Source organism: Microtus pennsylvanicus, chromosome 6 (assembly GCF_037038515.1).
Source record: "Microtus pennsylvanicus isolate mMicPen1 chromosome 6, mMicPen1.hap1, whole genome shotgun sequence".
In the NCBI taxonomy this organism is placed as follows: Eukaryota; Metazoa; Chordata; class Mammalia; order Rodentia; family Cricetidae; genus Microtus; species Microtus pennsylvanicus.
Window position 1 is genome coordinate 45,324,263 of NC_134584.1, and position 72,089 is coordinate 45,396,351.

Sequence of the window (72,089 nt, forward strand, 5' to 3'; positions counted from 1 at the left end):
ATTGTACTTTGTATCAAATTATGTCTCCCCTTAACACATAACAGGTAGGTATCTCAAACTGCCAAAATAAGCCACTTTGTACTAAAATAATAATAATACAGAAAATATACCAGTGTAATTTTTACAGTTCTAAAAAAGATAAAGGAACAGCTTAAAAAGAGTCTTGAGTAAGAATGTTTCCATAGTACTGATGATCACAGACACATTTACATAACAGGATGATTAAGAGAGGACTCAACTCCATCAAAGAAATGAAACAGAATTCACTTTCAGCATCGGCAGCTCTGACCCAAAGCTTTCCCATAAGAACGGCTATCGTTGCCCTACAAATCTGAAGTTATAGCTGGAGTGCATATTTTCTTCTGGTTCTAATTTTGCATAATTAGCTTCTATTTAAAGTCCAAAGTGGGTGCCTACTAATGGGTAAACTGGGTTACATCCCCACTTCTTTTTATTATTGTTTTTATTGAACTATATATTTTCTCCACTCCCCTCCCTTCCTCTCCCCTTCCCTTCTACCCTCTCCCATGGTCCCCATGCTCCCAATTTACTCAACATTCCCACTTCTTAACAATAGGGAAGTTACAAAAGCACACTATATCTTGGGGCTTTCCATCTTAATGGTGAGTGATGAGTTGTGCCTCCCCATGAGAATGTAGACCAGCAAAGAAGGCTTGAGATAATGCATATGCTCACTGAACCTATTGTATAAACTGAAAACTTGGCTACTTAGTTGTGGTAATCAAGTTTCTCATGGGTAAATATGGCTGCTGTGGTCCTCATTGAACAGTGCAGAGACAACATTTCCATCACCACAGAACACTTTACTGGACAGCTCTGAGTTAGACAAAGCCTCTCAGATTTATTTATGTGCAGATCAAGCTCCCCAGAAGTTAAGTAATAGGCCAATATTGCAGAGCAAGCTTATGTCCATTTCAAAGATATCAAGTATCAAAATTCATGAATCTTTTGAATTGCTCTATTCATTGTCAATTAATATTTTTCAAGTCACAGTTGCAAAAGGTTCTATTTATGTGCTTCATTTCTCCAATTTGCCAAAATGTTTCTTTTCTGAAACCTTTGGTTTGTTGGAATAATATATAAAGGTCTAGGGGAACTTCAACAGAAGCTTTTCTAGATAGAAACAGCATTTAACAGAGCCTGGAGTACTGTTAAATGTTCTCTGGATTTTTGTCTTCAAATAATGTATTTCATAGAATACTGAAACAATAATTTTGAAGCCTTTTTACTTGACCAGTTATTGGAAGGGGGAAAAAAAACTAATGCGTGACACCAACAGCTAAAGGGAGGATTCTACTTCATATTCAGCACTGGCTCTGTGCTGTCTGGCGTCCTGCCACTGTCTACTGAGAGGCAGAAGCACTTTCAGCCGCAATGGGCGGGTTGATCTCTAACACAAAATGCTTCTGGTCACGCACTTCCCAAAGGAACAGATGACCAGACGAACAGATTCAAAAGAAATATTTACACCCATACTCACTGAAAGACAGTTTCTGGCTTCCTGGCCATTTGCAGGAACACTAGAACAGTGCTGGTGGTGGGGAGGCGAACACATAGTGTTTTCTCGAGTAGCACTGCAGGTATTCAAAGGATGGCATGGGCCGGGTGGATGTGCACTCTTCCACTGAGCATGCACCTGCTGCCATGGAGACCATTTGGTTGCCAAAGTGTTAAGGATAATTCGGAGGGAGCAGCCCTCACTGTTTTGGCTTTCAGGCTTGATGTTTTTCAGTAGCATTCAAACACTACTTCTCAGACTCGCAGGATAAATTATAATCATCTGAGAACATTCTCTTCTTTTTAAACAGCATTCAGCACAATGTCAAAGGAAGGTCAGTGAGCAGCAAAAACAGGTCCCAGCGGCTGGAGCTGGTGATGCTCAGCACACAATATGGGCTTGTCTGAATCAGGAAAAACATCCCTGCTCATCCTTTGATCATCAGCCTCTTCGGGCTCTTCACAGTATAAGTTTTGCAATTTTTTTATATTTTAAATAGTTTATGACTACCTCTGAAATTGTGCCTATTATACTATAAGAGTAACAGTTCATCCTGTTCATCGTTTCTGTTATTAATTCAATATCTTTTGTAAGTACTGTTCAAAGTTAGGTACTGTCTTAGGCTATGGGTGTATGACAGGAAACAAAATAAAATCTAAGACATCTGAATCCTGAATCTAATAATGAACAACAGCGCAGGTTAGCATACAAAATCAAAGACACAAATATAAGCCAAGGTTTGAAGAGTGGTAACAACATGCTATTCTAGATGGGATGGCCAGAAAACAAAAAGTCATTAAAGTAAAGGGCCAATCAAGTAGAAACAAAATAAAAGGGTGTGCAAATTGTACATCTGTTTGGAAGAAGGGCTTTCCTAGCAGAAGAAATGGCAAGCAGCTGTGTAGTGAGATTTTGTTTGAATCTAACAAATAAAAATTGCCTAAAGATCAGAGTGTAGAACTAAGCCACTACTTAACCATAGAAGTCAAGCCCTGGTGGCGCATACCTCTAATTCCAGCACTCGAGACACAGAGGCAGACGGATCTCTGTGAGTTCAAGTCCACCCTGGACTATATACAGTATTAAATCACTCTAAAAGAGCAACATAGTTCACACAAAGGTTATCCCAGCACTTGGGATCACATGCCTTTAATCTCAGCAATCGGCAGTCAGGAGTGATGTAGCTGAGCTGAGAGAGGAATATAAGGCAGGAGGAGTCAGAAGCTCAGAGTTAGTCTGAGGATTCAGTCTGAACATGCAGTCTGAGGATTTGGAGAGATGGGATTGCCCCTTTGGGCTGAGCATTAGGAGAGGTACGAATTCACCAATGGCTGGCTGCTCTGCTTCTCTGCTCTTTCAGGTTTCACCCACTAATATCTGACTCCGGGTTTTTCTTATTAAGAACAATTAGATTTCACAAAACATAGCTAGCTCAAAAGATAATTACTGTTAAATACAGTTTTTTTTCTCCATTTGTACCAAACAGACCTGGGGCAAGAAGACACAAATTCTAAAGGCAGGTAAATAAATCAAATATGCAAAGATGAAAGAAGGAGAAAATGACATGAACTGATTCTTCCCCAATCCTCTTATATAACACCACATGAACGCCTTATCATAAGGACTGTGATGCCTCTGGGCATTTTTAAATACCTTCAAATGTATATGTTCTGGGGCCTTTTAAATGTCATTTCTATGTCAATTACTGTTGTCAGCATCCTAAAAGCAAACAAAGAAGCTAAAGAGGCTATCTCTTTACTGTGGGGAGCTCCATCAACAACACGCTGATGTAAACAAAAATGCAATCACAACCGAGGCAGGACAACTTCTAAAGTCAGGGAGATCCTTCTCCCAAGACCTACTCATGTTCAAATTAAGGAGAAAAAAAAAATCAGAACAGAGGCCCTTGGTTGTATGTTGGTTCTTGGAAGAGAAACTGAAAGAATGGAAAAGCAAAGATCAGGGGCAAATGAAGGTGGGATAACGACAATGAGAGAAGGATATGAAAATTATTCAAAGCAGTTCACAGCAACACAACAGAAAGACTAAGCATGGCCACTGGAAATGCAAAGGGATAGACAACCGCTGGCTTTACACCTCTTTGTCAGGCTGGCTCATTAGAAAATCATGGCGCTCTTAAAGAAGAAGTTGTCTCCAATTGACAACTGCTAGTAAAGGAAACCGTCTTCTCCAATACAACCTCAATGAGTACAGAAAACACTCAAGAGCAGGCCCTATGCCTAGCAGCAGACAGCCAACACAAAATGATCTCGATATTTTGGGAGATGTTTTGCTTCATACTGCTTTGTTTGAGCGATTTTTGCTTATTTGTTTGTTTTTCCTATCCTGATCTTTTGCTTGTGTATTAAGGTTCTCAATTTTGTATTTTTATTAGGCTGTGTGAGATCTATGTGTGTGTGTGTGTGTGTGTGTGTGTGTGTGTGTGTATGTGATTGTGTAAATTTCTTGGGCTTTTGCTGTATTTTGTTTAATTCTGGCTTTTTGATTTATTTGCCTTCAGCAAAGAAAAAAAACATGAAGTTGGAAGGATAGGAAGGAGGAGAGGATCTGAGAAGAAAAATCATGATCAAAATGCAATGTATGAAAAATTATTTTTAACAGAAATCTTGGCGCTTGTATGTATGTCTAAAATCTCAAGAGTTCAACCACTCTTATCACGGGGGCAATCAGTTTCAGGACACCACCTTCTCTCACCTGGCTATTAGTTTCCACTGTTGGGTCTCTCTTTGCTGCCTTTGTTTGGGTATTCCAGTCATGTAGCCTCTCAAGCTGGCTGCTTAAAAATGCCAAATGTTTCTTCAATCGAGGTGTTACTTTCTTCTCTCTTATTCTGTTCATTACTGCTCAAATGTCATTTGTCAGAGATTTTTTTAAAGCATATGTTATTTTGCATAAATAATCTCATATAAATTCTAATCTTGTGAAAGAAAACACCGTGAAGAAAAGCAAGTTTGGTAGTAAAGTGTTTATTTTATCTTACAGCCTGTAGGCCATCATTTAGAGAAATCAGGGCAGGAACTGATGCAGAGGCCATGACGGAGCGCTGCTTACTGGCTTGCTCCCTATGGCTTATTCAGTTGCAGTTTTTACATATTGCAGGAACACCTGCTCTATGGATGTATCACCCATAATGATTTGGCCTCTTCCACATCAATCACTGGTTTTAAAAAAGCAATTAAGACTTGCCTACCGGCAAAATTCATGAAAGTATTTTCTTAATTGAGAGTCACTTCCCCAATGGCTCTACCTTATATCAAGTAGACATAAAACTAGCCAGGACAAATATCTACTTTCTACCTGTATAACCCCTATTCACGTCTCTATACACACCTTAGCTTTCTATCTCACCTGTCTCCATAACAATACAACAATAGTCCAATGTCTCTTTTCTCATTTAATTATCATCAATTTTATCCTCAAAGCATATAGGATCCTTGCATCCGGTTTTTGTTCTAGATGGATATTTACTGATGAATGAATGAACATAAGAAAAACAAGAAAGTGATAGAGTTGCTTGGCCCAATAATTGAGGAAAGAGTAATTATAGCACAAAGTTAGATACCTAAAGAGCAGAGGAGGAAAAGGGAGAAGGATGCGATGATGAGTAAGATGGAGGTGATGATGATAGTGAAGGCTACTACCTGCTGGTGTATCAAGAGCCCCATCATTGTTTATAATGCCTACTTCACTTTTCTTCAGCCATAATGTAGCTCCTGTTGTTATCTCAATTCACCAGATAGCAAAGATACACTGAGGCTTTGAGAAATTAGGTTTACTTACACAAGAAACCACACAATTTTTCTCTTGTCTCTGTCTCCAAAGTCTTTATTTCTTAAAGTTAGTCTTACAGCTCTAAGATAAGTATCACACTGTTCTACGGTCTGTCAAAACAAAACACTAAAAGAATGTCTAAAGTTCTAAGAAGGTGACTCTACAAAAGAGCTAGATTCCCAAGGTTTAGCAAACAGATGTTCTTATTATAATGACAAAGAATTATGGCTCAGTAAATAATGTGTATTAATAGATAAATGCAGGCAAACAAAAAGGCAAATACATACACATTAAAAAAAAATAACTCCCCAGCTCTGAGCTATTTAACCCCTAGTGGTCTTGCTGCATTCAAAGAACTCAGTCAAATGACCATCTTGCATTGCGCACACACGTGCGTTCGCGTGTGCGCACACATACACACACACCACATACCATGCAACCTACACGGTTCAATTTCTACTTGAAATCTATCAACTTGGCTTTAAGCACAAAGTGAACAAGCAATCGAATTTTTCTGCAGTTCCTCCATGATTTCTTCTTAAGTGAGGGCTGCTGTTTTCTACAAAATAAGTGGGTGAGAATTGCTTTGTTTTGTTGAGTATTGCACAGAGAAGGTTAGTGTAAAAAATCCAAAGTGGCAATTATTTTAATGGAACTTCTTCTGTTCAATATAAGAACAAGTTTTAAGGTGTTGATGAAATTGTAGAAAAATGAACACTTTCCTACATTATGGCTGGAAACTGACACAACCTAATGGAAAAACAGTGGGTTTTTAATATCTTAACTATTGATCTAATAATTTCATTGCTGCAACCACACTCTGAGAATGAAATGTTTAACTTAAGTTTTTCTAATTGATGTGTAAAAATCATAAAATTCTACATATTGATGAAGTGCCAGGTGATATTTTGATATCTTTATATATTTATTACATAATTTCTAAGTCAGATTAATCCGTCTTTTCATTTATTCGTATTCTGTAGGGTCAACAGATTTAAAATCTCTTCTAGCTTTAAAATGTACAGTACATTACTGCTACCTGGAGCCATTCTGCTGTGCAACATCACACCAGAAATTCTTAATCTCATCTGAAAACTATCTAGAACCCACCGTTTGATGTTTTCCTCAGCCCTCAATCTCGCAGACTCTCCCTGCCCTGTGACTTTTCATCTTATAAAAGATTAGCAACATTCTTAAAATTCATTAGTAGGAAGAAGAAAGAAAGAAAGAAAGAAAGAAAGAAAGAAAGAAAGAAAGAAAGAAAGAAAGAGAAATAAATTTAAAAAAGAAAGAAAGGAAGGAAGGAAAGAAAGAAGGAAGAAAAGAAGGAAGGAAAGAAAGAAGGAAGGAAAGAAAGAAGGAAGAAAAGATCCGGAAAAAAGGAAGAGAGAAAAATGAAGAGAGGACTCAAAGTTTCCTTCAATAAAATGGAGCAATCATTAGCTTTTCCACTGGCTGAGTAAATCTAGGAAAGAAATTCAGCACTGCACTTTGGTTTACCAACTCTAAAGAGATAAATAATGAAACATTTTATGCAATGGTTAAAAGCAGAGGCACTGTAGTCTTATTGCCTGGGTTCAAATTTGAGCTTCACCATATATAGGTTCAACCTTTGTGAAATAATTAATAAATTTCTATTAGAGCTCCTAAAACATCAGGTTAAAGACATTAGTTTCTTAAATGTTAACCTACTAAGTAGAGTGTGTTATTACATATTAAATAGGAGGCATTGTGGAAAACTTAACTGTTGCTATTAGCTTTGTTCTATAATTACAGTGAAATAAAATGCCAATATCCTCCCCCCCCCCCGATTATTTTTTCTTACAGTTATGTATAGTAGAATTTCAACATGGGTGATCTTATTTTAAATCTGGTGACAGCTAGACTCCATAAGTGTCTAGAGGCTTTGGGGATAGAATTTTTTTGTGCTTTGGTTTATTTGTTTATTTTTGTTTTTTCATTTCTCCTGTGCCTGGCAGTTGGCACCTTATTCTGTTCAAGTCCTCATCTCTCATCTTCAATTACTGCAGTCCAAATTCTTCTTCTGAATTTTGAATGGGCTTTTCTGCTTTTTAAGTTATTTTACACTATAGTAATATTGTAAAAATAATCATTGAGAGTCTGTGTTTATTGATGGCGTCAGCCTTAATAATATTTGCAAAGTTAATTTCTCTGCCACTCAGTATGTTTTTAAGTTCTGAAAATTAGTTGTAGGTGTCTTCTGCCTGCCATTTCTTCTCATGCCATATATATATACACACATGTACACATTATACATAGAATGCTTCTATCACACATTTCTTTTTGATTTCTAATTAACAAAGCAATTTTCAAACAACACAATGAAAGAGTAAGAAATATGTTCATCTATTGATATTTGTACTAGTTTGTATAAGAATGGTCTTCTAGGCTCCTATATTCGAATACTTGTTCCAAAGTTGTTGGAACCGTTTAGAAAGGATTAGGAGGTGTGGCCTTTTCAGAGGAAGGGTGTCACTGGGGGCACACTTTGAGGTTTGGGAAACCCTTACTATTGACCCATTTAGTGTTCTCTGTTTCATGCTTCTTTCTCAAGACGTAAGTTTCCAACTACTGTTTCAGTGCCATGCCTGACTGCCTATTGCCAAGCTGCATGCTCTTATAGTCATTCACTCCAGCCCTCTGAACTGTAAGCCCCAAATTCAACACTTTCTTTTAAAAGTTCCCTTGGTCATGCTGATTTATCACAAAAGTAGAAAAGTAAGTCAGACATTATCTGAAAAGGAAATCAAACCACTTTTCTTTTCTCCCAAAGAAAGGAAAATGAGGACAAATGCTGTATTGTATAATCTCAGTCCAAGACTGCTCAGATTCAAAGAAGAGGGGATTGCCAGGGACAGTTCCAAATGACAATGGTTTTCTTTTGCCTGTTGGAGCATGAGGGAGGAAATTTGTAAATGATGGTTACTAGAAGCTGTTCTCCCTTTGTGTGAGAGAGATTATCTTCCTTCCCTTAATACATGAAAGTCCTAACATAAATTAACCCTCATTTTTATTGACATATATTAATTGTACAAAATAATGGATTTTGTTGTAACATTTGAATACATATGTATGACATGCTCTGATCACTATTATCTCCCCTGTTATATTTTCCTACCCCACCCCATCTTTATTTTTATTTACAACAGAAGACTTTACCTGAGATGATGGAAAGAGTCACTAGGGAATGAAAATGGGGGTGAACTGATGGGGTGCCATCTGAAGAAGACAAGAAGCAGTGATGTGAAAGTAGATGAGGTTCAGGCTGTCCTAGCGCCCCACCAGAGGCCATCCAATAACCGAAGGAACTCAGCCAGGGTGGGGTGGGTGTGGCTTGGAAGATGGAACTGCCTTGCCAGGCTGAATGTGATGAGTGCTCCTAAGCATGAAGCCCTCCTCACTGTGAATTCTGCAGTGTCCTGAGCATAAATACAGACAACAGGCATCCCTTGAGCTCCTATTTCATGTAAAGTGCCAAGTTAGCTTTGGACAAATTGTTCTACCCTATCTGAAAGCCAATGTCTCTCTCTATAAAATAATCCTAATTTGTTTGCTTTATAAAGTTCCTTAAATTATTATATGTGATACTATATGAGAAAATGCCATGTGCAATTAAATGCAACAGGTATACATCATTATTATTCAACACCATGCAGCTTCCATAGTTGCACCATAAATATGATATTTTCTATAGTATAATAGCTTGTATGGTCTTTAAACATCATCAGTAAGATTATAGATAAAACTTTTTATAAAAAGGATGGAGAAAGGGAAGGAGTGAAGAATGTAAGAAATGTAAAGAAAATGAACTCTAAGTAAAAAGGTAAATAGGGACACTTACTTTTTCCTCAAATCTGCATTTGCACATAGAAAAGTCTTGGGGAAAACTTTCAGAAACTCTTCTGATTTCAGGTAAAATTTCATAAAAGTTTATAGTCTAAAATAATACTTATAACTTATCACTTTAATCTCATATACTTGGATAGAGGAGGCCTCCTCCTACACAAGTGCTGTGGGGCATATATATTACAAGTTTTGTGGCCCAACACACATATGCATGAAAACACAGTCAGTACATAAGCCAATATGAACAGCAGAATTATTACCACATGGGGAGTCATAGAACCAATTTGCTGCCTTCATTGTTAGTAGAGTTTTGTATGGTCCCTGGAGCACCCATTTAGACTTGCAAAACCTCAATTTCCTCACCAATAAAATTTGAATTTGGAATAAATCATTTTTAATTCTAAGATTTTATATATTTTGTGCCAACCCAATTGCAAATGGAATTAATTTCCTAAAGCAAATAGTGATGAACTCTCTAGGTAAACATCATAATCCTAATTAAAAATAGACAAGTAATGAACAAGTAGTAGATAACATAATAAACTCAAATTATGAATTAATATTTCAGCCTTGCTGTCTTCAGCCTATCCCCACAAAGTATAATGACTAACAACTTTTTAATTAGATAAAAATATCTATTATTTCCATCTATTGCTCACTTAAAAGACATTTCTCTTCACCTCTGTTACATGCTGACAGGTCACATGGGCCAAATATTTCTTTGAATATCTAGGAATTCATTCTAACTTTCCACGTGCAAAACCTACCCCAAACCACACATAGCTTAAGAGTATGATTTTTTCCACTTATAGCAGTAAAATTTACTTTTCTCACAACCCTTCTATCCCTCCATATTTCTTAAGAGACAATTTTCCTTAAGAAAAGTAGCCAAGGGTCTGAAAAGATGGATTAGATTCTAGCGGTTCTCACTGTGAGTCATAACCCCTTAGAGGGTCAGATGACCCTTTACCAGGGGTGGCATATCAGATATTCGCATATCAGCTATTTACATTAAGATCCACAACAGTAGCAGAATTATAGTTAAGAAAAACAAAAATAGAGCAAAAATAATTTTGTGTTTGGGGTCACCACAACTGTATAAAATGGTGACAGCATTAAGGAGAACGACTGTCTTAAGATATAGGCTCTAGTCATCAAAACTGAGGACTTGAATTTAATACTTGGAACCCAAATGATAGAAGGAGAGAACCAACTCCAAAAGGTTGTGCTTTGACCTACACATGTGTGCAGTGGTACCCACATGCACACACACACACACACACACGGAAACACACATTTGTGTGCAAATAATAAATAATGTAACCTTAGATACTATTAAAAAAGAAAAATGGCTAATATTTTCATTTTACAACACTCTGTAATCTTTTACATAAAGTAAAAAATAACAGTTATCACACACTAAAATAAATCCCCAACGCTGGTACTCATCTGTAATCTCAGCACTCAAGAGGCTAAGGCAGGGACATGACCTGTTGGAGGACATCGTGAACTGCATTTCACAAGCCCACCCTCACCCCCACCCCAATACCCACACAAAAAAAGAGAAAGAGAAAAGAAAAGAAGTAAAATTTCACTGATCAAACTTGCCTTTTCAGAGCCATTTTTCTGATCTTCCAGGGATTGCTTACTAACTCTCTGCAGCTGTGTTTGCTAAACTATCTTCAACATTTCCCAGAGGACACAACATCTTAACCAGTTCTACAGCGTTCTTCTCTCAGCTCCCACAGAGGCCTCTCACCTGGTACATTGTGAATCACCTTTACCAATGTCAGCACTGGGCCAATCCAAATCTAAAACACAGACCTTTCATACTTGAGTTTCTTCCTTTGAAGAGATAAACACTGATGTGAAATGCCAAGATAAACACCGCCCTCCTTTAAAATGGACCTGGTAACCGGAGTTTCTTATCTGATGCCTCAGGATTCAGAGAGCAGAAGAAACCCTTTCTCAGCATGAGGACCTGCAGACACTGTGGACCAGATTTGCCTTAAAAAAGCAGGATGTGAAATTCTAGGGGGGAAAATGGTTACAAGAGAAATGCTTCTGTTATGTTTTCCTCACTGGGAAATAGGAGCTGTGGTCAGTCATGAACAGTGATTCATAACACATTTATTTGACTATTAAAATGATCAGGGAAACCTGTTCAAGGAACTAGGACGGGGTATGTTATAACATACCTATAATCCTAGCAGTAGAAAGGTAGAGGCAGGCTGATCAGAAGTTCAAGGTCATTCTTGACTAAGTGATAATTTCAAGAGCAGCCCCAGCTACATGAAACACTGTCTACATGAAACAAACAAAAGATGTATTCAGGGGGAAGAAAGTTTCACAAATCAGAAATAAAAGCAATGCTATCTTTGGTAAGAACCCCAAGGAAATTCTTGGTAAAGTCAGGTGAACTAAGCTTCAGCTGATGCTTGCCAGTGGTCCTTCAGCATCCTGTGAGGTGATTCAAAACCTCTCTCTAATGAATTGTAAGGATATTCAGGTCATCATATAAACAGCGTAAGTTTTCCTGTGTATGTTAAATCTGTATATTATTTATAATAGCTAATACAAAATTAACACTATGCACTTGCTATATTTGCAAGGGAACTATAACAAGAATGATTATTTGTATATATTCATTACAGATGAAATTTATTTTGAAATATTTATTTTACTTATTTTTATCTTCATTTTATGTGTGTTAGTATTTGCCTGAACATATGTATGTACACTGTGCCCATGACTGGTGCCGTTAGAGGCCAAGAGAGGATGCTAGATCCTTAGCACTGGGGAGGCAGAGGCAGGCAGAACTCTGTGAGTTCAAGGCCAGTCTGGTCTACAAGAGCTAGTTCCAGGACAAATTCCAAAATTACAACAAAGCACATATCTTAATTAAGGGAGCCATCTTAGGGTTGGGAAGAGACTTGGACCTAGAGGGGCTTCCAGGTGCCCAAGGCGAGGTCCCCAGTTAGTTCCTGGGGCAACTGAGGATAGGGAACCTGAAATGATCCTATCCTATAGCCATACTGATGAATATTTTGCATATCACCATAGAACCTTCATCTGGCGATGGATGGAGATAGAGACAGAGACCCACAATGGAGCACTGGACTGAGCTCCCAAAGTCCCAATGAGGAACAGAAGGAGGGAGAAGATGAGCAAGGAAGTCAGGACCACGAGGGGTGCACCCACCCACGGAGACAGTCTGATCTATTGGGAGCTCACCAAGGCCAGCTGGACTGTGACTGAAAGAGCAGGGGATAAAACCGGACTCTCTGAATATGGCGGACAATGAGGGCTGCTGAGAAGCCAAGGACAATGGCACGGGGTTTTGATCCTACTTCATGTTCTGGCTTTGTGGGAGCCTAGCCAGTTTGGATGTTCACCTTCCTAGACCAGGATGGACGGGGGAGGACTTTGGACTTTCCACAGGGCAGGGAACCCTGACTGCTCTTCAGACTTGAGGGGGGGGGTAGAGGAGTGGGGGGAGGAGGATAGGAGTTGGGGGACGGGAGAGGAGTAGGGGGAGGGGGGGAGGAGTGAGAGGCTGGGAGGAGGTGGACTTTTTTTTTCTCAATTAAAAAAAAAAGCAAAAAAAAAAAACCTGTCTTGAAAACAATTTTTTTTAATTGATAAAAGGAGAATAAAAAAAAAACAAGTTTCCACCTCCTCCCAGCCTCCCATTTCCCTCCCCCTCCTCCCACTCTTCTCCCCCTCCTCCCCCCTTTCTCCCCCTCCCCCCCATTCCTCTCCTCCTCCCTCTCCAGTCCAAAGAGCAGTCAGGGATCCCTGCCCTGTGGTAAGTCCTAGGTCCTCCCCCGTCCATCCTGGTCTAGGAAGGTGAACATCCAAACTGGCTAGACTACCACCAAGCCAGCACATTAAGTAGGATCAAAACCCAGTGCCATTGTCCTTGGCGTCTCATCAGGCCTCATTGTTCGCCATGTTCAGAGAGTCCAGTTTTATCCCATGCTTTTTCGGTAACAGTCCAGCTGGCCTTGGTGAGCTCCCAGTAGATCAGCTCCACTGTCTCAGTGGGTGGGTGCACCCCTCGTGGTCCCGACTTCTTTGCTCATGTTCTCCCTCCTTCTGCTCCTCATTGGGACCTTGGGAGCTCAGTCCAGTGCTCCAGTGTGGGTCTCTGTCTCTATCTCCATCCATCACCAGATGAAGGTTCTATGATGATATGCAAGATATTCGTCAGTATTGCTCTAGGATAGGGTCATTTCAGGTTCCCTATCCTCAGCTGCCCAAGGAACTAACTGGGGACCTCAGCTTGGGCACCTGGGAACCCCTCTAGGGTCAAGTCTCTTGCCCACCCTAAAGTGGCTCCCTTAACTAAATTTAAAAAGAAAAGAAAACAGAACATTTTACGCAAACATTGGAACATAGGCACATAAAATAAGAATATACTGCAAACATTTACTGATAAGATATCATAACAAATTTTATTTTTAAATAATTCTCTAATTATACATGTACATTTACCATTTATTTCATGCTAAAATAAAGTATCATACTAATTAAGTGATCATACTTATTTTTATGTAAAATGATAAAGGCTGAATATTTAATACCACAGAGCACACATTGTCTTCAACATTCAACAATCAATATGTTGATTCTACACTCACAATTGCTAAGAAAGCGACTTTGCATGAATATGTAGTGAAAAATGACAGGATTGTGTGTTGGGCCATTTCAGAAAGTATTAGAAACAGTGTCTGAATCTCAAGGCCAAATTAATTTGGCAATTTCTATAAAACTCAAGTCAGTAGCTCAAACTGTATTTGTTTTTACATCAAAACATTCTAACAAAGCAATCACAAAGACATCTAATCTGATAGTTATACACGGAAGAATGACAGTAAGAAAACATTAAAATTCTTTGACTTCCATAATTATATCAGTATTTGTGTATCATAAAAAATAAAAAATACAAACCTTGTGAATCATGACATGTAGTAGTTTCAAGGATGACCCAGGATTTGTTGACTTTGCATGGCGTGAGAGCACATGCAGTACAGAGCATACGTGTTCAACGTTTCAGACCTGAGGTTGTGGTGAAGTTTCACAGCACAACACAGGTGAGAGCCATCAGGAACATCTCAGATCCTTTGCATGCTTTATTATAACTAATTCTTGGTCTTGATGAGTTCAGTAAGGTTTTGCTTTATGGGTACAGAAATCGTTCGCTTGCAGCCCCCACAATGATCCACATGGCAAGGAGGTGAAGCCGACAGATGTGAAGTTGAGATCTAGCACATGATTCCAATCCCAGTGCTTGGGTTTTCAGATGACATCTCATTTTTCAGCCGCTGAATATAATTTCTCGGAAAAGCTGTGCTACAAGATTCATGAGAATCTCAGTATCTGACAGACAGATGTACAAAATGAGATGAGGAGGTAGTTTTCCTCTTGGATGAATGAATGAGCTTACCCTTTTCTGAAGTTTTTTAAGGCTCGAGAATTTGGGGGCAGTTCTTGTCCTACATTGCCTGTGAGACACCTCTAAATGTCATCTGATTAGGCCATGCCCAGTGTAGAGTTAGGTCCCCCTCACAGGCCTCTTAATAGATATACGTAGGTGACACATGCATATGTGCATACATGAATAGAAGCAAGCATACACACACACATGCCTAAAAGTAAACTTTGTAATTTAAAAGTTCATACATTTAAACATTTAAAAACTTAAAATAAGATCTAAAATGTATCCCAAGTCAAATATAACTCAACCACTCCCCTTTTGCAAAGTTGATAAGTGATTAATCACATGGCTAGTCAGTAATTGTTATTACGACAACCCAGGATTTCCATCTCTTAAGCTTGTGACATTTTATATACAATAGCCACAGTCATATTCTGGTCAGTGATAAATATTGGAAGTTTCCTTATCTTGCAGGTAAACAACAGCTGTCTAGTTGAAGTTATGTCAACTCATTAGGGGGAATTTATAGTAGGGTTTGTAAACCTAGTCAACTACCCACGATTAGTGAAGTCATGGAACTTAGGAGAGAACCTACTGCTGCAATTTACAAAGCCAGTATAATTTCTAACTCCATTTTAGATATTTATCTACCCTTATACACACAGATGAGTGTAGCTTGCACCAAAGAATCTTCTTAGGGCATCAGATGGAGACCATTACAGAAATCCACAACTGGCCATAATGCAGAGAAGAGTTAACTGTGGCACCAACTACAACGCAATCCATATAACTAAGGCTCAGAGAACACAGAAGAAGAGGGAACAGAAAGAATATAAAGACTAGGACATCTTCTGTGAGGTGGTGTTGTCTATATATGATAGAAAAACATGATAGGGAAACTGCACCTATGAAGTATCAACTATGCACAGTGACGAGACCAGTTGATCAACACAGATAGTGGAGATCTCACAAAATTACCTCTTGATGAAGATCTACAAACAATTACTGGGTGCTGGGAGGGAAAGAATCAGTCTTCTTTCAGAATGAACAAAAACAGACTTAGCATGTTTTAAACATATATGCATATACAGTTTTATTATATACAATATGTACATATAAATATGTACTTATAGATGTATATACATACACCTATATGTCGTTATATAAACAATAATAATCAAAGAGAAAGACGCTATACTTGAGAATGGGGGACGTGGAAGGGATTTAAGAGAGTTAAACTGGGAATAGCTGGACAGGAGAAGAATAGTGATGTGATTCTATTTCAATTAACAATGTATTTGATAAACATATTTGGTAGTCAGATTTGTATCTAATATTTGGGGCAAATTTGTTTTCTTTTATTACCTAATGTACACAAAGCCCTCCAAAGTCTTACTTAATGTAACTATACATCTAAGCTCATACATTAAAAATATTCTATTATCATGAAATCAAATCTTTGCATATGTCAGCTCTTATCTTTAGAACTGAAGTCCTCACAGCAATCAGTCTATAGCTGAGTGTTAATAGTCTTTTACCTTTTTATAGTCATAATTTCTTGTTTGTGGAAGAGAAAGCCAATTAACCTTTCTAGAGAAATAGTATTACAATTAACTCCTCAATATGTTCAGTACTAGCTAATTCTCAACAATGAATTTTCCTATTGAATTGTTATAAAATCTTTGGCTAGAAATAGCTGTGGCAAACTCACAATAAGGCTGATCTTCAAAATAAGCTACTCCATTTTGAGAGAGAAAGAAAAATGGTTTTGAATCCATGTGCCATTGTAAGTAGGTTCACCCTCAAAGTTCAGATAAAAAGAGAATATAATCATGCTAACTTAATTAAAATCAAAGGAGATATAAGGTGATAATTTTGGCTGCTAATTCCCATGGGAACCATTGTTGCAATCTCTACAAACCATATAATGCACTGCCAATTGTCTCTCTTTTGCTGAATTATGGATTCAATCCTGGCTTCTACTTTTGTCTTAGTAGCCATTTTGTCTATGCAGTGATATCTCTCTCATAAATGCATCAGCATTTGAATATCAACAGCAGTACTAAGTAAGCAGGAAACAGTGAATTTCCTAGTACTTCCTAGAATAGGTATAAATCAGGTTCATGTTTTCCACTTACCTTTTTAGGGATAGGGTGTGAGGAGAGCACAGAAGCTTTATAAACCCCACTCCATACTTCAATCCGGATTCTGCCAGCTGATTTCTTAATCTAAAACCATAAATTGTGGGAATTAATTCAGGCAAGGTATACAAACTTACAAACTTCGGCATGTGTAGATACAAATGGAGCTGATTGTGTGTAGGTTTTATAACTACTGTGAGCAGTAAATGAAATGAGTTGTGAAAAATACGTAAGATATACTTGATGCTCGATAAATTGCTTCCTTTCATTTCTTAAACACCGTGAATATAAAATTACTTACTATCAAAAGAAATGCATTTATGACATCTTAGCACTCCTGTGAGGTTCCACCATAGAAATCTTTATTTAATAAACATTCAGAATTGTGAGTCATATGAACATGTAATTGTATACAGAAGAGATGCAACTAGAATGACCATGCCTATGACATTTAGTTGTGATTATTTTTACAAAACAGAAATAAAGAGGAACATTTCAATACACATTTAGAGACATTTAATGAATTTATCTGAAATTCCAAATTTTAAAACTGTACCTGGGCTTTCAGGCAACATCTGTGCTTTCACAAGCAAGTCCTTAGGGAAAATGATCATGCCCAACTAACCTCAAAAATTTTTTATCATGTAATCACCTTTTCCTTTTTTTCATTAAAACTTGAAGGAAAAAAAAAAACAAGTAACCTCATACAATTAAGTCATTGATGTGAAAGATCACTCACTCTTGTCTACTGCCATTGGCCACCACGGCTAAAGGTGAAAATGCTTTGCAGAGCCATTAACTGAGGTTTGCTAGCTCTTTGTTAATTATGAAGACTGTCTTTTTGCTGAATTGAAATCTGCCTTGCAGTTTTTGTCACCTGATTCTATTTTATCCTGTGGTAGCATGCAGTATGCAGTGACTCCATCTTTCACAGCATCAGAATGATTTTCTCTATTTCTATACCTCAAGGAACAATGTTTGGAGAACAACCACTCACCAAGTTTCAGGACATTCAGAGCTGATGTCATTGATGACGAGTATCTCCCAGAGTCTGCTTGGAATTCAAACATGGAATTGTAGCACTCACCGGATCATAGCTATTCATTCAGGAAAGAGCATGGGAGTTATCCCAAAGCAGAATACTCACTTTGAATTTCTGAGTAATTAAAGCGCTCATGTTTTCAGCAGTTTGGTAGTATAGATCATCTGGTCTCCAACTGACAGTGAAAATCAAGAACCTGTCTGGGCATGAGATCAAGAGTCATATGAAGAACAGAAAGAGTGATTCAGTCCATAAATATACAACCAGGTGCCTTACAGGGCATAAGGCTATTAAATTATTCATTAATAGTTTTTTCCATTAGATTGTATATTATCACAAGTGAAAGTGAAAGACTTAAATGATAAAAACCAAGACATTGAAAAAATTTAATAATATATCAGAAGATTAAAAGATCCCTCATGCTCATGGGCCTGTAAAATTAACATAGTAAAAATGGCCATCTACCAAAAGAAAAATAGGCTTGACCAAAACACACATACGAACAGCCTATTTATATATTTTATATGTTTGAAGACGTTTGCAATCTTCTCTCCATAATATATTAAGATCATTCTATTTCTGCTTGTATAAAGTAAGTTTACCAATTTCCATTCAGTTTTTATTAGGTAATCATTAATGTATTATAAATAACAGATAATAAGAACATTGACATAAATGATAAAACAAGTTGTCCACTCTCTCCAAGCCTTTTCAGTAGCACTTGAAGTCTTAGCTAGGGCAATAAGACAACAGAAAGAGAGAAAAGGAATACAAATGGAAAGGGAAGATGTTAAAGTATCTTTATTTGCAGGTGATATGGTAGTATACATCAGGAACCCTAGAAGTTCTACTGGGAAACTCCTATAGCTGATAAACAATTTCAGCAAAGTGACATTATACAAAATTAACTCACAAAATCAGTAGCCCTAATACTCACAAAAAGAATGTGAAAGAAATCAGGGACGCAACACCTTTCACAATTGCTTCAAATAAAACATCTTGGAATATTCTAATCAAGCTATTGAAAGTCTTATGGGACTAAAAAACAAGGACACTGAAGAAAGAAATTGAATAAGATGTCAGAAGATGAAAAGATCTCTCATGCTCACAGATCAGTAGAAAAAGTAGTAAAAAATGGCCATCCTACCCAAACAATCTACAGATTCAATGCAATCCCCATCAAAATTCCAATACAAAATTCCAATCACAGATATTGAATGAACATTCTTTGACTTCATATACAAGAGTAAGAAACTCAGAAGAGACTTTTCTTATTCAAGATTGTTTTTGTTTCAACAAAAAAATAAAAAAAATGTGACCTCATGAAACTGAGAAGCTCGTGCATGGCAAAGGACACCATTATTTGGGCAAAACAGCAGCCTACAGAATGGCAAAATATTTTTTATCAACTGTACATGTGATAAAGGGCTAATATCCAAAATATATGAAGAATTTATTAAATTAGATATGAAGTAAACAAATAACCGAATTTAAAACAGGGTACATATCATAAATAAAAAAATTCTCAATCTAGGAAACTCATATATCTGAGAAATATGTAAAGAAACATTTAACATCTTTAGACAATATGGAAATGCAAATCAAAACTTGTCACACCTACTTGTCAGAATACCTAAGATCAATGAAACAAGTGACAGCTCATGCCTGCAAAGATGTGGACTAAGAGCAACACTCATTCATTGCTGGGGGGAGTACAAATTTGTACAGTCACTATGGAAATCAGTGTGGTGGTTCCTCAGGGAGATAGGAATCAATCTACCTCCAGGTCCAGCTACACTACACTTGGGGATGTACCCAAAAGACGCTTCAGCCTACCCAAGAAACAATTGCTCAAACATGTTCATTGCTGCTCTATCCATAATAGCCAGAAATTAGATACAACCTCATTGTCCCTCAGCAGAAGAATAGGTAAAGAAAATTTGGTACATTTTTACAATGAAATATTACTCAGCAACTAAAACTGACATCACAAAATTTTCAGGTAAATGTATAGAACTTGAAAATAAGTCATCTTCACTGAAGTAACCCAGACCCAGAAAGACAAGTATAGCGTTGACCCATTTATATGTGGAAACTAGTTATTAAGTCAGTGATAAATAAGCTACTTATATGCACCCTAACCCAGAAGCAATTTCCAATTGATAATCACTTGCAAATGAATATTTAATTTCCTCCAAGGAAGACTTTTACTCTTATGGGTAGGCTCCATGCCCAGCAGTAGATGGCCAAGGGAAAACACACTCAACAGCATCTTCGGAGGTTCCTTTCTCAATGTTGTGTCAGGGTTCTTTCCTTCTTACAAATTTTTATTGCTTTTATTTTTATTTTATTTCTATATTTTTCTTCTCTCTTTTTACCTTATAGGTTTTTGCATATATATTGTGGCTTCCAAATTAGTGCTTCTGTGGGCTTCCTGAAAGTGCAAGCACGTGGTGCTCTCTTCTCCCTCTTGTGTTCTTTTGTTTCAGCTTGTTTGTTTTGTTCAATTAGGATGTGATACGTTTTACTTTGTATTATTTTATTGTTACCACTTAGAAGCCTGTTTGTTTCCTAATGACAGACAAAACAGCAGAGATCCTGAAGGGGTGTGGAAGAAGTAAGGGTAGTGAAAACCTTAGACTTTATTATATGAGGGAAAAATACTTTCAATAAAAGGGAGGAAAGGAAACGAAAAGCATATAAAAAGAAAATGTTCACAAAATATTTAATCTACTTCATAAGAAGGGTGACACATTTTCTAACAATTCTGGAGACTTGTTTAAGGACTTCTGTGAATTTAGAAGGCAACTACAGTCTTTGTTATTTCATTAATAAATCAGAAATTTAAATGAATTTCATTAGATAATATTTTATTAGCAATTTAAATTACTATGTATTTCAAAACACTCTAAATATATTCATCAACATCCTGTGGTGGTCCATTTTCACAAGCTTAACCTTAAAAGATTATTTATAGTTAATTCAAAATTCAAAGTTTAAAGCGAAAAATCAAGCGTGCATTTCTATGTTGTATACAATTCCATCCTATATTCTGTTTTTTGGTCTTTTCTTTTTTCTTTTTCTTTTTCTTTTGTTTTTGTTGTTGTTTTAAGACAGGGTTTCTCTATAGCTTTGAAGCCTGTCCTGGAACTAGCTCTTGTAGACCAGGCTGGCCTCATCCTATATTGTAACCACTCAAAAACTTGAGAATGTAGGGTGAGATTAAAGGTGCTTGTCACCAATCCAGACAGCCTGAACTAGATAATCAGGACTCGAATGTAAGAAGAGAATCAGCTCCTTTAAGTTGTTTGCTGACCTTCAAGCTTACATGCTATGTGAGTACACACACACACACACACACACACACACACACACACACACACACGCACAGGTACCCACGAATAAATAAATATATAAATATTTCTTAAAATTTTTAAATAGATGATGTGGTGCCTTTCCAGACTGTCTAAAGGAACTAAGCCTCCTGGAAACAATAATCAAGTCTAGGATCAGCACTCATTTGTGTTTGTGTTGCAAATATGACAGACTTGGTGTCCTAGGCTTCACAGATTTCATCTCATTTATTTCTCAATTTCGTGACAAGAAAATTGAGGTAGAATTAAGCCACATGGACTAAAATTGCATGACTTGTAGGTGGCAAAGCCAGTAATGAAAATCATTTCTTTTAGGGGGGAAGGGACACTCTACGAAGACAGTCATCAACAAGCCGTTCTTCTTGGCAGTCACACATTTAGCGAGGTGACATTTGATAATGAGTTCGTTTCTTTTCAAACTCAGAGGTAATTGAATAGACTTAAGGAAAATATACATCAAACACATAGTTCTCATTTATACTAAAAATACAACCCAAATAGCATGGCAATCAGCGCTGTGGAGGAGTCCTTTTGGTCCAGATGGACAAACTGAAGTGTAGGCCTGCCTCGCAACAGCCTGTGAAAACAGCTCTTTTTGTGCAGTCTCCCTGTCTGGACCCCTTCCTCTTCCAGATTTGGCAAGACACTGTTTGCTCATTTCTTAATGTAACTGCATTCCTTGGTTTCATTTATTTATCTTATTCTGGAGACATCCACTGCTCAATAGCTCCCCTAAGGAAGAGTACTGAGAATCATCTATAGTAGACTCTGCACTCAGGTCATTGCTTCTATTCCAAGGTAAGGCATGCATTTCAGCTTTAATTCTAGGAAAGAGATGAAAATCTTTAGTTTATTCCAAGTACTATCAACTAAGCGGAGAATTGGGGGTATAGAAAGATGATGAGGGGCACTACCAAAGGTACACTGCAAACTTCACAACCAGGCAGCAGCCAGCGGCCGAGATCCCACCCGCTTGTCTCTCTGTTTTTTCTTCTTCATCCCCAGTTCCTTTGTCCACAATGCTCTCCTTCCCTTTCCTGTGGATGGGACTTGGTCAGAGGCTCCTCAAGACTTTCCCAAACCCGTGACACATTGCCAATGAAACAGAAAAGCAAGAGGGACTTTTGTCTCGGGGTGTGGTGTTTTCCCACCTTCTCTCTGGCAGGGTGTGAATGGGCAGTCGAATTATCAAAAAGAACACAATGTGTATATATTTCATTAATGGAACAGACAGTGACTATACAGCATGTATAAACGTGTGCAATTATTTTGTAAAAGAAACAATCACGACCTAATGGCATTCAGTACCAGATATTCGCAAAGTAAAGAATACATTAAAATTTGGGCAAGAGAAAAATTTAAGTAGATGACTTCATTATCTCAGAACTAAAAATATTTGTGTTATTTCTCATTCTATAACATTAACAAAACAGATCATTTTAATTCGTATTTTTCCTTAGCACCACTCCTAGACAATTTAAATATATTCACAGGCAACATCAAATAGAATAAACCTGAAAAGACCATTTGGGGTAGTGGAGAGCTCATGATTAATGTAGATAGTCTACCTTACAGATGTGACACTGAAACATATTCCATTTGATATTCTACCAATATTATAAAAATAGTTTATCTTTGGAAGGTGTAAAGTTTAATAACACCTGAAGACTTACCACTTCTTTAAAGGTGTCATTTCAACCATTCTATTACACTGTGGCCTGAAAAAAACAACTCACAACATTCTCTGTACAGTCTCAGTATTTGAAGAACTGTTTAGGAACATCTGATATGATACTTTGAGAATCCAAGAACAAAAGGGTGTAGACAGCAAACCAGGGCTGGCAGTGTGTCTGTCATCCATGCACGGCTTCTGATAATCTTGATGTCAAGTGTGCATATGCTACTTTTCACTTGCAAGGTTTTATTATGTCTTAACAGAAGGCTAAGCAATAGCAAGTGTTCTTTTATTTGTCAGATTTTAGGCAATCTGGTGAATGTTTGTGAAATGAAGTTCAAGTTTATTTAGAAAAGGTTTTATGGTGAATTTAAACCTAGGCATTCCAAACCCAAACTCAGAATGACAGAAATTAGACATTCTCTCTCATATGTGGATCCTAACTTTTAAAATTTACACATGTGTGCATGCATTTTCTTTTTTCTGCTGTGATAAATACTGAACAAAAACAAATTGGAGGGGAGGAATGTGTTTATTTGGCTTTGGTGTCCCCATTACAATTGATCACTAAAGGAAATCAGGGCAGGAACTCAAGCACCAGCAGAAACAAGAACAAGGGAGAAAAGCTGCCTCCTGGCTTGTTCTCCTTAATGTCTCCAGCTTTCTTATATCATAAAAGAACACCTACCCACAGTGGGCATCACCCACTGTGGGCTGGGACCTCACAATCAGCCATTAATAAAGAAAATTCCCTACTAATACACTCACAGGACAATTTAATGAAGCCAGTTCTCCAATTTAGATTCCTTTTTCTCAGAAATGTCTAGGGTTTTGTCAAGTTGTCAAAAACTAACCAGCAGTATATAATATATATTATATGATGCTAGATATATACACACACATATATATATATATTTATATAGTGTGTATATGTATATAGTGAGTGTTGTATAGGCTGTCACATTAAGTATGAGACCCTTGGAGGTGAGGGCAAAGAACACAGGTAACATGAAAACACAAAAAAGACTACTGGTGTACAAGGGTACAGTGTGTCAGGGGGATGGGGAGAAGAGAAAGGGAAGAGAATCAGCAAAAACAAACTGCAAAAATTATGCAACAAAGCATAATTTATATAATAATTAAAATATTTTTATAAGAAAGGGGTGGTAGGACATGTAAAAGAACAGTAACATAATACACAGTAAATGCAGAAAAAGATCATACAATGTATTCTGATTATCATTTCCCTTCTGCCATTTCCTCCCAGATCCTTTCCACCTCCCCATCAAACCAATTCCATGCCTTTTCTTTCTCTCTTTAGAAAAAGAACAAAGAGGCAGTCAAATGAACTAAAAAAAAGATCAGAATTAAAACACACAATAAACTATCTCTTACACACACACACAGAACACAAGTACATACAAGGAAACTTTAACATACAAGCAAAATGCATTGAGACATAGTAAAATGCCCAAACAAAGTAATATAAGACAAATTTTTTTCAAAATTTCTTTGAGCTCATTTTGTGTTGGCTGTCCACTCCTGGGTGTGGGCTCTCCCCTGAAGTGTGACTAATATGCCCAGAGAGACTCCACTAAAGAAAACTAAGTTTTCATTCACAAGTGGGTGTCAATTATAGATATCTGTTGGGTTAGGGGTGGGAGCATGTGTCTCCACCCCCCCCACAGTGCTGAAACCTCATCTGACACGAACTTTGCAGGTTACCACAGTCTCTGTGAGTTCAGATGTGCATCAGTCTTCCTGTGTCTAGAAGGCATTGCTTCCATGGAGTCGCCCATCCCTTCAACAATCTGTCTGCTTCCTCTTGAGATTTGAAGATGACATCCCATTTAGGACTGAGTGTTCCAAAAGCTCCCAGTTTCTAAACACTGTCCAGTGGTGGGTCTCTAAATGCAGGTTTCTTTTTTATTGATTTTTATTGAGCTCTACAGTTTTCTCTCAAATGCAGGTTTCTTAAGAACAAGACTTTTTTTTTCCTGTTTTTAAACAGTAGAGGGAATGTCAGGGCAGTGCTGAGGATCAAACTCAGGGCCCTTCACATGCGAGGCAAGCATTCTACCTCTAGGATATATTCTCAGTCTTTCCGTAGGCACTTTAAAACTAACTGGGCCAAATTTGCCATATTTTAAATTGAAAATATTGTGTCTTTTAAAATATGTTCCCCTTCACTCATGCATTGGCTGTCTGGAGTTTAAGTCTTTCGTAAGAGATAGACTACTTTGTCAGAAGAGATAGCTCTGTTTGATAGTTAGCCAGAGCTAAATTCAAGGACTGTATCATGGTTCATAGAGGGCACTGCGTTCCACCTGAAAAGAAAAATAGGCCTAGTCTGGAATTATTTATTCTCTCAGAAGTAAAGTCTTCAAAGATTAGATAATTGCCTGATTGTCTGATACATAAGAGGTGGTAGAATATCCGCCCATTGCCTAAGCCAATAATGGGCACGAGATGGACATGAGCTGAGCAGAGAAATAAGGACGTAGGCTGCAACCAAAACATTAATAATATTCTCAAACCATACAATCTCAGGTTTCAAACATTCCTCCTGAAGAGAAATTAAAAATTCATTGGAGTATTCAATCTTCTAATGCCACCTATCAGTAATGTCATATACACTACTAATTTATTAGAACGTGATTTATCTTAATTCTTTTATTTATAAAAAATGCACATCTATGTATGGCTAGGCCAGGCAGCGCAGCTGAGATTTCTTGATTCACAGAGGATGGAAGGCTGCAGATGGTCCACACCCGGCAGCAGAGCAGAGTGAGTGAGACTGCAGCCTTCCACTTGAGCATTCGGGATTTTATAACTACCCTGGCAGATACACTGAGGAAAGCGACTACTTAAGAAGGGTTCTAGGTTATCACCATGAGATGCCAACAGCACATTTCCTTCTCTCGAAAAAAGAAAAAAAATTGCAAAATTAGACTTTGAATTCTTGAAAGAATGGTGTTTCTTCAAGTCCATCCATCCTAAGCAACAGACTATGACTGGCTATAATAAACAAGAAAAATGATAATTATTAGAAATATATTGAACTTCAAAGCAGAGAAAAACGTAGAGCTCAATCAAAATCAATAATTTTTTTAAAAAGAAAGAACTTTAGTGCCAATGCTCAAATATGCATTTGAACTCAAAGAAGATGAGACCGCCTAGGTCCCAACATAGGAACTCTTTGGTTAGGATTTACCCAAGGAATTGCCACTCTGCCTAAGAATTATTACTCTGAACTGCTTTTGACTAGGCCTGAATTCTAAGAAATCCTGTTACCTACATACTTTAGAAGTCCTGTATATCCAACAGGTCACATGTCTTTATGTATATACTTAATATAATCTCTCAACTATAAAGAATACCAATGCCTAAGGACAGAATCATAAGCATCAACACAGATCCTATACTCCATCCCTAGCTTTACCCATAAATTACATATTAGAGTAATTTTTCTTAATGGGGGATATATCTAAAGAAACAGAAATGGAAAGAATGAGTGATATCTAGCAGACAGGGAAGCCATGTAGCAAGGATTATTTTACTCAAGGAAGTAGAACAATGCTCTCAGAATACAGTGAACATCAATTCAGTTTCCTTGAGTGTCGCGTCCACCCTCAACCAGCAAGGAAAACGCAACACCCGGAGCTCTTCTTGCAGCAGTTTTCAGGACTTTATTTACAGCAATCTATCTCCTTCTCCTCTTTCTCTCTCTCCTCTCTGGGCAAACCTCTCCCAGCCCTTAAGTAGGCATGGGCTGTCAACCCCGAACTGCCAGGTGGGCACTGCCCATAGGTTCACGCATATGCAGGCAGCTGATAATCATTGTGTGATCATAGATAGGTCAGGCCTTAGCCATCTCAGGAGTTGATTATACATCTCCATCAGGTGTGACACCACGCAGCTCGCTACACTTGAGGAGTGGGAATTTTTGTATAGGACTAAATAATGAAAAACTAATGCTTTTTTCTTTAAAAGAACAGAAAGGGGGAGGGAAGAAATGGGGAAACAAGTAAGACATCAGCAAATACTTGTAACTCAAGTACCTACAGATATTTTAATGTATCTTCCAACTTTGCTTTCTGGAAACTCACTTTACAATAATTTTTATGTAGAAATCCCATGTCCCAAGAATTCTATAAAATAATTTCACCAACCTATGTTATAATGTATATCTAAAGACTTTAGATCAATAAACCATTGTATTATACTAATAGCTAAGTATATTTGAATGACAGTCATGTCAATTACTTATTTGTATTTAATTTTAAAGAGAATATAAATATAATTTATTTAAATTGTTGAGGGCTTAAATAACTATTAAATGACATTTTTCTCTTTTTCATATAGAGTGAATACATATAAACCTAAAATTTCTTACCATTTTAGTATCAAAAGAAGAAGGAATCATATTTTAATTAGCTCTTATAAGTTTCAGACTATTATTTATAATACCCACTTACAAAATAACACAAGGGTTGCTTGCCAAGAACTAAAAGAATATCATCAACATGATTTTCTTTCCAACATTGGTTTTTGTTTTACTGAGGATATCTTTAGGTAGTGCATAAGAATTAAATGAAGTAGGCCTGAAATAACCACCCTTATGAAAAGCATTATACTTTACTATTATTTGTTGGCATGTAATTTGCTTTTAGTCTTCTATGCTTTGCCTTTAACCAAGGTCCTAAATGAAATAAAATCTCAAGTAAGTCGATTGAAGTGAGACATGATTAAAACAACACATGTTCTTTTAGTATAAAAACCGAGTACATTATGTTACAGCAGGTATTCACTAAAAATTCTTTCCAGGCAGATGCTATCTCAGCTGCTCAACACAGAAACACACTATCTGAAATCAGAGAAAGAATTCTAGTCTTATTTCAAATTCTGTGGGGCAGTGTTTCCCACTACAGCTTCTGCCAACGGTAGTAAAAAGCCCAGAGTCAATGTCTGGCCTGCCTGAGCTTTTAGAAGCACAGGAAACTACCATTAGCCACTCCACCCTTAGGTGAAAAATTACTCCTTACCTCTCACAATGCTAAGATATCAAAAACGAAATTAACCACTTCTTTGGAATGAAACATCTTTTCTCACGTTTCATTGAGTTCTACCTGTTCAAGGGAAGGATCTTGGATACTATGCTTTAGATTTTGAACAGGTGAGCTATGTGTATAACATGCAAAAGTTGTGGAACAAATAGTTAGCAGTGGAGACAGTACAGATAAGACAGCAAAAGATCATCAACCCTGGAGATCCTAACATCTGGCAGAGACAACTGGAGGAGTTTTATTCTGAGAGTAAACAGAAGGTAACACCATTAAATCAGGAGGCTTTTGAACATCCCGCAGAAACTGACTATCCAGCAGACACCTAATGGAAGAAGACCTGTTGAAGTAGCCAGCTGGGGTTCCCAACTGAGAGATACTGAGGCACAACAGTGCATCCCTCAGGTGAGGCTTCTAAGTAAAAGAAATGATAAGCAGATAAATGACATCATCCAATCAGGGACTCACAACCCAATGGGAATAGTGAGGCTGTACGCTAGAGGTTTGAATGGAGAGAATCTTAGACAGAGGGTCCTCCCCATCCTTCTCCCATGAATGAGCTTCAACCTTCTTCTTCCCACGGTAGGCATTTCCACAATACAGGATAAACACTAGCAACTTAATTTGAAAATAGTTAGTTTCTATTTTTTAGGATGTGCCATTTTTATGCCCTTAGATATTTGATTTTTTATCTTTTCTCTGGCTACAGAATTAGGAAGTCAGTCTTTCCTCTGGATCACAGTTTTGAGGGAGCTGGAGATGGACCTCCTCATTCCCTTAGTCTTTCAACAAACTTAAACAGGACATGACAACTGACCTTCTACTGGCTACTACACGCTGACTTCTCTGCTCTCCGTACTCCCACTATCCATGACCATCCTGTCTTCTGCTCTCCCTCTTCAGCAAGCTCTACTGTCATTACTTTTGACGGTGAGTAGTTTCCCAGCTGAGTGCAGAGAAAACACGATTAAGGTGCTGCTTTCCCAGAGACAGCAATCACACATAAACACCCTTTCGCGGTTGCTAAGGAATACAATCAAGCCAATGACAGAACTTCAACCACAGAGCACAGCAACTGTCAGAAGATTTATACCTGCATCGTCTGTCTGTGCAGCACATAGCAGAAGTGAGTGCTCTGTATTCAGCAGCAGAGCCAGGGTTGTCTTTTGGAACACTGCCATATTACCATCAAGTTATGGTCCTGATGCCTTCAAGAAATTTCTTTCTTGTCCCCTGCATGATTTTCATGTAGAAACAAACATTAAACTAATTTATTTAAAAACCAAGAGGAAAATAATATAAGCAAATGGAACTTAAAAAATTAATGAGATCATGGGCATCGGAAGCCAGCATAAAATTTTGCTTATGTTCGGCTTTAGTACAGGCATTAATAGTACTCCTGCTGTGGTAAGTGCTTTCTCTCCTACGGCTTCTGATAAGGAATGTGGTTTAGAGCATTGTGCATGTGAGCAAGAATCTATACATTTTGAAATTCATGAAATCCCTATCCTCACTACTTCAGCAGATCTAGAATGAAAGCAACATTTTCTGTATCTCTGAAGCAAACCATGTTTACCAACACACCTGCTCGAGACTATTAGACAAAACAAAACCACAGCTCCGCTGGGTTGTACTTCGGAGTAACAGTCAGCCCCTTTGTCTTTCTGCACATTGGGTCTGTTGTGCAGTCCACACCCTTTACACAAAGCTGTTCACCTTTTGTCTTCTCTACAACAGACTAGAATTCAGCAGGAGCTGATGGTTTGCTTATTTTCCATTCTATCTTTCCAATGAATATTCTCAAAAGAGCATACCTAAAATATTTACAGTTTGAGTAAGGAATCAATTACTGAACAGTGTTGTCAACTCACGCTTTTATGGTGAAAAAATCCATATATGTAATGTCCATCTGAAACCTATTAAATGCATACGGTATTATTCTTGGACTGTGCCTAGAAACTGAATTTCAATTTCATTTTAATCTTGATTCAGTGTACCTGAGGGAATGAATTTTAAATTTTATTCCATTTTAATTAGTTTCTACAATGTAATCAGTCAGATGTAGCTGGCAACTACCATTTTATATCAGGGAGTTTTGGGATCTGGACTTGTAACATAACCAGGTTATGGTTTCTCCCTTCAAGGAGATCATTGTCTAGAGACACAATGTTGCAAGCTGAGGGTGGTGGCACACAGCTGCAACCTCCCCACCCAGAAGCAGAGGTGGGGGAATACATGCCATAGAGGCCAGCCAACATAGTAAGTAACAATGTTCTTATCAATTGTCTCATTTAACTCAGACCAAAGAATTATTTTGCTCACACACAACATTCAGAGACATAACCTGCTTTTGTGATAAGGAAAAGGATAAAAGAAGGGATTAAATCTGGGCATATGATCAGGAACAACATTTAGCAATTCCCAAAAGCTGTGACTTAGAATCCATAAACCAAACACCTTGACAAATTCCTTTGACTTTATTTCCTATGGTTTTGGTGTTTAAAAGAAAAGGTTAAATAGCTCCATCTAGAGATACTTGTGATAGATCTTAGAGATACACAGAGAAGAAATCCTCACAGGTCCTAAGACCTGGATAAAATTTCCTGTTGAATGTTACAAACAAGCCCATAAATATATCATGCTGGCATCCATAGAAAATCTACCGGAAACCACTGTAAGTCACTCATTAGGCATGAATAGGAATTTAAAACAATAAAATCTGAGTTTAAATAGCATAATCCTAATAAATGCCACAAACCTAAAAGACAAGAGAAATGAACTAGCAATCTTCAGAAGTTAATAATTAATGACCTTAGCATTGGGTAGAGAAATGACCAGTAATAACAGGCTCAACTTGTTATTAAATCCAAGCCCCTTGTAAGACAAGGTGATCAGTATCATGTTAGACACTACACATGTCCTGGGGATGAAATGATATGTGAACAAAAACATGACTTCTGTACCCAGGAGGTCTATCACCTTATGGAACATAGAAGCAATCATCAAATATTTATAAGGTTTTAAAGATCACTCTGAGAAACACATATACACACACAAACCCACAGTGTGACAAAAGATATCCGTAATAAATAATTATAGGTAAATAAAAAGGAAGATCCAATAAGACATCTCTAAGAAATGATACTTGAGCAAGACAATAACAGTTGAGTGGACTGAAAAGACAAGGGAATGGTGCTATCCTCTACAGGAGAGGAGTATATGAAAAGACAAGGGAATGGTGCTATCCTCTACAGGAGAAGAGTATATGAAAAGACAAGGGAATGGTGCTATCCTCTACAGGAGAGGAGTATATGAAAAGGGGCACCACCTTCAGGAAAGTGAAAGTAATCATAGGCGATTGGCATGGAAAGTGGAAGACAAAGACGGGTTTACGCGCTAAATGGCTTCTATGCTAGAATATTATATAAAACACAGTATATGATTTGCATCATACACTAAAACACACACGCATTTACACAAGAAGATAAACAAGAGGTTTATGTGTGCATTGTGGTTTCGGTTTCTGGAACAGAGACACCTGACGCAATCTGAAAAGACGATCTGAGCTGTAAAGAGAGAAATTTGTAGTCATGTGCTACATGTTAATGAATAAAAACTGTAAAGATTTAGCTGCATGAAAAAGTCACTTTTTTGACAGCAAGATTACAAAAGGTGGCTCTCAAAAAATTCAGAAAAATTCACAGAATTTTTCTATGAAATATTGATTTCTAAGACATGTAATTCATTACAAAAAGTTAAGTCATACAAACAAGAAGCATACGTAAATACCATGAACACCAAATGGCAGTCAACTATGTAAAGATTTTAGTATCTTATGTAATAATGAAAATCACATATTAAAACCAGACACCATTTTTCACTTATTATTTTGACAAACTGCATAGATAAGTCTCCTCCATTACATAAATCAAGATCATTGTTGAAATACATACAAATAAAATATTTATATGGCAAGGGAATACTGTAGTTCATTATTCTAAGAAGAAAAAACTCAGAATGTACTCTGAATCTATGTGCAAACTCCAATAAATATCCTAAAGTTCATAGATCATGGTTAACCACTGTATAGGAAATTCAACCAAAGAAATCCTCATGATGTAATGCTAGGTCTCCTTAGCCTCTTATTCCCCAGAGAAAGGTGAATGCACATCACCATTCCGCAGCCCCACCACGCAGGACAATCAGACATGATGGGGTTTAAGTTAAAGCAGGAACTTAGTTTATTACTGTGAGCAATAGCTTATATAGGTTAAGTGACATCGTGTGATGAGGGGGTACCTCAAGCCAATAAGAGACAGCCAAGCCCTCCCTCTGGCTGGAGTGGCATTTACCTAGATTTTGCTGTCTCATCCTCACTTGGTTCCCTCAAACTTGAGCCAGGCTTTTCTCTCAAGTACAGGGCCTGAGATAATTTTGGCCCAACAATGTAACATTTAAAGGTTTATCTGCAATTATGTAACAACTTACCACTTAACCTTTTACCACATTTGTATATAGGGTTTAAAGATTCTGATTTTGAAATATGTTTTTCTTCTCATTGTAACAATTACATGTAGTAATGTAAAAAAAAAAAATAATGGTGTTCTTAAGATCTATGAGATCTATCCTGAAGCTACAGGAGTGGGATTTTTTTTGCCTGAATTCTTTTTAAGCAAATTAACTACTGAAACATGGAAAAACTGCTGAGTTTTATGTGTCAGTTTTTGTGTATTTCTTTTGTTGACTATTAAGGTCTTAGAATTTTGGGTAGAATATTTAGTTTTTTAAGTACAGGATGATATCACTGCAAAAGGAGAATGTGACAACAATGATTTTCATGTCTATGTCCTGGACTGGTTTATTTATTTATTTCATGCCTTTTTATTTCTTTTCTCCTTGTAGATACTAATGTTCTTAGAAACAGACCTTTGAATCCTTTCTCAAGTATCTCAAGCATAGCAGTATCTTTGTGGTTGATGACTGAGTTACCATGACACTTTTCTTTTTCATGTTTTGTGTGTGTGTGTTTATTCCTGGCAGTTTGTGAATACATTGATTTAATACATCTCTTCCAGTTTTATTTGGGGAACTTCTTAGTGATCAGTCTATTCTTTAGACCTCAGTCCCAGTACCACTCAGAAAGGAGAGAAGGTACTATGGAAACACTATTGCCAAACAGAATATGGTAAAGGAATATATTTAAAAATCAGTTAAAATTAACCAATAGAGTACCCATGACTATAGAACTGAAAATGCCAAAAATGATGTGGAGTGCTTTCTCAAGTTATAAAATAGGATAAATGTAGAATTAGGAGTGCATGGTGGGGGAGCAAGAAGAAACAAAAGTAAGCATATTGCCTGCTGCTATTCCTCATATAGCCTGCTGCTATTCCCCACAGTTGCCACCCATAAGCAGAAGTCAAATCCTTATTGATGAAAACACCATTCACACTGGTAGGCCCAACAGGCCCCTAAGCTGGAGCTGACCTGAATGTCTCCAACCTGAAGGCTAGCTTTCACGGTATTAAAAGGCACTGTTTAGCAAATCAATTGTGTGTGTGTGTGTGTGTGTGTGTATGTATGTATGTATGTGTGTGTATGTGTGTGTGTGTGTGTATGAGAGAGAGAGAGAGAGAGAGAGAGAGAGAGAGAGAGAGAGAGAGAGAGAGGAGCGTTTGTTATTCAGACTTATCCAAATGTACCTTTCCAATATGTATGGTCACATTAAACACTAGTGATCAATATCTGTGCACCCTGAACTACCTTAAGAGGGAGAAGATCCTGATGCCCTGAAAGTGATCTTCATCTTTCATGACTATGCCATTGTGCTCCTCCAGGCACTAACACTTATCCAGAAGCTTTCATATTAACCACACTTACGTGTTGCTTTGTAATGTTAACTAATATGTATATACAAGCTACTTTGCCTATTTGAACATCTAACACACTGAGAGGTGGTACTGCTTCTTAAGGACTTTGGGAAAATCTGATTGACAAATGTGGCTGTCATTCAGTACACTGTTTTTGTGAACAGCAATATGTTTATACTTTTCCTAAGAATAGATAATGAAGTTATTTTGAAAACTTTAAAATTATTCATTTGTTTGATTAGTATCAAGCCTGAAAATTGTCTTATAATTTCCACCTAATATAAAAAAATCATCTTGGATAAACTCAAAAAATGTAATTGCTGATATGTATGGTATGCATACATTCAACTGATCTCCACAGGAGGAATAATTTTTCAAATATTATATCACCAGCACTTCATGACAGATTTATAAACTATTATAAATCTAGTGTTGGTTACATAACATATCATATCATTGTGATACTTTTTCTAATTTTCATGGTACCTAATGAAATAATATAATTTTTAATGTTAAAGGGGGGTGGTGTTTGGAATCAGTCAGCTACGTTCAGTGTAAATGTTCCAATCTTATTGGATAAGTACAAACTATCATAATCAAGAGCCAGTCTAAGATATGACATCTTCTCTGTCAGGCCTGATCAAAGTTCTGGTCTTAGCCACAGCAGTGTCACGGAGTATCTTCACAGCCCCATTGAGCTAATGCTTGTGGGGCTTGACATTTAGAAAGAACACAGTGTGTTGTTCTCTTCTGTCTTCTTCATGGTAGGCTCAGGGTCTGAACCTGATGGTGGCTCACTGAGTGCATGCTTCAGGGGTGTTTGGGTATTTGCACTGCCTCTGGAAGCACAGATTTTCATCCTCCAGAATGTGAGTGACACATGGATCAAGCTCTTCTTGTGTCTTCAATGCCTTTCAGCTGCACCTTTGAGCTTTCAGTCTTTGCCTTGACTCTGGCTGTAGGACAGTCTTGGTGAATAAAAACTAGAATAGGTGCTCATATGTGCATTAGCCAATTGCATTTTTCTGATGTGTCAAAACTATGTTCACATTAACTTTCTCATGAGTTTGTCTTTGTTTACTTAATTTACAATATTTATTTTTATATTCTGTTGTTTAACTCCTTTTATATGAGTATGTTGCCATTTGTCTCCCTCTCTCCGTCGTAATTTTTATTCTCTTCATGGGTACTTTTTAAAATGAAAGAAGTTTTAATATATAATAGTTTCTTAAAGCTGGGATTTACTGAAATAATCACTCAATGTCCTGAATTTCTTACAATGTTGACATTTTTATTTTCTTAAATCCTCAACATTTTGGGTTTCTCATTTGTGCTCCTATTCTGAACTATTGTGTGTTGTCAGGCAGTGTGCAGAGACGACCATAAGCATTCCAACATATTAATGGTATTGCTTCACTGATCCACAATGACATCTTTGTCATATATCTAATTCCATTTTGTGCTTGAATGACTTTCTAAAAGATTTGCTTTATTGGTTCTGCATTACTCTTGTTCAATTTAATGTGATTTTTGTTTTATTATTTGGTAGAAAGATTTGTCTGTTTGTCATGTTGATTGAAAAAATAGAAAATTTCTTCATGAATATACCTTAAATATCTGGAAATTTTAAAAATGCTACCAGAAAAAGTATCCTACATTTTAAAAGGAGACTGCTTGTTCATTTCCCAGCCACCCAGACTTGAATAATCTCACAAAGCCTATATTAATTACAACACTGTTTGGCCAATAACTTAGGAGTATTCCTAGCTAGCTCTTACTACATCTTAAACTAACCCATTTGTATTAATCTATGTATCATCATGAGGTTGTGGCCTATTGGTAAGTTTCTGGTGAACTTGTTATTCGACAGCTACATGGCATCTCTTTGACTCTGCCTACTTTCCTTACCTAGTTCTACTGTGCCTTGCTATAGGCCAAAGAAGCTTCTTAATTAACCAATGGTAATCAAACATATTCATAACATAGAGGGAAATCCCACATCATCTCCCATGTTCTGTATAAATAAAAAAAAAGAAGGGTTTAACATTAAAATAGTAAAATTACATATAACAAAACAGGTATCAAGCAAGAATTACAGTTATAATACTTTTTGTGAGTCTAAAGTTTCATATCTAATTTATCTTTTATCATATCTGTCTTCAACTCCATCAAGACCCCAGAAAGATTTAATATTACCTAAGTAAACAGAAAGTGCATTGTAAGCAACTTCTAAAACTCTAGAATTGAAAGAGACTTCTTGCTGCCTGATCACCCAAAGTTTTTCTGTAACATTGGGGCATCCTCAGCCTACAGGTTCAAAGTATCTGGCAAACTTTTTCATGAAGCAGGAAATTTGAAAGACTGTTTAGCTTATATTGCCAGTTTGTCAGTCACTTTCTTTTGTGTCCCGCAGAATATCTGGAACACTCTTACATGAATCAGGAATGCTGAAGGACTGTCTCACCTTCTTTATGCAAATTCAGTAGTCATAATTCTGTGGGTCATAATTCCCATTTCATACACCATTTCATCATGCAGTTCAGGCAAGAGCAGTTTCTTGCCCAAATGGCTAACAAACTCTATAAAGAGCCTCTTCAATACCCAACATCCCCTTGAAGTAATTGGTTCTTCTAGAAGCAGAAATTTCTATTGTCAAGAAAAGTCTTAAGTTCTTAAAACATTTTAAATATCATATTCTGTAGGTCTTTGAAGTGTTGAAGATTATCTACTAACTGAAATATATCTCTATATATCTAGAATACATAACTAGCATAATTAAAATGTAATTGTTATAGATGACTACCTATTAATCTGTATTTCTTAACTACACATTAAATTTTTAAATGAGATGCATAAACACAATACCTTAACCAAGAGCAGAAATACATATATATATACATATATATACATATATATATAGTGAAACAAAAGCAACCTTAAATTTGTATCAGTAGACCAAGATTCATAACAATGCAAAGTATTCATCTTTATATCATATCCACATTATTTTTTTAGAAATTGACTATGATCATTAAACATTTGTAACCACCCCTTTAAAATAAAAATAAACATTTATAAAATATCATTTTTGGAATTTGTCCATAGTTTTCTCCAAACTGCTTCCTGCTACTTGTTGGGCAAAGTATTTTCAGGGTTCATGTTGACTTTTGGGGGGGATTTTTGTTTCATCAAACCATATTAGTCTGGAAGGAATCCACAGGTTTCCATCCTCTGTGAAAACAAAATTAGAACTTCTTAACATAGCCTTAGACTCAAATTTTGAAGTCAAGATACTTTCATGTTGGTTTTGCTTAGTAGCCCACAGAATCAAATGGTCTCTCTTCAGTCAAAATATTCTAAGAAAACACAATAACATATAATCCAAATTCTCTGTACATTTTCCATTTTTATGTGGCTTACTAAGCATACATTTTATTATTCTATTTTAATATTTTATTATCTTTACTCTTTTAATCTATGACTGTACTCATGTCTATTCTTTTCCTCCTCTCTCTTCCAAGCCTATCTACATTATATAAATACACTATGACCCATACAGATGTTTATTTTTATCTGAATATGTCTTTATTGCATATCTATAATCATTTTGTGACCAGGAACACCTTTTTTAAAATGCTAAGCAGGCATAGCTAAAACCAGTTCTACAGCCCTGCCTGCTGGCTCTGCCCCATCCAATATGGTTGTGGTATGTTCAGCACCTTGTGAGCCATACTCACTGTCCCTGCTTCAGGGAGCCCACTGGTCACAAACCCCATTTAAATGCAAGACCTCCTGAAAGAGCCAGAGCTGTGCTACTAGCACAAACCAGAAAGCCACCTTTTAATGAGAACTTATAGTTTTTATTACTAATATGGAATCAGAAACCCTTCTTAAGAGAAGGAGCTGTGCCTCTACTCACCATCAGCAAACAGAACCTATCCGAAAATTTGTGACTACCAATAAACTCCAATTGACTCCCATTTTCGTGGGTCTAAAAACCCTTTTTATATAATTTCTTAGGCTTATGTGTATGTACATTAATGAACATTAGGCACCATTTTGCAAACAGAGGATACTTGCTCATTTCCAGCCACTTAGACCTGAATAATCACACAGAAACTATATTAATTATAAAACTGTTTGGCCAATAGCTTAGGCATATCCCTGGACAGCTCTTCTATCTTAAATTAACCCATTTCTATTAATCTGTGTATCACCACGGGACTGTGGCCTATCAGTAAGGTTCTGGTGTCCTTCTTCAGAGGTTAAAATGTGTCTCCTTGACTCTGCCTTTTTTCCCATCTAGTTCTATTCTTCCCTGGTACAGACCAAAATAGCTTCTACATTAACCTATGATAATAAAATATATTCCTAGCATACAGAGGGGAATCCCATATCACTACATCATTCAAGACTTTTATTCATGCCCAAATATCTCAGTAAGAAAAGTACTTTCCCTGGTCTTTCTTCCTCCTTTCAAAAACTTCCCTACATCCCTATTCATTCTATTGTTAACTATTTTTCTAATCTTCAATTTACTCAGTCTCTCAAGTCATAATCAGTATAAAGCATGGAAAATGAAGGCTATGACTGGTTCTACAGGAGTACTGAGAAGATATAAAATGTTAGACTTAACTATCCTGGTTAGAAAGATAAGTAGAGTAAGTGTTTGGTTTTATTTGTTTTGTTTTTTGTCAAATGTGAGATGGGAAGCAAGAATGCCTAAGTATTATTATATTCTGGTGGCCAGGAGGATTCAGAAGTCAAGAATTGTCTCTCAACTCAGTTAACTACTGTATTATCCAAGTGAAAACATTTTTTTTAATTGAACACATGCCACTATATGCTTATTATTGTTACAGAGTTTTCAATTATGGTAAAGTTAATATAAGAGAGAAAAAGACAAAGCAAACCCAAACAAGCTATAATAACTTAAAACATGTTTAGCTCTACTTTGGAAGAAAACCAGAGGAAGAGTTTGTAGTCAGTTTATTTGGTAAGGAGAGTACAGACAATAAAATTTTGAGTATAAAAGATTGTACAGAAAGAGTGAGAAAATAGACAAAAATTCTAAACAATACAGAACTACATTGTCGATTCTAGAATTGGGTGACTTTGGCTTAATCTTTAGTATTTTGTATATTTTGCCTGCTATAACTGCCACAAAGCAAGAAGAACTCCAATACAAGTCAAGTATCGAGTACATTTTACTTGTGTGTGTGTGTGATAGTTTTTTATCATCATTATCATCATCATCATCATCATCATCATCATCATCATCATCATCTATGTCCCGGCAATGCTAAGCATGAATGGGCAGCCCATTTATGGCAGTTCTCCAATTGTTCCTATGGCAAGTAGTCCTAGATGCTTGTGTTATTGTCATAAGCCAAGTTCCACAGTCTTCCTTTATGGACTCTATCCGGTGTTTTTTGCGTCTTCCTCTTTGCCTTATCCCGTGCACTCCTCCAAGCAGTGCTATCTTTAGGTATTTGCCATCACTCATTCTCATAATATTGCCAAAGTATATCAAGCACCATTGCTGTATCCTGTAGTTTACTTCCTTCTGTAGACAGAGATGTCATCATTGCACAACCTATCTTTCAGTGTGATGCCTAGAATCCTCCAGAGACATGCCATCTCAAACATAGTCAGCAACTATTCTGAGGAGCGTTTCACTGTCTAGGCTTCAGAGTTGTAAAGAACGTAGCTCAAACACCTTATATATTTGTAATTTTGTTGTTGTTTTCATTTCATTTCTTGCTGAACAAACCTTTCCAAGTGCCTGGAATGGAGTCTTGCTATTCCTATTCACCTCTTGATGTCTGAAATATTTTCCTCCTTTGACCTGAGGTTTCTTTCCAAATAGATAAAGTTGACTGTTTGCTTGAGGTTCTGATTCTTTATGACAATGTGAAAATCCTTATGTGCCCTTCCTATATATTGTATTTCAATCGTCTTGATGTTTACTTTCATACCAAGGTTTTCATTTACTTCTGCCACTCTATTTACCATGGCCTGCAGCTCATTTGGACTTTCAGCAAGTAGTGCTGTATCATCAGCAAAATGGAAGTTGTTGATTCACACACCACCCATCTGCACACCTTTCTCCTCACCCTCCAGGGCTGTTGCTATTATTAATTCCAGAAATATATTAAAGAATAGTGGTGAGAGGACGCATCCCTGCAACACGGGCAGCTAAACACCACAACTCTCTGTGCAGGAAGGTTAAAAAAAAGAGCTTGAATTTTGCAGGCAAATGGATAGAGCTAAGGAAACATCATATTGAGTGATGTAACGCAGACCCAGAAAGATAATTATCACATGTATTCACTTGTAAGTGGTTTTTAAACATAAAGCAAAGAAAACCAGCCTACAAATCACAATCCCAGAGAACCTAGATCACAATGAGGACCTTAAGAGAGTTATACATAAATCTAATCTACATGGGAAGTAAAAAAAGACAAGATCTCCTAAGTAAATTGGAAACATGGGGACCTTGGGAAAAGGTTGAAGGGAGGGGAGAGGCAGGGAGGGGAAGAGAGAAAAATGTATAGTTCAATAAAAATCAATAAAAAAAGAGCAAAGAAGGATAGACAGCTGCATATACAAGGTATATGCAAAGATGTCAAAGAGGCTAGACTCTCTTCAAACTATGACTGATGCAAGGGTATCTTTATAGGCATTATCTAGTATTCTTTTTTGTTGTTTTTTGTTTTTAAAAAACAAAAAAAACCATTTTTAATATAACAGATACATATTAAGTGTTCATTGATTTTAAAACCAAAGTGTGTCATTCTTTGTTAAATTAAATATATGGGTGCATATGACACATTTTGTTCATTTATTAATATATTAGTTAGTGTGTATTTGAGATAATTTTACATTTTCTTTTTTATGAAAATTGATTTTATGAACGTCTGTGTAATTTAAAGAGATAAATGCATTATGTGGACATATATTCCTTGCATATATATATATATATATATATATATATATATATATATATATATATTTTATATATATTTAAATTTTCCAGTTACTATACTACTGCTCCTTTTTCTTTTTTTGACTGTATTTCCATTATTTTTGTCTTTCCAAATACTTATTTATTTATTTATTTATCTATTTTTTTGTTGAAAAAAATTTATGCCTCCTCCCCACCTCCCACTTCCCTCCCCTGGGCTGGAGAGATGGCTCAGCCGTTAAAGTCTAGGTTCACAACCAAAATTATCTAGTATTCTTATGATTTTCTCTGGGTACCTTTGTTTCCCAAAGTCCTTTCCTCCAAATGCTATCGAATGCCTTCCTAAAGTCAATGTAACAGACATATTAGTCTTTTCAAAATTCTTTGTATTTTTCTGCCAGTTGCCTCAAAGTGAAGATCTAATCTATTATGCTCCTGTTAGCTCTCAATCCATACTGAGTCTCTGCTAGGACATCCTCTGCTCTGTCCTTGATCCTTTGCAGGATAATGAAGGAGAAGATCTTGCTGCTATGACACAACGAACTAATGCCTCTGTAATCTGAGTCCAGCTTGTTCTTCTTCTTGTATATGAGAATTATGACTGAGGGGTAACATTCCATGGGTATCACTTTGTGTTCCCATATTCTCTTTAGAGTCTGAAAAGCGCCTTGGCGCCGGAGCCTATTGTAGATGCCTCCAGCTCCTCTACTGTGATGTCATCCACTCATGGGGTCTTTTATGTTTCCCTCTCTTGATATCTTTCTCTATCTCACTCCTGTCAATATTCAATATTTCCTCATAGTCTCTGGTGTATGAGTGACTTCCGAAGTGTTTCTTGTTGTAGTCTATGTTGACAGCATTAGGGGCATTGCATTGTATCAAAATATTGTCTCTACCTTTGCTTTACTTCCCCTGGTTCTGTTCATAAATGACCTTGTCCATCTTTAACCATCCAAATCTAAGGAGCATATATGGCAATTCTCCATTTGATAGCTTTTTAGACAAAATGTCAGAGTCTTGGGATACCTGCTGAAGAGAGCTGCTAACTGGGAGTGAAACCAGTCTAAGAGAAAGAATTATGTTTTAGTAAAGAGATCTGAACAGAGTTGGATATCTGAGGAATGTTTTTATATCAGACATGATGATGCAGTTTGTAGTTTGCCCAGCTGGTTTTCAGTCTTGCTTTGGTTGAGTATTTTCTTGATATGCTCCTTTCCTTATGTTTTGTAATAGTAATGTATATTATGTGCCATCATATGTTGGAAACATATAACATATATCTCAAACATTCTCCTGAAGTTATTTTTTAGGTCATTTTCTTCTCCTTCATCAATCTTTGGTTGTTCAAGTCTCGCTGTTGTAGGTTCACTAGATTTCACTGGTGTCATGTTGCTCTTTGTAGTTCTGTGTGTGTTCTTATCTTGTCTACGCATCTTTTCCTCTAATTGGTGTAGTTGGGGCTAAACTTTGCTTTTCTGTGTCTAGATTTTCTTTCCAAGCTCTCTCGGGCTTTAAGTGGATTTTAGTTGTTCACATTAATGCCAATTTGTAGTAAGGGGCTGCTTGTTTGTTTCCTGGCCATTCAGACTCCCTAAATAACCACACAGAAAACTGCATTAATTAAATCACTGCTTGGCCCATGAGCTCTAGCTTCTTATTAGTTATTTCTTGCATCTTAATTTAACCCATTTCTATTAATCTGTGCATTGCCAAGAGGCTGTGGCTTACTGGGTAAAGTTCTGGCATCTGTTTCCAGGGGGCTACATGGCTTCTCTTGACTCTGCCTTCTTTCTTGCAGTATTTAGTTTAATTTTTGCCACCTACCCTGTTCTGTCCCGTGCAGGCCTAAGACTGTTTCTTTATTAACCAATGATATTCATAGCATACAGAGGGGAATCCCCTATCAGTATACAAAATATGTAGAATAGTTTCTAGATGTCAGAATCCATGTACTTTAATGAACTAGAGTAGAAATACTATACAGGCCATATATATATATATATATATATATATATATATATATATATATATATATAGTTTAGTACCAACAAGGAAGCAGAACAGCTAATGGAGTATCTGTGAGAGGTAAGAGTTAAGAGAAGCAAGTATAAATTGGAATTTTATGTTTTCCACATCCCTCACTTCAGTTCTAGCCAAAATGAGTGTTCCAGTCTAAAAATGCACATAATAATAACACTTTCCTCACTTGATTATTATAGGTATTAAAGAGATACTTTCAAAGTTCTTAGCACAATGTGTGAAATATACTTGAGTAAATAGGAATTGATATCATAACCACATAATTAACTTTAAGGAGAAAGAAAAATGTACATACAGTGTTTTCTAGAGCAGTATTCATATTGTGCATTAAATCAGAGGAATGCACTATCACCAAGAACTATATAATGCTACAGTGTACAGTAGACGCATAAGTACATGAATTTGTTAACACACTTAAAACATCAGAAAAAAACTTGCTTTGTCGTGAACTTGGCTTTTATTATTGAATTTTATTTGGTTTATTTCCTTTCTTAAAGGAAACAGTCTTTTAGTTAGGGTTTCTAATGCTGTCAAGAGATACCAGGACCACGGCAACTTTTATAAAGGAAAACATGTAATTGGGACAGAATTATATGTTTAGAGGTTTACTTCATCATGGCAGGAAACATGGCAGTGAACAAGGCAGACATGGTACTAGAGAAGAAGCCAGGATTCTACATCTAGATTGGCAGGCAGCAAGAAGGGAGAGAAATGCTAGGCCTGACTTGAGCCTTTGAAACTTCAAAATCCACCTGCAGTGACTGCTTCCTCGAACAAGGCCACACCTACCACAACAAGGTCACATCTCCCAATAGTGTCATTCCCTATAAACCTACAGGGGACATTTTTTTAAATTTATTTATTTATTTATTAAAGATTTCTGTCTCTTCCCCGCCACCGCCTCCCATTTCCCTCCCCCGCCCCCAATCAAGTCCCCCGCCCTCCTCAGCCCGAAGAGCAATCAGGGTTCCCTGCCCTGTGGAAAGTCCAAGGACCACCCACCTCCATCCAGTTCTAGTAAGGTGAGCATCCAAACTGCCTAGGCTCCTACAAAGCCAGTACGTGCAGTAGGATCAGAAACCCATTGCCATTGTTCTTGAGTTCTCAGTAGTCTTCATTGTCCGCTATGTTCAGCAAGTCAGGTTTTATCCCAGGCTTTTTCAGACCCAGGCCAGCTGGCCTTGGTGAGTTGCCAATAGAACATCCCCATTGTCTCAGTGTGTGGGTGCACCCCTTGCGGTCCTGAGTTCCCTGCTCGTGCTCTCTCTCCTTCTGCTCCTGATTTGGACCTTGAGATTTCTGTCCGGTGCGCCAATGTGGGTCTCTCTCTGTCTCCTTTCATCGCCTGATGAAGGTTAATATTTAGGAGGATGCCTATATGTTTTTCTTTGGGTTCTCCTTATTTAGCTTCTCTAGGATCACTAACTATAGGCTCAATGTCCTTTGTTTATGGCTAGAAACCAAATATGAGTGAGTACATCCCATGCTCCTCTTTTTGGATCTGGCTTACCTCACTCAGGATAGTGTTTTCTATTTCCATCCATTTGCATGCAAAATTCAAGAAGCCCTTGTTTTTTACTGCTGAGTAGTACTCTAATATGTATATATTCCATACTTTCTTCATCCATTCTTCTATTGAAGGGCATCTAGGTTGTTTCCAGGTTCTGGCTATTACAAACAATGCTGCTATGACATTTTTATACTAACCACCTCACCAAGAATTAAGTATGCATCACAAATGACTAAATTTCATTAGAACACACAGAGGTTACTTTCCTTTTATTTGGTCTTTTACCAAGATATATAAATTACCTGATGTAAATGGTAGATTATGATGACTAACTGAGATACTAAATATAAGGCAGTCATCTTTGTTTCTGACCCATTTAAAGCATTAGAAGCATGAAGTTATGCCCACTATCACTATCAACCACTGTATGTTAAGTTCTTCCCTACAGTATAGAATCAGAGAGGATGCATAAAAGAGGTGTTCCTGAAACAACTTTCTTCTAAAGATAAAATTAGGCTGATGTGGGTTTCCCCTATGTATGCTGTGAATATCATTGTTTCATAAAGAATCTAATTGGACCTATGATAGGGCAGGAAAAAGTAAGGCGGGAATTCCAAGCATATTGATAGAGAAGGAAAGAAGGTGGAGTCCTGGAGAAGCCACGTAGATACCACAGGAGACAGACACTGGATGCTGGGTGGAACCTTGCTGGTAGATCACAACCATGTGGCAATACAGATTAATAGAAATGAGTTAATAAGAATACGCTAGAGTCAATGGTCAAACAGTGTTGTAATTCATGTAATTTCAGTGTGAGTGTGATTATTTTGGGTCTGGGCAGTGGGAAAACAAACAAGCAGCCTCTGACAACACTAGGCAAGGAACATCCTCATAGGAAATGCAGATACACTTGATTGTGATAATTTTATTTCCTTTGTCATTATTTAATATCATAAAGAAATCAAGAGCTGTCTATTTTACTGTGAACCTAATAAAATTGAAAATACAAAAAATAAACCCAAAGTAAAGTTGTTACTAAAAGATACAATGAGGGTACAGGCTAAAAGAAAATCTCATAATTTCTTCTTCTTGCATTGAGAAGGAAGAATAACTATGAATGAACAAGGAAATTCACAAAGTACCACAGTTGGAACTGGTAATCAAGAAAAGGGCAAACTCAGATTTGACTGAAAACTTGCTTCTTTTTCTATAACTCCACTGCCCTATCAACACTCAGTAAAACCTGTATGCAACAGATTTTCATTTAATGAATAAATAATGAAAGAATGATAATAGATTCATAAAGTTATAAAAAATATGAAACAACATTAACACAGTAAGCACAATCCTAAAAGATAAAAATGTAACAAATTTGCAGATTCTTTTATGAAACAGGAACCCTGAAGGACAGCAGTCATTTCTCCATGGGTCCCCATGTCAAGTTCACACAGCATAACATCAAGCAGTCCAGACAAGAGCAGTCTCTAGCCCAAATGGCTAGCAAACTCCATAAGGAGATTCTTTGATGCCCATCTTCCTCTTTAAGTAGATTGATGCTGCCAAGAGCAGCTATGTGTCATTGTCATGAAATGTCCTAAGTTCTCAAAACATTTTAAATGCCATATTCTGAAGGTCTCTGAAAGATATGAGGAATACCTATTTAACTGAAATATATCTCTATCTATCTGGTCCAACCTCTAATTGATATATGTGGCATGTTCATAGTCATTTGGAGACGTAAGTATGCAAATGATGGTGAGAAGGGTGAAGGTCCTGAAGCACACATTCCTAGCAGAGACGGGGGAGAGGGACGCGTTGCATTTTCCTTTCAATTCTTAAGATGTAAGACAAAGCTTTGCAAGGTTTATATAGTGCACCATTTTCACATTTTTAAGCTTTTATTTTGAGTGGAGATTTTGCTGTTTAAAATGGCTCCAAAATGAAGTTTTCAAGTGTTGTCTAATGTTCCCAATCACAAGAAAATTGTGACAAACCTTGTGAAGAAAATATGTATTACATATATGCTTTATTCACAAAGAGTTCTAGTACTTGCCTGAGAATGAAGAAATAACTTCTAATATCTATTCTGTATTAAAACAAACCTTTCCCAAACAGTTTATCCATTAATAATTTACCAAAAGTCTTGTAACCAGAGCCTCTAAGGACACTCTGAGAGACCAAGTGCTGTCTTAACTAAGTCAGTATTCACAGTGAGGTTATAAAAATGTTGTTGTAAATAATGAAAATTGTACACTGTGTATGCTTTATCTCAAATTTTAAATTATGCAATAAAATATGTACATATATTGTTACAAACACAAATTTGAAAAACAGATCAAGAGGGCTGGAAAAGTGGATCAGTGTTTAAGAGCATGTATTGCTCGTCCAGGAGACCAATGTTAGGTTCCCAGTTGAAACTGGAGGCTGTGTTTTTGACCACCAACTAAGCAAAAGGAGAAAGAGGGGCAAGCATGCTTCCTGTCTGTGCTTATGGTACCTCAGACCACTCCCTAATGGGCTGGTATCTAAAAGGCTATCTCTAAAAGGCTATTGGCTGAATGAATTCCCACAATACACAGCATCCACTTCAGGCAGTTCAAAACTGCCTGTAACTCCAGCTCCAGGGTGATCTGAAACCTGTAGTTTCTGTAGGTACCTGCATTCCCATGCATATATCCACACACAGATAAACACCCATACACACAACTGAAAAATAAAACAAATCTTAAGAGACAAAACATTAAAAATGGAGAAAAGAGAAAGAGTGGGAGATAAAATAGTATATTGTAGCAAAACTCTTGATAATTTTGTTCCTTAATCTCTCATTCAAGTTGTGATTTTTTTTAATCTGTATGTCCCATGGTCAAAGCATAATCATGGCAAAACTGTTTGTTACTGACTTCTGTCCTTATTCCAATCAAACCGATATTGTTATTCCTTTAGTACCACCGTCATGCTGCCATTCCTTGTTCTTTGATGTCTACCACGGTTGCTATGTTGGAAACTTAATGTCCCCATGTAACATTGCTAAAGATTGATCTATAGAAGATGTTTAAGCCATGATGCCTCCACCATTAATGAATAAATTAGGTCATAATTATAGTGGTATATTATTTGTGTTTTAACAAATAAAGCTTGCCTGAAGATCAGAGGGCAAAGCAGACACAAAAGTCAGTCATATAGGCCAGGGAGTGTTGGCACACACCCTTAATCCCAGGAGACAGGAACTCACAGGTGGATCTCTGTGAGTTCAAGGCTATACTAGGCTACACAAGATTGATCCAGAAACAGATCTAGGTTGTAGAAGGTTCACATCTTTAATCTTAATGTTTGGAAATCACACCCACTTTAATCCCAGCACTAGGGAAGTGAAGACAGGAGTGATATGGCTGGATAGAAGAGAATAATATAAAGGAGAAGACACAGGAACTCAGTGGAGTGAGGAGTTTGAGGATGCGTGCAGACAGGATCTTGCCCCTTCTTTCTGAAGATTTGGTAGAGGTAAATAGTCTCTCTAGTGCTTGACTGCTTTGTTTTTCTGATCTATAGATTGAACCCAATATCTGTCTCTGAATTTTTATTATCCATGCTATACCTAATCACCCATTGTGGTTTTACAATCATGGGAATGTTTGTTATTGGTTTGCTTTGTTTTGCTTAATAAAAGCACCCTTAATTCTAACTGGTTACCTCTCTTGCTTTCTTTTTTCTACCATGAAATAATGCAAAGAGGTCTTCACCTTATGAAGCTTTTATGACCTTGAAGTTCACAGCCCTCAATATTAAAATGAACTAACCTTTGCTCTTTATGAACTCCATTATAACTATACAATTCTTTCTTTTTTTTTTTTTTACTTTTACTTTGCTTGAATTTCCTAAGGACAAACACATTTGTTTACCTATTAGACTCACTTTGGCCCACTTTTATTTCAATAAAGAAAGCTTGCAACAAAAAAGTCTGGATCAAGCATATAAAGACTTTTCTTATTTAGATTTGGTCTCATGATTCTTAATAAAACTGAAGCAGGAGAAGCAGGTTGCTGAAGCTAGGACAAGGGTTCAAGCAAAGAGTTAGGGAGATAATTCTGAGTTACTGGTTCATAGTTTTTAAGCAATGAGATCTTTAATGTCTACAAATAGGCAAATTATCAAGAATCATGATCACAAGTGGAACATATCTGGACACTAGTATCCTAATATCCATGCCCACTGAATACCTACTTGTATTATTACCCTCTTCTAGTAAGGAGAGATTTGAACACAGTTCTCCATAAATTATCTTTTCTTAATCATATTTTTTATAAGTCAGGCTTATAGAATGCTCAAGGAAAGTCTTTGGCAAGGACCTGGGAAGCAAGTACATAAGCTGTCAGTAGAGGGTGGATCTATATATGCTTTGGAGTCAGATGGTATTTCAATGAATAGTCTTACATAAAAATTTGAAAGCACTAACAAATATTTCTCTGTCTGAATTTTAATAGCATTAAGGAATCTTTTCATTTTGATTATTTATTTTTTCTATTTATTACAAAACAAATTTAAAAGCATTTTTGTTTACTATAAAGGAAACGATTATTTTTAAAACCATGAAATAAAATCCACACCTTTTTATACATTTCTTTAAGCAGGAAAGATGCAGTAATTTGTAAACACAATTTAAAGTAACTAATTCTCAAATAAAAATAACAAGGCAAACCTCAGGCACCACTGAGAATTCTACAGGTTATAATGAAATAAAAATCTCCAGCACAATTGTAGTTTAAGAAGAAAACACACTTTCATACTTCAAAAACATATCAGAGACTTATTGCTATTCGGCACACAGTCATAAGTAGAAATTTTTAGACTACTCATCTACACAAGATCATCTTAACCCAAGAGGTCGACTGCAGTAAATACCAGCAGTTTATATGGCAGCTTCTTACTTTTCTCTGGCCACTTAGGACCAATAAGCTGAGAGACTCAGATGCAGAAGTGTCCGATCGACTTTAGAAAAGGTTAAATATCTGTAGTGATACTTAGCCATTTAAGGCTGAAGTACGGCTACTGTGACTCAGAGATTACTTTTAAATTTTTAATTATGTTATACTAATTTGACTAATCACTATATCACCATGAGGCTGTAGCCTACCGGTATGGTTTCCAGCATGTCTGTTTCAGCAGCTACATGGCGTCTCTCTCTAACTCTGCCTACTCTCTCTTTATATCTCTATTCAGATTTCTGCATGCCTTTACTCTTCTAAGTCATTGGCCCAAGAAGCTTTTTTATTAACCAACGTGAATAATAAAAAATATTCACATCATACAGATGGGAATTCCACACCTATGTTCCTGTTCTGTTTGAGTTTCTGTCCTGACCTCCATCGATGAGGAACATTAATGTGCACATGCAAGCTGAATGAACCCTTTCCTCCTCAATTTGTTTATGGTCATTGTGTTTCATCACAGCACTATAACTCCAATTATTAAACACGTAACTGAAAAAAAAAACCAAAGAACCAGTATATTTTTCGCATAGTGTTTTATTTCTATTTCCTGTGGTGAGAAGGCACAAACAAATTATTTGTAAATGTTATATAGATACTTCACTGGTTAAAAATTTCAATAATGTTTACAGATGGTTTAAATTTTCATCCTCCACCCAAAACGTGAGTAATGAGGAAGCCCTTGATAACCTTTTTATTAGCTTCACATCCCACAGTCCACACAACAAGAAAGAAAATCTTATTATAGGAAATCATTACTTATCTGGGCTCATTATCCAACAGTTACCCTTTCCCATTACATCTCAATGAAATATGCATCAAGTCCAGATGAGGACCAACAAAAGCTAAGGGTGAAAATGTGGGAGCCACAAACATCAAGCATCAGTAGAGCAGGGAAGCCATACAGCCTCCCATCCTGGTGTCACATCACAGGAAGCCTACAGGCTGCATAAGAATAGGTACAAGCTTGATGCAGAATGAGAAATTTTTTTTCCTAAGGGTTAGAATAATCATCTTAGAGTTTAGGACTTTAGACCACATAACAGACATGATAAGGCCTCAAACACCATAAGTTTAATTTGGGGGGCATGGAACTTCTAAAACTTTTGCAAAGATTGAAAACAAATTGTTAAGTGTTGTTCTTAAGTTTAAACTTTGTTTGTGAAACCATCCATTTCCCACTCTTGGTTGTCAATCAGGATACTGGCCACTCAAGAGAGAGGGAGTAGATAGTTAGAAATATACAGTCCTAAGATCTGTCCCTCTTCTACCAAATCAGAGTCTGTGATTATGAGAACTGGAATTAATGGTGAACTGGAATGTTCACCACAATGTTTGTGCAAATCAAATTTTGAGAAATTTGGTTGAAAGAGACTTGGGGTATGATAGAAAGTTTGGGAACTCACCACGCTGCCCGTCAGTTTGCAAGCAAAAGAAAATGGCTTAAAATGCTACTCAATGGGTAGATACCTAATTTTTCAAAATCATCACATATACTGAAAAAGACCATGTACCAACATTTTTAAATGATTAGAAACAATTGTAAACTCTCTATAATATCAGAGTACTGGAGTTGAGGAATCAGCTCAGTAGCACAGCCTTGACTAGCATGTCCAAGATCCTGGGTTTGATCCCCTAACACTGCAACTATAATAAAAATAAGTAACAATGATAATAATAAAATAATAAATTTTAAAATGAAGTAAAACAGGGCTACAAAACATCAGTAAGAAGCATGTCCCTAAAGCTCATGCTGAAATGAGTTCAAGTAACTGTTGTTTATTCAACTTGATCTTGTCTTTCTGTCAGGCGGTCATCAACACTTCTTAAATAAAACAATTAGGAGAGCTCATTACCAACCAAACTGGTTTGATTCTATGGCTGCTTTGGTTTGAACCCATATCAACACTCTGCTCAGATTTGAATTATAGGTCATACCAAGTTAGAAATTTTCAAAGAGCCTGAAGGAAGAGTTTGGGAGGGTTATATTTTGACAGAAAGCATAGGCTTGCCAACCCACTCATGTTTCAAATAGCTGTAAAATTGATTGATTCCTTTCTCATGGATAGTCTCCCTTCCTAACTCCACTGACTAACGGAAACTGAAAACAACTAGATAGCACAGTTCCTAAAGATACCTCTTGATTCTAAACTTAAATGTTCTTTTTGGAGGTGATTATTTATCAACAATCAAAGATAAATGTAATAGAATGTCAACAAATCACAGCCATAAATTTCAGTGTTCACAGCAAGCTGATGAGCCCAATCAAAGCATCCTCCATGACTGTGATGACCATGTTTAAGCAAATAAAACATGTACATAGTAGCATCTGGGCCAATAAGATGGGCCACCCTCTGAAAACGTTAGCCACACACTCTTGACAAACTGAGTTTTCTCCCCAGAATCTACAAAGAAAGTGAGAAGCAGTGATCCATATCTAAAATCCCAGCACTCTTATGTTGAGATGAGGGGCTGGGAGAGGAGACTATTAGATGCCTGCAGGTCAGATAGTTTGGACTACACAGCACAGCAGTAGAAAGAAGAGAGAGCCTGCCTCATCAATGTGCGAGGAGGAAACCATCTCACAAAAGTTGCCTTCTGACTTCCATTCTTAACCCTTGAACACACACAATTCATCTCAAATACTTTTAAATAAATAACAATCTAGAAAAAGACATGGTGGCAGAAGCCAAAACGTAACAAAGCAAATTTTCTTTTTTTATGTGACTGACAGGGGATATGGTGTGTGTGCTGGGAAGCCCCTGTCAATAATTCATATGGTTGCCTTCCTTTAGCAGTGAGCCACTGCTCTGTTAACTATCTGTGTGGAAAAACTGTACAAATTCACCTTCGACCATGAAGATCTCTGGTCAGTCCAGAGGTAGCCACCTGTGCCTGAGTCCTTCTCTGGCCCAGGACCCTGAGAAGAACCTCTAGAAAGAAGAAATCATGAGGCTAGTAGTCACAGAGCAAGCCAGTCCCTGTCCTTGACAGTCAGATTGGAGATTGAATGCTTGAAACACCAGGGCCAATGGGAACCCAGGAGTTTGTCAGGGGATAGACCAGCTTGTATTGAAAAGTAGGTAGGGGGCTGGAGAGATGGCTCAGCAGTTAAGAGCATTGCCTGCTCTTCCAAAGGTCCTGAGTTCAATTTCCGGCAACCACATGGTGGCTCACAATCACCTGTAATGAGGTCTGGTGCTCTCTTCTGGCCTGCAGACATACACAGACAGAATATTGTGTACATAATAAATAAATAAATATTTTTTTAAAAAAGAAAAGTAGGTAGGGGCCAGGCAGTGGTGGTACACACCTTTAATCCCAGCACTTCAGGGACGGAGGCAGGCATATCTCTGTGAGTTCGAGGACAGCCTGATCTACAGAGCAAATTCCAGGACAACCAGAACTACACACAAAGGAACCCTGTCTTGACAAATACAAAAGAAAGGAAGGAAGGGAGGGAGAAAAGAAGGAAGGAAGGAAAGAAGGAAGGAAGGAAGGAAGGAAGGAAGGAAGGAAGGAAGGAAGAAAGGAAGGAAGGAAAGAAGGAAAGAAAGAAGGGAAAAAAGGAAAAGAATAAAGAAACAAAGAAAAGTAGGTGGGTATTGCTTACAAATGGAGTTCAGGCTGATGGAGACAGCACCCCAGACATGCCCAACACCCAGGTATTTCTCATGCAGTTGGTGTCTGTTGGTGGAGGATCCTCCTCAGATGATCATTGTTCTGCAGGCGACTAAGCCTGAGACAATACTTCTTGGGGTTGTCCCTCGTTGCTAGCAGGTGTGAGCTTCCACATGGACACAGAATTATACCCGGGTCAGCAAACAGCTGTGAAAAACTGCAATGATGTAGAAACGGCAGATGAACTTGATGAACTACCATTTCCTTCTCACGCCCGTCTCTAAGCTAGTGGATTACGCACATACACCATCAGTTGTATGAGAAGAGCGCTTGTACCACTCAGGAGCCACAGTCCTGACCAGAGGAAGGAACCTGTGTGCATCAGCATCACTGTGTGCACAGTAGGGAAAGACAAACCATCTGCTTTAGACTCCCTTAAAGAAACTCTGCTGAGGACGGTTTTTTGTTTGTTTGTTTCTTTGCTTGTTTGTTTGTTTTCTGTGACCTGGATGAAACCAGTCAGTGTGCTCCCAGTTGAATGAACATACGGGACAAGATGCTCCAGAAGCTGGTCAGCTTTAGGATGCTGCTGAAGAAACACATACAAGGAGTTAAATGATTCTCTGGAGCCATTTGTTCCAGCAGTCTCTGTGGGGGAAGTACATTACCTATGCTTGAGACATCCAGTTGGAAGAGGTGGGTGTCTCAGGACTTCCTGCAGACCTGGTTTAAAATCCAGCAGCTTCTAGAGCATCAGTAATACATGGTATACCTACTGGTGGGAAAATTTCAGATTACTCCCCACCAGGCATTTAGTAGTTCTTAAATGTACTCATTGAATACTAGAGCAAAAAGCCAGCAGATTCTCAGTCTTTTCAAGACCCACACTATAAATAAGATCCTTATAAGCAGTGCAGAAAAAAGTATAAACCACAAGATCTATCGTTAGGCATTGCCTTATGGGCATTGACAGTGGATGTGCTACTGCTGGTCTCAGGATCTCAGAAGGATTTTCCTAGCTGTAAGATGGACTTTTCTGACAATCACTGGTTACCTGCCTGTCTGCCACAGCTTTAATGGGGCAATCCACAAAAAATAAAGAGGAACCAAGAATGAATAGTACTGAAGTCCATGTAAAAGGCCACAGAAGGACTGGCAAACACCTGAGGGAATCTTCGGGCATGTGAACTCATCCCCATCCTTGCAGAATCTCTGTCCAGACCAGGATGTCATTGCTTGGGCATTTTTTAATTATTTTGTTTGGTTAGTGGTTTTGTTTTTTCAAGAAAGGGTTTCTCTGTAGCTTTGGGACCTGTCCTAGAACTAGCTCTTGCAGACCAGGCTGGCCTCGAACTCACAGAGATCTGCCTAGCTGAAGGCGTAAGTCACAAACAATGCCATACCAGTTTGGAATTATGATTAATAGGGTGGTATTTATTTAAAGGGGAAAAAACTTACAGATCGCCGTCTCAGACAACAGCCCTCTACGCAACCAGGAAGGGAGTCTAGTCGCGGGCGGAGCAGGAAGTGAAGAGAGAGAGGAGAGGGAAGTGGCCACTTTTTTAAAGGGAGAGAGACCACGCCCCAATGGGCTGGTATCTCAGCAGCTATAGGCTGGAGGAGTGGGAGGACCTCCTGCAACACCTAGCTCTGCCTCCTCAGATTAAAAGAGTGTGCCACCACCACTTGGACCTACATTTTATAAATTCTTAATTAGCCCTCTGTACAAGAGATTAATCCCAGGGTTTTATATAGCAGTGCCTCGCATGGAACCCAGAGTGGTGTTCCATGGCTTCAGCCACTCATCTATGAGGAACTGTGCCTGTTGTCCCTAATCAGGGGCATTCAGAAGTCACCAGGCCATCTCCACACAAGAGATCCCAAATTCTTCCGGCACTGGCCCCATGTCTGAAGTGAGTGGAAAGGAAAATAAAACCTCTGGATGAGAACTGTGACTGAGAAAGAAAAGGTGAGCACCTGACCTTAGACCTTGATCCTGTGGAAATGATGTTTGGGCTTAGAAATAGATTTTATACCCTGTGCTGTTCATACTGTGTGCAATGGCTGTGTTTTCAGAGGGCCGTGAAAGTGCACATTACCCTTGAGCATCTTAAATTTAATCAGCACAGTGCAGCTAGGTAGGTTGTGTTGTCTCCCCAAAATTTATACATTCTGAATAAAATATAAATGTTCTCCAAATAAACTTTGAATGCTTCATATAAAAAAGAACTAGACATAAAGGAAATAGAAGGATGTGACATAGTAAACCTCTAAAATTATGTTTCAGAAGCAACCAATCAAAATAATTCTGGAAATTGAGATAGACAATATTTTAAAGGCATTAGAAATAGAATATTAAAATCTGTCTTGTTTATTTCAGATGCCATCCTCAGATTCAGGGGACTCCCTAAAACCCAAACATATTAGATAGATAGATAGATAGATAGATAGATAGATAGATAGATAGATAGATAGATAGATAGATAGACAGACAGACAGATAGATACAATTCTTCTAATTTTCATTTGAACTGCTGCATGCTGGCTGAACCCAAGACGCTTGTCTGAACTATAGCAAAAGACTGCAGTAAGTGAATTACTGGCCCCAGATCTTCCATACTTTAGTCATGCCTTTTGCTGTTATTATTAAACTTGAACAATCCAAATAACTTCTTAAATTGTCTAATAGAAATCCAGAATATTGCCCCATGTCTTAATGGGAGGCACTGTCTTATTACTTCCCTTGGGTAATGCAAACTTAGAACATGGAAGAGACTTGTGCTTGAGGTATTCCCCAGAAAATATATCTGACTAGTTTCCTTTCCCCAAAAGGATGAGAATTTGTGAAGTTTATCCAGACCAATCCAATTCAACTTGGAAGGTGCATGAGCCAAAAACTACAGACAATTGAACTATTAGACCATTTAAGAAGTTATTTGGATTGTTCAAGTTTAATAATAACAGCAAAAGGCATGACTAAAGAATGGAAGATCTGGGGCCAGTAATTCACTTACTGCAGTCTTTTGCTATAGTTCAGACAAGATCCCAAACAGAGACTTCACTCCTCTCATAGCTGATCTAGAGTCTCCCATTAGTACGGGCTAAAGAAAAGGTATAGCCATCACTACAGAAACTGTAGAGAAGTACATCCAGTAGAAGACTCCCTCTCTCCCATCTTCTAAAACAGTGTCTATGTATACCAGAGAAGTCGCTTTTAACTCATTGTATCGAATTTGTGTTTTTTTTAATTTTCTATTGCAGAAATTTCTTTGGCATTGATAATAACAAAAAAAGAATGTCTTTGTTTCAACATTGTGTTCAGTTAGTGGATTTTAGATGATTTGTGACAATAGGAACAAACTCAAGCATGATAAATTAGAGATAAGACAAGTAATTCTGTTCCCAGCTCCCAATGTTAAAGTATCCCAGGAAACCCCAGTCAGCTGAGAACCAGTCTGCATGGTGCATATTTCTTTACAAATAATAATCATTATTTTGTGTCTTACAGAATGAAAACAAAACCAATTTTATACACGGCAACATGACATCTGTGTTTTAGTTTTAGAGACTGTCACTCAAAGATTCATAAACATGTTTCAGCCTTTAAAAATAAACTTTAAGTTATATATTAATAATCAAGGACATTGTTAAATAAGATTTCATTTAAACTATATTCAAAGACAATTTGTCTTTCAACTTTTTGAGATGCCCTCCTTAGCTAATGGAATTTCAGATGTCTGTGAAAACACAGCCATTGTACACAGTGTGAACAGCACAGGGTATAAAATCTATTTCTAAGCCCAAACATCATTTCCACAGGATCAAGGTCTAAGGTCAGGTGCTCACCTTTTCTTTCTCAGTCACAGTTCTCATCCAGAGGTTTTATTTTCCTTTCCACTCACTTCAGACATGGGGCCAGTGCCGGAAGAATTCGAGATCTCTTGTGTGGAGATGGCCTGGTGGCTTCTGAATGCCCCTGATCAAGGACAACAGGCACAGTTCCTCATAGATGAATGGCTGAATTCATCTTCCTTGAACTTAAGGTATTTAACAAAAGGCTGAGATTGATAGTAATCAAAGCATTATAAGGAAATATTATAATTAGAAAGAAATACATATTTAATGATTAAGAATTTATAAAAGTCTATGAATAGGCAATATATTCCCTTTCATATTTGATCTTTTTCTAAATAAATTACTTATGCTTCATATACATATCTTAGAATGCTAAACTTGTCAACACAAATATCAGACAAAATCTTCATGTTAATTGACCCAAAACCACTTAAGTGATCAGAGATTGTGTCTTTAAATCATCCATCATGATCCAATTCATTTCCCCATCCCTTTGTATTTACCCTTTGCCCTTGAAACCAACCCCACAAAATAAAAGAAAATAAAATTTAATAGAAAATAAAAATAAACAAAACAAAAGCCTTGTCATAAATCTCATTATGAAAGCTGTATATATATATATATATATATATATATATATATATATATATATATATATATTTGCAAGTGTTCTTTGCAAAGAGTCATTGCTCTGGTTCAAGGCCTCTGATTTTTGCTACCCTATCAATGCTGGCCCTCACTGGGACTCCTCTTTGGTGCCCTGCTGCTGTCCTGTGTATTGGTGATCCTGCAGCTTTGGATCTACAGGTCCTGACAATTCATGTTTTACAGTAGATCACAGATGGGGTAGATCTTAGGATGGGAAAACTCATAACCCTGGTTCTGGATATGGGTAGTTGCACGGTTGGTCAGCCCACCAGTTGTAGTGACTTTCAAATGCTATTAAATATCACCATCCTAACCAGAGAGTCCTACTTGGAATGCTTGGAATTTGATTATTTGTGTATTTATGTTTTCATTTTTCTTGCCACCTTTTTTTTCTGCTGTCATTTCGCTCCTTCAGACAAAATTAACCATTGAGCATAACACACAGCTCCCTCCCTTTTTTCTGACAATACCTTACAAGATCCCTGTTTTCTGCTTAACAGAAAAATATCCTTTTCACTACATTTCAGATTTCACTGGTATTCAGGAGGGGTCTTGCCACAAAGCCATGCTGTAGGACAGTTGCCCAGGTAAAACAATCACATCCATGTCCCATCCCTTCTAAAGCTCAGGAAACATGCAGAATAGGGTGTATAAACTATGTAAGAACCAGAAGAGTGGGTGAAGGGCTAAGAAATTTCATTCGCTGGACTCAGTACAACTATTACAATAATCAATATCAACATCAACTCTACTTATCTTCACTGAGCCAACACACAAGACCAACCCTATCAACAATCAGTCAAGGAATGTGGGAAGAGGCTCATGTCTATGGATACATTCTAGGAGTGGGGAATCACTGTGTTCAGTTGTGTGCTCCTAACTGACCCCCTTATGCTCCAGTCGGTAGTTCCAAATCCATGGTTATGTAGAAAGATAGACCTGGTTAATCTTGGGCTACAAAACAAAACAAATAGACCCTTGTGTATGAAAGAGATTTGTGGGGATTACAGGCGTGGACTAGGGTGGGTGGGAATTAGGAGGTAAGAATGGTCAGTATTCAAAGTATATATATGTCAAATTGTAAAGAATTTTAGGAATGATTTATAATGTATAAAATGAATAAAGAGTAACCATACCCTATGACAGTTCTTTTCTGAATTCTTCAGAAGAGAGACCCAAAGTAGATATGTCTGGGCTGAAGCCTTCTGCATTTGTATTCATTGCTGAGGATGGATGTTATCCTTAGCCTTATCTTACTTGCACAATTATAGTTTTGGTAATTTTCAAGCCACCTACATTTGAATCTGGCCTCATTTAAAAGTTGCTACAAGAGGGAAAACTGTCTAATAAGGAGGCCCAGCAGAGATAGTCGTGGTCAATGTAAGCTCTGTAACTCCACAAAATAGGCCCTGAAGAATTCTTTCAGCTTCCCAATTAAGCACAATGGAAGCTGATGCCATTTGCTGTGAAGTGTGAAAGAAAAACAGGATTTTGATCAGAAATTCTCCAGTTCTAGCTCATCCTTGGCCAAATGCCTCCAGAACTGCATTTACATTCTTGATAGTGTTCCAGTGGAAATACAATTTATTTTATATGACTTGTCATTTCCTATAGCCCTGGCTGGCTTGCTCAGGCTAAACTTTTTAATTGAATAATTCAAGCATCTGACGAAAATTATAAGTTTGCTTTGGTAACAAGCAAAAATCAGACATCACACAAAAGCTTTAATCATGAAAGCAATTATAGGTCATGGATTCATGCTCTTAACCAGCCGCATGACCAAGGCAGCTAGCATATATAGTTTTTTTCTCATTGGACATATAAATAAACATTAAGAATTTCATTCCGATGCTAAACAGGACTGTGAATGCTTGAAGAAAAAATTTGTTGCCTTTTTGTGCTAATCTGCTTTTACCGCTAAAATGTGCAGTGAGAGTTCTTTGCTAGCAAGCTGTGCCAAGGCAGAGAGTTGTCACTCGAGAATTCATTTGAATATTGTGAAATTTAATATGTGTAGTGGGTAATGTGTATTTATTTTGTGTATATCATACAACACAAGTGCACATGTACATGTCATGAGTGTGTTTGGAGAGTAGAAGTCATTTTAGGATGGTTTCCTCTATCGCTGTTCATCTTGCTATTTAAATCAAGGTCTTACTAAACCTGAAATTCATTGATTGAACTAGACTGTCTGGTTCCACAGATTAGCCTGTGTCTATCCCTCCCTACTATATAGTGCTTGGTATAGGTGGATTTTTCTGTCCCACCAGCCAGTTATAACCGCAGGGAGATTTATTAATTATGAAATCTCAGCTCATATAACTTTAATTAACCCCTTTCCACTAACCTATGAATTGTCATGCCACTCATGGCTTTACCTGTCATCCAGCATGCTACCTCTGAGTCTTTTGGCAATCCCACCTTTCTTCTTCCCATCATCTCTGTGCCTGGCTGTCCCACCTATACCTCCTGCCTTGCTAATGACCACTTAACTTTTTATTAAACCAACAAGAAGGCACCTTGGCAAAGACACATTTTCACCGTGTAGAAAAAAAAGGTTATTCCATAACATTTCCCGTTTTGTCTAAACGAAAGGAAAGGATTTAACTCTAACACTATAAACTATACATAATAAGAACCATTATTAGGTAAGTATTACATTCATGATATCCAGTCCATTTTTGTTTTGCAATTTCAGAGAAAATACTCCATTATTTATCCTATCTTGGTGAGTCTAAAGTGTTGTACATAACTTACCATCTATCATAACTAAGGGAAACTGTATCTGGTATTTAACTCAATCAACGACCCAAGGAGGATAAAATATGAGTTGAGTAAACAGCAAGTGCAGAGCAAACAACGTCCAAAACTATAGAATATTTTCTTATAGCAATATACACACAATGAGCACATATATACACAATTAAAAGATAATCAAACAACTACAGAAAATATTTAGCTTAGCCAATAAGAGAATAGTAGTGAGTTTAAATAGCAAACACAGTCTTTAAATATTTAATGTGCCCAAAGGAGGAAGAAGCAGCATTGCAGAATGCCAGATGCATAACAGGGAAAGCAAAGACAGAGGATAGTGTAGACTGAATTCAGTGGTGGTTTCTTTCACTGTGGTAAGCAACAAAAGCTTTAGTGTATGAGCCAATAGTTTATTTAGCACAGTTTCTGTACTTTTAAATATTCAACTCTTAAATATGTAGAGTAGGAATCTGAGCAAAAAAGTTGTAGGAATGAGAGCACCATGAGGAAACGGAGGAAAGAACAAAGGTCCTCTTCCTAATTAATTCAACCTTCTCTTCAAATAGAGGAAAATACATAAATTCCTAGATAGACTTTGAAATTATCCTCCCTTCAGACTCTCAATCACCCAAAGGACTCTCTATTACCGTTGAGACATCTTGCTAAATGAAATTAAGAAGTTTTTGATAAATACAGGTCAAATAAGTCCAGTAACGTGGAGTTTCATATAGAAGAAAAATTCTCTAAGAACCTAGCTACCTCAAAGTCTCAGGATGTTTCTAAATGGAGTGATGGTTGTAGACTATCCTTATGGACAGCTTCATGGAAGAGTAAGGTAAATCTTCCAGGTGAAAATAACTGAGAATGAAGAACCTCTGAAATCTCAGAGTAAATAAGCAACTTGCTGAATTTGAGGACTGGGCTGAGTCTCAATTGTCGTGTGAAGTCCACATGGTCTGTGCATTGCAAGGAGCCACGTGGCCCTGCTTCCTTTCATTCTAAAACACTTTCCCTCAGAAAAAGACATACAGATATTTTGTGAGAAAAATGATTATAGACAACTGAGCCCCTACTAATATTCATCCAGGTTGAACCATGAGTTCAAAAGGAGAAGAAAGTGAATGCCCACCTTAATATTCCAGCAGACAAACTAAATCTGTAACAGTTTAGGAGATTCTGGGAGTCTCAGCAGTCAAGTGCAATTGATTTTCCTTATTGCATCTAAAAGAAATAGTGAAAAGAGGGAATATGTATACAGTATTTGTACTTCCATAGTGACTGTATTTTAAGTAGATTCTGTCTAAGCTATATAGAATGATTAGTACAATCATTCTATGTGCTAAACACAATTAGGCATGGGGGTAAAAATACCAAGAAATATGTTAATCTCATGACTAATGTATCTGTAGAAATACATGTTTGGATTTACAAGAGCAAAATATAGAAAAAAATAATGTTCATTGGCTTGTCATTTAGTTATTTCTTTAGTAGGATTATGAGCTACATCCTTTGTCTGTAGGAAGAGAAGAACTTGATTTCTACATGTCTTATAAACAGGGGCAGCCAGCAGCTCCAGAACTTCATCCAGGTACATGCATGATGTAAAACATAATTTAACAGAATGTGTAACCTCAAAGCAATACTTCTAGTTGAGTACGTGGAAAGAAATGACTGTCTCTTCCCTTGGTATTTCCAACTGCCTGGCTACAAGATGTGGCATGACCGCTTCTGTTTGAAGGTGGCACTCCACTTAAAGCGGAAGGGAAGATCATTTTATAAAACAGAAGGACATGAAAATTACTTCCGGACAGTCTCTAATGTAGAACAGCCATCTTTTCATTCGAAGCACCACTTATGTGTATCATTACTCTCAGTAATTACTCTCATGTTTCATTACTATGAGAAACTTTTCATTAAGAAACATGCAACTCTAAGATCTGTAAATGATACACTGCTTGCAATGCCTTGGAATGTTTTGCAATATTAATAACGATTCTTTCAGAGTCGAAAAGTTTTAAAAATGGAACCACTCCTGGTCACTATTTTGTATCTCACAGTTTAGGGGGTTTAAAAGCAAACTGCTTCTCTCACTATTGCTAATTAGTGTAACAATTTCAAATATTCAGATTTAATTACAATTTGAAATATTCTGTAAAATAAATGGATGAACTCTACACAAAATGAAATGTGTGGTAGAGCAGAATGACTTTAAATGGCCATTTCCAAGGCAGGTCATCGACGCGAGCTTTCTTATTATGAACTATCTGAGAGGAAATGGGTAGATAATATTGATAAGCACCTATGACACCCGGTGCATTCCAGAATGAAAATAGTGGGAAGGCTCTACTGTGATCAAAGCAGCCTCTAGAAAAGACTCAAAACTTCACAAAATTACTAAAGGATTAAAATGAGTGGAGCTGCATTTAGAATTATATATTGCCTTGGTTGGACACTTTTAAATTGATTAAAGGCAGAAAAGAGAAAGAAACCAAATTAAATTTTTCAAAACCCAATCAAATAAAATATTTCTCAACCTGTTATTTATGCTTTACATCTTTAGAAATACCATGTAACTTTTAGTTAAATTAGCGCCTTTCTGGTTATGAAAAACTGTCACAATCACAAATATAATGAAACATAATAATGTACATCTTTTAAAAAATACAAATTATTGACAAATGGATGAAAATGTTCAATGCACTAGCCATTGTAGAAATAAAAATCAAAGCTACAAAATGGCTACTCTAAAGAAAATGTTGATGAGAATGGAGGAAATATGGCTGTGATGGAAAGTACACCTGAGTTTAAATTCTAATACGGAGTCATAGTGATCAAAACAGCGTGGTGCTGCCACAAATAGACACATTAATCAATGCAATAAACTCTAGGACTCAGATACTAGTCCACCCACCTACAGCCACCTGATGTTTGATAAAGTTGCCAAAAAGATGCATTGGAAATGAGATAGCATCATAACAACTGGTGTTGGGAAAAATGGTTATCTGGACAGAGAAGAATGAAGAATTTCTTTTCCATCCTGCTCACAAATCCATTCCAAACTGATCAAAGTCTTCAATGTTAGACCCGAAACTCCGGAATGTCTAGAAGTGCTGGGATTATGCTTCAAGACATACCTCAAGTAGGAACGTTGTGAAAAGGATTCTGGTGGCCCAGGATATAAGGCCAAAAATAGTTAAGTGGGACTTCATGAAATTAAAAAGCCTCTGTACTCCTTGTTAATTAATTTCTCTTGGTCTGTGGGTGGTAGCATGTTCTCCTTTACCACTGACCTCGGCCCTCTGCATAGATGTGACAGCTGTGCAGTTTGGTCTTCATGAGAGACTCCTAAGAGTGGGAGCAGGGGCTGTCGCTGACTGTGTTGCCTGCTTTGGGGACCCATTCCCCCTACCAGATTGGCTCATCCAGCCCTAAGAGAAGACGAGAAGCTAGTATCCCTGCAACTTGATATACCATGGCCATGGGAGGCCTACCTGTATTTGAGGAGAAACAGTGGAGGAGGAGTGAATGGGATAAAGGAGATAGACTGGGAAAAGAGGACTGAGGAAAAACTTTGATTGGGATTCAAAAACATAAACAAGCAAAAAATGAATGGCAGCAAAAAGCTTCTCTTCTGCAAAGGGCACTGTTGTTAATCAGCTGGAGAACCCACAGAATGGGAGGAAAATCTTTACCTGCTGTACCTCTGACAAAGAATGGGTGCCTAAATTACACAAGGAATTCAAACAGTAAACACCCAGAAAACACTGTCAATGTGATATGAGAATTATCATGCTACCGCACTGTTTAGGGAATTGTTACAGTTCTTCGGCTGTGCACTGTGGATCTCAGGAGGATCAAACACCCACAAGAAGGTCCCACCACAGTGGAAATGGAAAAGACATCATGTCTGTTTGAACTCCAGAATGACAAAAAGTGATTTGATCACAAAATGTCCATTTATTTTCAGTTAGGTTTTTTTTCCTTCAAAATTTCTGTTATAATCAAGTTATGAAGAAAGGTGTGGTAACTAATTCAAAGTGCTTATGCAGTTTCTTGCATCCTATACATGTGTAACCAATATTACAATAATATTACAATAACAATAAAAACTAGCACAAGTTGCAGCGGACCCAATGCCCAACTGTAGACCTTGCACTGCAGTTTAATTTTGTTTGGTTGGTCCATAGAAAAGAATAGTTTTTTTATATTTTGTGAGATATAATTTGATTGAAGGACATAATGTTTGTGCATTTTTGAATGCATGATAGTAATTCAGCAGGTACATGCAGAATAAGAATTAAAGCAGCATTTTAAGCATCATCTTTTAAGACATTAATATTTTCATGTACTAGGAATTTCATACCCCGCTGGTCATTTTGAAAGATATTGTAGATTATTTGACCCAATAATTACTCAACTATGTTAAAGAAATAACAGAAGTAATTCCTCCACTCTAACTGTGCTTTGGTATGGCTATTCAGCTTCTTGTCTTTGCCTTACCTTCTCTTCTTGCTAGTTTCCAGAGATAACTCTTCCATTTCATTTTCCTACCAATCCTGGTCTATTAGCTTACACAAAGGAGCCAGAACTTGTGATGATTCATCTGATTGTAATTCATACTGATAAAAAATATGAGATTTCATGTCTTGTGGCCAAACAGTACTCTGCTGTGCAACTGCACGACAGTTCTATACCTTGTCTAGTACTGATGGACACTTTCGCAGATCTGATCCCTTAGCCACTGTGAAAAACATTTAATGAAAAGTATCTTTGGGGTATAGTGATTTCAATTTCTTTAGATATATACCCCATACTGGAATTGCTAGATCATGAGATACTCCCAGTTTTAGTTTTTTGAGAGATTGCCACACTGTTCTTCACAATGGATGCACTAATTTACATCCCCACTAACAGTGTATGAGTTTCCTTGAAAGGAGTATTTTTGAACCAGTAATATATATTGAATTTTCTGCATAATCCTCATATAAACCCTACCATGTAGTAACCATCAGTCTCTTCACCATCTAATAAGGGAAGTAATAAATAGATACAAATAGATTTATGTATTAACTCTTTGTGCTTGTTGCATAACAAATCACCACTGGAGGCTGTTGATCTAGGGAAAGGGGATAAACTAGTGAGTATATGAACATATTTCTACATAGAGTCTGAGAGCTTCATGATAATGCACTTGGCACAAACTTTTATTGGATTGTTAGTATGTTATTGGATTGTTACTGTTCAGTAAAATCTTAACAACCCAATAAAAGGTTACGTGAGGATGTCAAATGCTGGAGCTTTGATTTGAGACTTGCCAATATTGGGCACTGTAAAAATGAGTTTCTATTCTTTACAAATTACCAGTCCATGATACTCACTTATAAGAGGACAGATGGATGGAAAAGATCTTGAAGTTTGAGTATGTTCATGTTGTAAAATATGTCTTGGATCTCTTGAATTTTCAGTGCCTTGCTAAAAAGAAGAAAGGAGGGAAGAAGAGGAAAGGGAGAGAAAAGAGGAGAGCACAGAAATTTATTTCTGCACTACCATTTACTGTTTTTTCAGGAATCCTTCAGTTTTTCGCCTACAGATTTATCCAAGGATATTTCAATAGACATGGTCCTCAGTCTCTGTTACAATTTTCATTGTTCATCACCAAATACAGCTTGCTCTCTATAGGTTGGAAGTTGAGAAGACTTGAGATTATGTTAACTTTCAATTCACTTGTTATGTGTGCCCTGCTGAATTCTAATAATTCTTGAATAGAGTCTTATAATGCTGGCTTTAGGATCAGTGTTTTGATTCAGTAATGTTTTGGAAAGGAAAAGCAGCTCTATTATTAGTCTATGATTTGAGAGATTCGTGACTAAGTTTTGGTCGTTTTTATTTACTTGGAAATCTTAATGTACTAAACTCAAAACAGTTCCTATAATCAGATAAGAAAAAATTTTGTAAAATTAAAAATTATTATCAAGACTCCACAATAAAATATTTTTAAAGAGGCATAATTATATAGGCTAACAACCAAACAAAACAAAACAACCAGAAAAAAACACTTAACTAATATAGCAATTATTCAGTCATTTTAACAATAATAATCAAATATTATATGCAAGGTACCATGATGGGAAATATAGGATAGAAGGGTATACAGTGGCCTGAGAACCTAAGCAGTTTAAAGTCAAATTAGAAATATTTTTATTAATTCCTGTAAGACATGATGTGTCACTGCCTTATGAATTTTATCAAACTAACTGTTTTGAGAGCTGAGTAAAGAAGGATCATTATTGGTCATGGAAACACAAAGTACAGGAAGCATATGGCATTGGTTTTGGATGGGCCGAGATGAAATATGGAGATTTATAATAAAATCAAGGCAAAAAGTACATGCACTGCTATTTTAGGAAAATGTAATGTTACAGAAATAGAAGGTAAACTTTGAATCACAGTCAGTGTGAGGGAAAAGTTGTACTCAGATGGCAAAGGTCATTCATTCATTTGTTCACCTGAGACCAATGTACTAAATTTTATGTCCTGATCATGATACTTGGTGATACAATAGAAAGGAATATCAGACATGTTCCACCATCAGACAATGGGTAGACCTAAAGAAACACACACACATATGCATGTATGTATATATACATGTATGTATGTATGCATGTATGTGTGTATGTATGTAGTGAACAGGAATCTGGTTCATAAGGAGGGGTGTAAGTTTGTGAGAGAAAACTCTTGGGAAGAGCTATTTAATCTTGATCTGAAGGATATATGTGGCAAAGTCAGGATGTGAGGATCCAGGGCAGAGACGTCTCACTGAGAAACATTCTGTGCAAGGAACCGGAGGACAATTTAGGATCTAAAATAAGACTAAAGATTACAGAGCCTCAGTATTAATGTAGGCTGAAGCAAACCAGCCAACACGCAGGAATTCTTTGAAGCATCATTCCTCATTAAGCTACTTGAGGCAGAATAGTTTGAATACCAGCAGATACCTTCATCTGTCTTTTGTCAGCCTTCCCTTCCCACTTCCAGTTATTTTTCTGACAGTGATCCTATTTTTATTGCTTGTAACATTTGGAGGAACAAAAGTAGGAAACTCCTGTCATATGAATACTTGCAAACATGAAACTTTTAGTGAAAGCAAACAAATAAAAAGCCCTTGGTTACGTCACATGTGATGTGCACTGCAGGAGAAATAATAAGCTTAGGCTTAAGCCATGATTTTGAACCTTCATTAAAAATTCATTCTAAAAATATTTATTGAGCATATCTATTTTTGAACAAATGATAAAGATTGCAAAAATAATAAACAAATGAAATCCTTTTTCTAGTGAAACACAAAGTACTGGTGATGAGATTCGTTTGACCAGTCAGAATAATTTTAACTGAGCTATTCTAAAATGTATCATGAAGAAGAATTATATACAACTAAAGAATGTCTAAAAATGCTTGATGTGTCCAAAGGATCAGGAAGGCTTTCTTGAGGAGGTCACAAATGACTAGAGGTATAAAGAATAAGGCTGATGTAACCAGCATAAAGGAGCAGCATCCTGACAGGAGAGGATGAGGAACAGAAGAAGGAGGAGGAGGAGGAGGAGGAGGAGGAGGAGGAGGAGGAGGAGGAGGAGGAGGAGGAGGAGGAGGAGGAGGAGGAGGAGGAGGAGGAGGAAGAGGAGAGAAATCTTGATGACAGGATCAAACACAAGTGAAGGAAACAAGAGATGAAGCAGTTGTGGATGTGTGCAGCCCAGTCAGGAAGGCTGTAGTCAAAATAAGAGGCATTCTCTCATGGTCTATGGTAGGGAGTTAATGAAGTCGTCCGTGAATGTGTGCTATTAACATGATTATAGCCATTTCAGTGACCCTGGTGCATCAAATCCATGGTAGTGGCAAAATTGTCACTACATGAGGCATGGCTGGCTGGCAAAATGTAAATGATGACAATGAATGCAGGAAAATGTTCACTGTATTTTTCTTTCCCACAAACGTTTATAGGCTAAAGATCGTTCCCCTACAGAGTGCTCCTACAGAAATTAAGTAAGCCTGTGGCCTTGTTCAGCTGTATGAAATAACCCTACTTTCCTATTCAACTTATATAATATATAAAAACAATTTATATAATAAACACACTGAACATCCAAGGTGCTACATCTTCTCCATCCTAGAGCCCACTCCAGACAGTCCCAGCTTTCTCTGTGTGTTTGTCCTCTCTTCATTGCCTTGCTACCCCAGTGAGATCTATATATTAGATCAACCACTTTTTGAGCCATTTAGATTCCATTCTGAAGGCACTGGGGAACCAACAGAAGTTTTTAAATGGGAAAATCAAATTTCATGTTTCTGGAAACATACGTCTCCATTTATTAAAATCACTAAAGATGTTGTCAGCATGCAGGTAACTAACTAGTGATTTAGGAAATATCCAATGCTGCTTTGGAGTGACACATATGAACAAATCTGAAAACAAGGTATTCCACTTTTAACAGTCTAGGAATTAGATGTTAACTGGTAAGAAGTGCACTATGGTAATCTCAAAAAATGCAAAGAACAAAAGATACAGATTTGGGAACCACGATATAAGTCTCTGTGTGTTTATGTGTTTCTCATGCTTCTTCTTTTTCATATTATTTTTCTGGTTTTTATTGTTGTTGTTTGTCTGTTTGTTTTCTAAAGAGAGAGAATGAAACAAGAAGGCATGGAGTTGAATTGGTAGGAAAGTGGGGGGAGATCTGGAAGGACCTGGAGGTGGAAACCAAGATCAAAATATATTGTATAAAAAAAATACATTTTTCAGTAAAGAAAAATAGATTCAAGAACCAGATATTAAGTTCTCTTCTGGTAGCTTATAGTCATGTTGGACATAGCATCTTAGAACTAACTTGCTCAAATATGATTCTGGTAACTGGGAAAGATAAATGCAAGTCCACAATGCAGGAGTTGGGAGAATTATTAAGTACAGTTTAATGAAGGGAAAGCCAGGTCCAAGGACAGTGTCTCTGAGCCTGCACAAACAAGACTGCTTTTTCATCTCTCACAACCACCCTTGCTCCTGCCTGAGCCAAGGGGAACAACTGAAACTCTCAAGAGAGAGGGAACTCTTTTCAAGTTCAGTCTTTGAAAAGGAGCTTCTTTGGGCCATCAGGTCTATGGAGGATCCAGCACTTTTAGCCCAATCTATGGCGTTTTTGTTTTAATTCTGTCTCAGTTCTGGGCCAGAAGGCACAATACTACTATGCTAACTGAGCCCCACACACCTCTCTCACAGTCAAGGGTCTCTTCAGAGACACAAGGCAGTTCTGTGATAATCTTGGAGTAGAATAACTAGCCTTTGACAGAGGTTCTTTGAGGAGAAGTTCAATCCTGGGCAGAACTTCACAGCAGGGTTATACAGCGCACTCGTCTTTTTTTATCTACTATTGTACATCAAACAAGAATTTGCCTAAGAAGATTACCTTGGCAGGATTTCTCTTTGTTCGGTATTTTTGAAAAGTTCTTTAGAGAAATATAAAATTATATTTTTGTGGAGAAAAATTGCTACTCCGTGGGTTCAGTAATTGCTATGCATTTCCAGTACTTTAATGCCACAGGAACCTGCCATCTAGATGATGGGGAGTTCATTTCCACCAGTGGGTGGGGTGACTTTTTCTTTGCACTCCCTCAGTAAATAATCAAATACAGAAGAAAGCAACCTTTTAGGTGTATGTGGGGATGCTTCTATTCTGAAAGCAGAAAGACATTTCAAACATCAAGAAAGGAGACAAATTATTATCAGGGATTACATCTGTACAAGAAATGTAGCTTCCCATAGTAAAGAAACATTAAGTTCTGTCTTTAAACGCACTTATTTTAGTTTAATTATATTGCACTGAAATGATATATATAATTAAATAACAAATGTACAGCCTTTTTATTATTCAGTATGCTACTTAAAATATGGTGTTAGTATATTTTATATGTAATTAACGAGTTAAAGGTGGGTGTTGCTAGCCCTCCAGGCACAGTCCTGTTTGATTAAGACATTGATGTGCTTATTAGACCTCAGAATTTTTTATTTCTAGATATTTTATTATCCATTCACTGTATTAAAAAATGGTTTAATTGCTTTGGGGATGATTTTTCTCAAATAGAAACTAAACTGTTTCCCATTTTTTAAAAATGTAAGCACATGCAAAATGAAATTCAAACTATGTAATGCTGCAATATAAATTTGCCTCTTCTAAATACAAAAAGAAATTCAGTCTATGTAATTCTGAAATTTAAATTTACCTCCTTTAAAATATATTGATCCAAAGTAACTGACAAGTGCATGTGATAAGAATGATTGCAATATTATAGTCTCTGTGAGAGAGACAAAGCCAAAAGTAACTTCTGCTTTGTGACAAAAGATTAAAAGCTCATTCACAATAGACTTGCCCTTAATAAGACTGAATTAAATCAGCTTTGCCTTCTTCGTGTAGGGAATTGCTTTTGCTTTTCTTATGCAACAATTCCAATTAGAATAACCATCCTAGGGTACTATTTATTCAACAGTTTCCCTTTCATCTCAGTCACTCAAATATTTACCCCCTGATTAAATGGCTATAACATCTTCCAGCTTTTATGGTCCTAATTTAAAGAAGAAACATATCAAAACTATCCCAAAACATTAAACATTTTGAATTTTCATTCTTTTAACAAAGGTGAGATTGGAAAGAATTTACTATCCTTTTGAAAAGTGCCAAGTTAAAAAAAGATGGAAAGAAAGAACTGAAATTATGATAGAAAACTAAGCATGTTTTTTCTCCAAAGGAAGAAAGAAATTATATTTTTGGATGACTTCAGCTTCTCCTTTTGTCAGGTAATGATTAAAAACTTGACGGGAATAATGAGCTTTTGTTAGGCTTCGTGGTAATTTTAATAGGATGATCAAATAAGAATTGTTATTTTCAGTATTAAGAGAAAAATAATGCTGCTCCATGGCTGTTCTAATATATAGCATAGGCTCAACCAGATTGTCCCACAATTCTATATGATGCAAACTACCCACAAAAGTGCCAAATGTTGAGAAAAATTCCATCCACATCATCTCTATCCCTCTTCGCTGAGAAACGTGTATCCTCCTGAATAGTCTGATGGACCATCTGTCCTACATCCATTCAAGAATTCGTTCATTCATAAAACAGCTCCCCAAGGACCAACATTCAGTGAAGGCACAATGACATTTTTTTTTCAGGCTCAGTGACTGCAAGATATTTTTTTTTAATTTTTTTATTAATTATTTATTAAAGATTTCTTCCTCCTCCCCGCCACCGCCTCCCATTTCTGTCCCCCTCCCCCGACTAAGTCCCCCTCCCTTGTCAGCCCAAAGAGCAATCAGTGTTTCCTGCCCTGTGGGAAGTCCAAGGACCACCCACCTCCATCCAGGTCTAGTAAGGTGAGCATCCAAACTGCCTAGGCTCCTCCAAAGCCAGTACGTGCAGTAGGATCAAAAACCCATTGCCATTGTTCTTGAGTTCTCAGTAGTCCTCATTGTCTGCTATGTTCAGAGAGTCCGGTTTTATCCCAGGCTTTTTCAGACCCAGGCCAGCTGGTCTTGGTGAGTTCCCAATAGAACATCCCCATTGTCTCAGTGTGTGGGTGCACCCCTTGCGGTCCTGAGTTCCTTGCTTGTGCTCTCTCTCCTTCTGCTCCTGATTTGGACCTTGAGATTTCAGTCCGGTGCTCCAGTGTGGGTCTCTGATTGCTCTTCGAGCAGATGAGGGAGGGTGACTTGATGGGGGAGGGGGAGGAAAATGGGAGGCGGTTGCGGGGAGGAGGCAGAAATCCTTAATAAATAAATTAATTAAAAAAATAAAAAAAACTGATATTGAACCTATAATTAGTGATCCTAGAGAAGCTAAATAAGAAGGTGAACCCAAAGAAAAACATATAGGCATCCTCCTGAA

At 37.2% G+C, this 72,089-nt stretch overlaps 1 pseudogene; it reads left to right on the forward strand.

Annotated features, from left to right (window-relative positions):
- The first annotated feature begins 52,141 nt into the window (after positions 1-52,141).
- LOC142853042 (F-box only protein 34-like) lies at positions 52,142-54,026 on the forward strand (annotated as a pseudogene).
- Positions 54,027-72,089: the final 18,063 nt, after the last annotated feature.